Source organism: Salmo salar, chromosome ssa28 (assembly GCF_905237065.1).
Source record: "Salmo salar chromosome ssa28, Ssal_v3.1, whole genome shotgun sequence".
Classification (NCBI taxonomy): domain Eukaryota; kingdom Metazoa; phylum Chordata; class Actinopteri; order Salmoniformes; family Salmonidae; genus Salmo; species Salmo salar.
In genome coordinates this window covers 18,027,238-18,099,326 of record NC_059469.1, presented here as the reverse complement: position 1 = coordinate 18,099,326, position 72,089 = coordinate 18,027,238, and the positions used below count along the sequence as shown (strand labels likewise).

The following is a 72,089-nucleotide window of genomic DNA, read 5'->3' as shown; positions in this document are numbered from 1 at the left end:
GGACACCTCCCTCTGCAACTGGATCCTAGACTTCATGACGGGCCACCCCCAGGTGGTAAAGGTAGGCAACAACACGTCTACCACGCTGATCCTCAACACTGGGGCCTCTCAGGGGTGCGTGCTTAGTTCCCTCCAGTACTCCCTTTTCACCCACGACTATGTGGCCAAACACGATTCCAACACCATCATTAAGTTTGCTGATGACACAACAGTGGTAGGCCTGATTACCGACAACAATGAGACAGCCTATAGGGAGGAGGTCGGAGACCTGACACTGTGGGGCCAGGCCAACAACCTCTCCACCAATGTCAACAAGACAAAGGAGTTGATCGTGGACTACAGGAAAAGGCGGGCTGAACAGGCTACACCAGTTTCACATGCAGAACATATGTACACCTCAGGCAACAGAGGAGAGGTTACACAGTAGACCCAAATCAAGGAGCCTAATATGACAAGAAACTGAACTGCTTACATCTGTCATCCAATCACAGTGGAAGTAAAAACATTTGTTTGTAACCCAAACGGTTCGGATGATGCAAACAGAAGTTGGCACATCGACGGTACCGGCTTCAGATTAGTCCCTTAGGGCAAAACGGAGACAACCATCGTGTTCGTGATAGTCTCATCTTTCCATAAGGTGGTCATATTAGTTTGTATGCCAAACAATGCAGACACGGCTAGAGACGTTTTCACGAGAAGACCGATTTTCAGTATGTCTCATGGTCTGACAAACACTGCTGTAGCTCGGCTCCCTTCCACCGCAGATGCGGAGGGCAGTCATAAGCAGAGATATCTCTAGCTTAAACTGATGGATTTTGATGGTGATTTTTTGTATTATGTTACTTAGATTGACGCACCGGTGCAACAATAAACTCTTAAGAGGTTTGCACAGGTGACGTTCAAATGAGTCATAACAGATCCAGGAAACCATATTCATTTCCTTTCACTATTCTAGTCTCTCATTATTCATAGGTAGAAGTTTGATGTGGCAAGGAGGTGACTTTCATTTCACTAGAACAGAAACAGAATCTTAGACACGGGACATATAAAGACCTGTGTTCTAGGAAGCCATCACATTAAGATTATTCCCTACTCTGGTTATTAAAAGGCTCTGAACTTGTCAATCAAGTCAAGCACAAGCAGTCAAAAATGTATGCTAATTATAGTCCAGACGAAGTAGTTAAATGTAGGATGATGGCCAGGATGACGAACTCTAACGATTCAGGATTGGAACGAGGATATGGAAACGACTACCAGATCACAACGCGTACATACTTCCAACAGCCAGATTCCTATACTCGCTCAGTGAGCACAGAGAGAACCCCAAATGTGAGAAACAGGTGAGTCCACAAGGACAATTATTGGGTTGTCATTCTGTTGTTGACCAAGATTATACTTTTGAATGTATAACTGAAGGAGAATACTGATCTAACTTTTATAATCTTACTAAAAAAAGACTAAAACATAATTCTATTATCATACTCCAACAGGAAGTGGAATGGGGGTTCCAAGACGTTCCAGAAAAGACCTTATTCTCGTAAGACAACATTTAAAATCTATTACCAAATCATTGAGAAAACTTTTGCACAAACGCCATGTACACTATTTATTTGTTTTGTAAAGGATGCAACAGCAAATCCATTAAAGGACATACATTCTAAAACATTTATCTGAAAACCGACCATAATATTGATTATGCAGTGCCTTCAGAAAGTGTTCACACCCATTGACTTTTTCCAACTTTTGTTGTGTTACAGCCTGGATTTAAAATTGATTAAATTCAGATTTCTTTGTCACTGGCCTACAAACAATACCCCATAATGTCAAATTGGTAGTATGTTTTTAGAAAATGTTACAAATTAATTAAAAATGAAAAGCTGAAATGTCTTGAGTCAAAAGGTATTGTAAAAACTATTGGTCGCTAAATCCGGAGAAATGACGGACCATGTAAAAATCTGACTAAAAGGACCACGTAAAAACGGTTGGCTGGTGGTATGCTCTCACCAGTCTGAGTGGTCGGCTGTGAATGCCCTCACCCGCTATATACTTATAACTGATTGGTTCTGATTGGTTCAGTCCTCTATAGTGCTGTCCGGTTAGAAGATGATGTTGAGGCCCATCACTATACTCTTGATAGTCACTACCACACACACACACACACACACACACACACACACACACGTTTCCATTTGAAGATGTTTATAGGATTTTGGTCATCCGAATGACTTGGAATCTTATTGTTGTGGTTCTATAAAACAAAGATATGCATACATGTAAACAGTATTAGTTAAAGGTTATGACTATGCAATTTACATATCTGTACATGAATAAATGGCAAATGGCATTACACTTGTCTATAAAGGGCTATAAACACAGCATCACTATAAACATCAATTTAAACATTCACCTCTTGGAGAGAGAAACAAATTACTTGGATTGACAAAGGGTCAAGATTTATGACACCCTCTCTCTCCAGCCTTGTGTGAGATGTTATCAGATCTGCCCTGGCGCAACAGGGTCATAAATTACTCTGCGCATGAGCAAGCTCCAAGAACTGTCTGGGATGACTCTAGAAGCTCACCCATGGCAGCACGATAAAACACCTTAATAAAGGCCACTATGGAAAACGCTGTGGAAGTGTGTGGATGCAGAAGACAATGTTCACCAATACAACAATTAAACCACTTCTGCAAAAGTATTGCAACCAATGCAATAACACTTATTTACATTTACATTTAAGTCATTTAGCAGACGCTCTTATCCAGAGCGACTTACAAATTGGTGCATTCACCTTATGATATCCAGTGGAACAACCACTTTACAATAGTGCATCTAAATCTTTTAAGGGGGGGGGGTTAGAAGGATTACTTTATCCTATCCCAGGTATTCTGTACTTATGGCAGTACAGAATTACATACAGTTGAAGTCGGAAGTTTACATACACCTTAGCCAAATACATTTAAACTCAGTTTTTCACAATTCCTGACATTTAATCCTAGTTATAATTCCTTGTCTTAGGTCAGTTAGGATCACCACTTTATTTTAAGAATGTGAAATGTCAGAATAATAGTAGAGAGAATTATTTATTTCAGCTTTTATTTCTTTCATCACATTCCCAGTGGGTCAGAAGTTTACATACACTCAATTAATATTTGGTAGCATTGCCTTTAATTTGTTTAACTTGGGTCAAACGTTTCAGGTAGCCTTCCACAAGCTTCCCACAATAAGTTGGGGGAATTTTGGCCCATTCCTCCTGACAGAGATGGTGTAACTGAGTCAGGTTTGTAGGCCTCCTTGCTCGCACACGCTTTTTCAGATCTGCCCACACATTTTCTATAGGATTGAGGTCAGGGCTTTGTGATGGCCACTCCAATACCTTGACTTTGTTGTCCTTAAGCCATTTTGCCATAACTTTGGAAGTATGCTTGGGGTCATTGTCCATTTGGAAGACCCATTTGCGAGCAAGCTTTAATTCCCTGACTGATGTCTTGAGATGTTGCTTCAATATATCCACATAATGTTCCTCCCTCATGATGGCATCTATTTTGTGAAGTGCACCAGTCCCTCCTGCAGCAAAGCACCCCTACACATGATGCTGCCACCCCCATGCTTCACGGTTGGGATGGTGTTCTTCAGCTTGCAAGCCTCCCCCTTTTCCCGCCAAACATAACAATGGTCATTATGGCCAAACAGTACTATTTTTGTTTCATCAGACCAGAGGACATTTCTCCAAAAAATACGATTTTTGTCCCCATGTGCAGTTGCAAACCATAGTCTGGCTTTTTTATGGCAGTTTTGGGCATTGGCTTCTTCCTTGCTGAGCGGCCTTTCAGGTTATGACAATATAGGACTCACTTTACTGTGGATATAGATACTTCTGTACCCGTTTCCTCCAGCATCTTCACAAGGTCCTTTGCTGTTCTTCTGGGATTGATTTGCACTTTTCGCACCAAAGTACGTTCATCTCTAGGAGACAGAACGCGTCTCCTTCCTGAGCGGTATGACGGCTGCGTGGTCCCATGGTGTTTATACTTGCATACTATTGTTTGTACAGATGAACGTGGTACCTTCAGGCATTTGGAAATTGCTCCCAAAGATGAACCAGACTTGTGGACCTCTACAATTATAATTTTTTCTGAGATCTTGGCTGATTTATTTTGATTTTCCCATGATGTCAAGCAAGGAGGCACTGTGTTTGAAGGTAGGCCTTGAAATACATCCACAGGTAGACCTCCAATTGACTCAAATGATGTCAAGTAGCCTATCTGAAGCTTCTAAAGCCATGACATAATTTTCAGCAATGTTCCAAGCTGTTTAAAGGCACAGTCAACTTCGTGTATGTAAACTTCTGACCCACTGGAATTATGTGGATATAGTGAATTATAAGTGAAATAATCTATGGAGTGGTTTAAAAACAAGATTTAATTTGTGGAGTGGTTTAAAAACAAGATTTAATGACTCCAACTTAAGTGTATGTAAACTTCTGACTTCAACTGTATGATAAGCAATACGCGAAGCAGCAATACAGTAGAACATATGGCTGAAACTTATCAAAGTAACATGAAGTAATTAGTGGTAATTATCTATTATTACACAGCATGTGCGTCTTCTCCCTTTGGACGACGATGACACTCCGACCTGAGTGGACAGGCGGTGTCCAGATGTGCATTACCAAGCACTCTGATTGGTTGGGAATGGCAGGGCTATGATGGGTGATTGATAACTTAAGTAGGCTGAGCAGCCAAACTAACGGGACTGAAGGGAAACTTAAGGGACTGTGAGGGGAAGTTGGATAGAGAGGAGAGGTGAGGACGGCCTTTTTTACAGGCATTCAAGCCTAAATCAGTTCAGGAGTAAAGATTTGTTTAACAAGTCACATAATAAGTTACATGGACCCACTCTGTGTGCATAACCTCTCCAGGGTAGGTGGGATGCTGGCCAACATCCGGTGAAATTGCAGAGCACGAAATTCAAAAATACTAAATTCAAATATTTAACATTCTTGAAAATATATGTTATACATCAAAATAAAGCTTAACTTCTTGTTAATCCAGCCGCCGTGTCAGATTTCAAAAAGGCTTTATGGCGAACCATGTGATTATCTGAGGACAGCGCCCCACATACAAACACATGAAAATCATATTTCAACCAGGCAGGTGCGCCACAAAAGTCAGAAATAGCGATATAATAACCAACCAACCAACCAACCAACCAACCAACCAACCAACCAACCAACCAACCAACCAACCAACCAACCAACCAACCAACCAACCAACCAACCAACCAACCAACCAACCAACCAACCAACCAACCAACCAACCAACCAACCAACCAACCAACCAACCAACCAACCAACCAACCAACCAACTGTGGCTCAGTTGGTAGAGCATGGTGTTTGCAATGCTAGCATGGTGTGTGCAATGCCCGGGTTGTGGGTTTGATTCCCACGGGGGGCCAGTAGAAGGAAAAAAAATGCATGAAATGAAATGGTATGAAATGTATGCATTCACCACTGTAAGCCGCTCTGGATAAGAGCGTCTGCTAATTGACAAAAATGTAAGATCTTCTTTTGGCACTCCAAAATGTCCCAGAAACATCACAAATGGTCCTTTTCTTCAATAATGTCCTTCTTTATGTCCCAAAAATGAAAGAAATACACCGGTTTCAACTCGCCCAACATGCCTATAAAGTAGCTAGTAAGTTAGCTGTAAACTTGGTCCAAACATTTCAAACAACGTTCCTAATTCAACCTCAGGTACCCTAAAACGTAAATAAATCGATAAAATTTAAGACGGAATAAACAGTTTCTAATATCGGATAAAAACGTGAAGCGCATTCCAGTTCACTCGCACCAAAACAGTAGAGTCCATCTGGAGTGACACTTACAATGAATAGCACTACTTCTTAATTTCTCAAAAGAAAAACATTGAACAATTTCTAAAGAAGCCATAGGAACTGCAACCAGGTTCCTAATAAAAAGGGAGTCCCATAGAAATTCTTTGGAAAATCCTATGACCTCAATTGTTTTCTTCCCCTGGATGGTTTGTCCTTGGGGTTTCGCCTGCCAACTCAGGTCTGTTATACTCACAGACATTATTTTAACAGTTTTAGAAACTTTAGAGTGTTTTCTATCCAAATCTACCAATTATATGCATATCCTAGCTTCTGGGCCTGAGGGACAGGCAGTTTACTTTGGGCACGCTTTTCATCCAGATGTCAAAATACTGCCCCCTACCCCAAAGAGGATAATAGTGTTTAACATGATTTTTGAATGATTACTTCATCTCTGCACATACAGATAATTGTAAGGTCCCTCAGTCGAGCATTATAGATTCAACCACAAAGACCAAGAAGGCCACCTATTGGTAGATGGGTAAAAATAAAATAACTGAATATCCCTTTGAGCATGGTGAAGTTATTAATTACACTTTGGATGGTGCATCAATACATCCAGTCACTATAAAGATATCCTTCCTAACTCAGTTGCCGGAGAGGAAGGAAACCGCTCAGGGATTTCACCATGCATTACAGAGTTTAAAAGCTATGATCGGAGAAAACTGAGGATTGATCAACAACATTGTAGTTACCCCACAATACTAACCTAATTGACAGACTGAAAAGAAGGAAGGCTGTACAGAATAAAAAATATTCCAAAACATGCATCCTGTTTGCAACAAGGCACTAAAGTAATATGGGAAAAAATGTGGCAAAGCAATTTATTTTATTTTATTAGGATCTCTACTTGTAGAGCTTGCTGTACCTGTTGAACCGATTGTCTTGCTGTATAAATTGTAGTATAATCTGCAAATATAGTAGCTTGAGTTCCAGATAAGGCATAAATAAAGTCGTTGGTATAAATTAAGGAAAGAAGTGGCCCAAGGCAGCTGCCCTGCGGTGTTCCACTGTTTAAAGCATGAGGGGAAGAAAATGACCCTTTTATATAGGTGGACTGTTTCCTGTCCGTTAGATATGACTGTACCCATTCAATGCTGCCTCCTTAAACCCATAATGCAATAATTTTGTCAAAATTATTTCAATGTTCCACTAAATCAAATGCTGCACTGGAATACAAAAAATTGTACACCCACACACCTGCCATTATCCATAGCATTGAGCCACTGGTCAGTCATGTCAACCAATGCAGTGGAATGGTTTTTGCGAGAAGCATGCTGATTGGCTGCGATCAGATTGTTCTTTTCCATATACTCCCATATTTGTCTACTCACAATACCCTCCAATGTCTTACTGAGTGAAGGGAGTAGATTGATTGGTCGACTATTAGCAGGTGTAATGGGTTCTTTGCTGTCTTTGGGATTGGACACAGTTTAGCATGCTTCCATACATTTGGAAATTTCCCCTTTTCCAGTGACCAATTAAATATGTATTTCAGTCGAGCTGCAATCTGGGGAGCAGCATAGCGAAGTAAAAAATTGTCCATAAGATCATAACCTTTTGGGTTTTTTGCTCATAATATGATCATCAATCCATTGGACAATAGCTTGTTTGTAAGAATGGGCGTTTACATTATCTCTCAGTAAATTAGTTTTCTTTGTAAACAAAATCTGCAAAATGATTGGCCATATCAGCTGGTTTTGTTATTGTTCTCCTGTCAACCTCCACACTAGATGGGCATGATAGATACATTACCAATCAAAAGTTTGGACACACCTACTAATTTTTTATGTTTACTATTTTCTACATTGTAGACCGATAAAGTGTTAAACAAACCTAAATATATTTTAGATTTGTGATTATTAAAAATATCCACCCTTTATCTTGATGATGTAGTCTATTTCAGAAGAAAAGAATAGCATACTCTGAGTTGTCCTTATGTTAGGTCCTGATGTGGCTATGGCAAATGGTTGTGGGCTACACTAGTACATTTAGCAGACAAGATTTGCTTATAATTTTGTGGTATTATTTTATATTATTTTACAGTATGAAGAATACAATTGAACAAAGCTGAATAAAATATCAATATTTTCTCCAAACAATTTGAGGGAGAGTGCACATGCGGCTATTCTGTGTTGAGTGGTTAACAAAGTAATAGGTACTCCTATATGCTTAATTTAGAGTTATTCATGTAACTTTAGTTGTTCTACAAACGCTGGGCTATATGTTTAGATTTTTAATACATTGTAAGGATGCATGATGAGGCATGAGCTCTGCTTTGTTTTTTTTGCGCAGGCTGTACACACTCCAATAGTGTCTCGTTCACAATTTCAAACCACAGCTCTTGGCATTACTCAATCATTTAGTTCTATTTGAATTATTATGATCCTTCCAATTTATATTAATATCACCCAAAATGAATACATCTGTTACTATCTGTGGCCTGGTCAAACCTAGTGCAAAGGTCACTCATCCTACCAATATGTGTGCCTGGTGAGGCAGATGTCCTTGAGTCCACAATACCTCTACTTGAAATACATTAAGATCATCCCTCCTCTTAAAGGGTATATGATTCTGAATGTACAATGCTACACCACCACCATTCCTATTCATTTACATTACATTTACATTTACATTTCTATTCCTATCCCTTCTAGGTAGACTATATCCATGAATGTTAATTTGCCCATCATTAACAGATGTGTTTCGGTTAAAGCTAAAATGTGAAGATTATTTATGTTGACTAAGTTAAAAATCTCATGTATTTTGTTAGGAAGGCTACATACATTAAAACCTCTTGAAGCGCTCGTCCCGCATGCGGGATCAACATCCAGCAAAAAATCATATCGCCATATTCATAACCGAACCATAGCAAAATGTAATATTTTTGTTTTCTCAAATATAGGACTATTTTATATCGTTTAATAGATACACCTCTCCTGAATCGAACCACGTTGTCCGATTTCAAAAAGGCTTTACAGCAAAAGCAAAACATTAGATTATGTTAGAGGAGTATATCGTCAAAGTAGCCACATCGCCATTTTCCAACGAACCACATGCATCACAAATAACCAAAAAACAGCTAAATGCAGCACTAACCTTTGACAATCTTCATCAGATGACACTCCTAGGACATCATGTTACACAATACATGCATTCTTTTGTTCGATAAAGTTCATATTTATATATAAAAACAGCATTTTACATCGGCGCGTGACGTTGAGAAAATATTTTCCCTCAAATGCATCCGTTGATCAGCGCCACAATTTACCTAAATTACTAATCGAAAACATTTTTAAAATGTAATATTGTCATTCAAAGAATTATAGATTAACATCTCGTGAAAGCACCCGCATTGCCAGATTTAAAAATAACTTTACTGGGAAATCACACTTTGCAATAAAAGGGTATAATATACTCAGAAAAATAGGCTAGCGATACAGGTCAGCGCCATCTTGGAACAATCGAATATCAAATCTACTCTTGTATACTATTGTAAATATTCCCTTACCTTTGATTATCTTCATCAGAAGGCACTTCCAGGAATCCCAGGTCCACAACAAATGTAGTTTTGTTCGAAAAAGTTTATAATTTATGTCCCAATAGCTTCTTCTTGTTAGCGCGTTCCGAAGGCTACTCAAAATGTACCGTAGTGCGCGGGAAATATATATTTAAGTTCGTTCAAACATGTCAAACATTGTATAACATAAATCTTTAGGGCCTTTTTCGACCAGAGCTTCAATAATATTCAAGGGGGACGATTGCATTGTCTTTCTAAACGTTTCGAAAGGGGAGGGTAGCCAGGGGCGCCCGCATCATAATGGTAATGGCCCTCCCCCTATGACCAAGTTCCACAGCCTCTCATTCGGTCAGTTTGTACCGTAGAAGACTCAAACCACTTTGTAAAGACTGGGGACATCTAGTGGAAGCCATAGGAAGTGCTCAATGAATCCTAACTCACGGTGTGTTTTATAGGCAAAGTGCTGAAGTTGAGTGCACAAATCAGATTTACACCTCCTGTTAGGATCTGTCTCGGGGTTTTGACTGCCATATGAGTTCTGTTTTACTCACAGACACCATTCAAACAGTTTTAGAAACTTTAGGGTGTTTTCTATCCACATCTACTAATTATATGCATATCCTAGCTTCTGAGTTTGAGTAGGAGGCCGTTTAAAATGGGCACGTATTTTTTTTTTAAATCGCTGTAGCACCCCCTATCCTTGGCGTGCGTCAAGAGGTTTTAACCTGAGCTATATGCAGCCCTTTCCTTGTCCCGTGAAGATCAATAGAGCATGTATTCATTATAGTTGAAGCTGTCATGATGCATTACAACACACAAACTCAGATTTGAACATTGCATTAAAATTGCCAAGGATTTACTCTAGAGTCCTGATACAGTTGCCCGTTGATGTAAAGTTTATCCATCACCAAGGAGACTCATTGGTTCAGGCAACACTTTGGCGGGAATTCTAGACTGGCACATAATGCATTGATGTCCTCTCGTAGTATATCCAAGATATTATTATTATTATTTAATTTTTTTGTACTTATTAGGGATCCCCATTAGCTGCTGCTCTTCCTGGGATCCAAACATATTAAAGCATTTACATTAAATATAAAACAAAATATAAAACAGTACATAACATTATTACACCACTACATATCTAAACTCAGCAAAAAAATAAATGTCCCTATTTCAGGACCCTGTCTTTGAAACATAATTCGTAAAAATCCAAATAACTTCACAGATCTTCAATGTAAAGGGTTTAAACACTGTTTCCCATGCTTGTTCAATGAACAATAAACAATTAATGAACATGCACCTGTGGAACGGTCGTTAAGACACTAACAGCTTATAGACGGTAGGCAATTAAGGTCACAGTTATGAAAACCTAGGACACTAAAGAGGCCTTTCTACTGACTCTGAAAAACACCAAAAGAAACATTTACATTTACATTTACGTCATTTAGCATGGGCTCTTATTCAGAGCGACTTACAAATTGGTGCATTCACCTTATGATATCCATGCCCAGGGTCCCTGCTCATCTGCGTGAACGTGCCTTCGGCATGCTGCAAGGAGACATGAGGACTGCAGATGTGGCCAGAGCAATAAATTGCAATGTCCGTACTGTGAGACGCCTAAAACAGCGCTACAGGGAGACGGAACGGACAGCTGATCGTTCTCGCAGTGGCAGACCACGTGTAACAACACCTGCACAGGATCGGTACATACAAACATCACACCTGTGGGACAGGTACAGGATGGCAACAACAACTACCCGAGTTACACCAGGAACGCATAATCCCTCCATCAGTGCTCAGACTGTCCGCAATAGGCTGAGAGAGGCTGGACTGAGGGCTTGTAGGCCTGTTGTAAGGCAGGTCCTCACCAGACATCACAGGCAACAACATCGCCTATGGGCACAAAACCACCGTGACTGGACCAGTTAGGACAGACAAAAAGTGCTCTTCACTGACGAGTCACGGTTTTGTCTCACCAGGGGTGATGATCGGATTCTCGTTTATCGTCGAAGGAATGAGCGTTACACCGAAGCCTGTACTCTGGAGCGGGATCGATTTGGAGGTGGAGGGTCCGTCATCGTCTGGGGCGGTGTGTCACAGCATCATCGGACTGAGCTTGTTGTCATTGCAGGCAATCTCAATGCTGTGCGTTACAGAGAAGACATTCTCCTTCCTCATGTGGTACCCTTCCTGCAGGCTCATCCTGACATGACCCTCCAGAATGACAATGCCACCAGCCATACTGCTCGTGCTGTGTGTGATTTCCTGCAAGACAGGAATGTCAGTGTTCTGCCATGGCCAGCGAAAAGCCCGGATCTTAATCCCATTGAGCACATCTGGGACCTGTTGGATCGAAGGGTGAGGGCTAGGGCCATTCCCCCCAGAAATGTCCGGGAACTTGCAGGTGCCTTGGTGGAAGAGTGGGGTTACATCTCACAGCAAGAACTGGCAAATCTGGTGCAGTCCATGAGGAGGAGATGCAATGCAGTAATTAATGCAGCTGGTGGCCACACCAGATACTGACTGTTACTTTTGATTTTGACACCCCCCCCCCCCCTTTGTTCAGGGACACATTATTCAATTTCTGTTAGTCACGTCTGTGGAACTTGTTCAGTTTATGTCTCAGTTGTTAAATCTTGTTATGTTCACACAAATATTTACGCATGTTAAGTTTGCTGAAAATAAACGCAGTTGACAGTGAGAGGACGTTTCTTTTTTTTTTGCTGAGTTTACAATACAAAATGTTCAATATCACCATACAACAATATCACAATGTATGTGTATGCATATGCATTCATTTTATCATAAATTTCTCTCAGCCAATCATCAGTCGTTTGTGTAAGTGCTCTGCTTCTTGATTGTCCTTCCCTATAACCATGCTAAAAGTCTGTTGTCAATTTGTTTACTGTGAAATAGCATTGTATCTGGTCAAACCAGATCCAGCAGGTTTGCAAGCAGAGTAAAACAAAATTAACAAAACTGATGTATCTTTCAGGACCTATTCAGGCCGTCGGTAGATACACCCAATACAAAAATTAAATTAAATGATTGTGTACTCACTCCTGCCTGCTATATTGAACTATTTGCCAAAATCAATTAACCGATTCTCAGAAGACATTCGCTCTGCTAATCGTCAGCAGGAGGAGAACAATTAACTTTTTGTCCTGAATACAAAGTATTTTGTTTGGGACAAATGCAATACAACACATTACTGAGTACCAATCCTCATATTTTCAAGCATAGCGGTGGCTACATCATGTTATGGGTATGCTTGTGATCGTTAAGGACTGGTGAGTTTTTCAGGATAAAAAAAGAAACGTAATAGAGCTAAGCACAGGCAAAATCCTATTGGAAAACCTGGTTCAGTCTGCTTTCCACAAGACACTGCGAGATGAATTCACCTTTCAGCAAGACAATAACCTAACATGCAAGGCCAAATATACACGAGTTCCTTACCAAGAAGACAGCAAATGTTCCTGAAGGGCCGAGTAACAGTTTTGACTGAATTTTGTTTCAGAATCTATGGCAAGACCTGAAAATGGGCTTCCTGAGCGGCGCAGTGGTCTAAGGCACTGCATCGCAGTGTTGCATCATCACTACAGCCTGGGGTTTGATGCCAGGCTGTGTCATTACTATCTGTGACTGGGAGTCCCATAAGCGGCACACAATTGGCCCAACGTCTTCTGGGTTAGGGGAGGGTTTGACCAGGAGGGGGCTTTACTTGGCTCATCGCACTCTAGCAACTCCTTGTGGCAGGCCGGGTGCCTGCAGGCTGACTTTGGTCAAGTTGAACGTTGTTTCCTACAACACATTGGTGCAGCTGGTTTCTGAGTTAAGAGAGCGGGTGTTAAGAAGCGTGGTTTGGCGGCTCATGTTTCGGAGGACGCATGACTCAACCTTTGCCTCTCCCGAGCCTGTTGGGGAGTTGCTGCGATGAGACAAGATCGTAATCACGAAATTGGGGGTAAAAATTACAACAACAAAAAAAGACCTGAAAAAGGTTGTCTAGCAATGATCAACCAATTTGACAGAGCTTGAAGAATTTTGCAAAGAATAATGGGGAAATGTTGCACAATCCAGGTGTGGAAAGCTCTTACAGACTTACCCAGAAAGATTCACAGATACAATCGCTGCCAAAGGTGATTCTACTATGTATTGACTCAAGAGGTTGAATATTTATCTAATCAAGATATGTTAGTGTTTACTTTTTCATGATTTATTTGACAAATGTTAGACTTTTTCTTCCACCTTGACATTCAAGTTTTTTTTTATTTAACCTTGATTTAACTAGGCAAGTCAGTTAAGAACAAATTCTTAATTACAAAGACAACCTAGGAACAGTGGGTTAACTGCCTTGTTCAGGGGCAGAACAAGATTTTTACATTGTCAGCTCAGGGATTCAATCTAGCAACCTTTCGATTACTGGCCCAATGCTCTAACCACTAAGGTACCTGCCGCCCCAGGTAGCTTAGAATATTTTAAGCTTAAATCTTATAATTTATTTTCATTTTTTTATAATTAAATCCATTTCAATCCCACTTTGTAAGATCAAGGGGTGTAAATACTTTCTGAAGGCAATGTATTTGAAGAACTGCATCATAAGCAGTTTTGATATTGTAAAGTGTACCTAAAAATGCAGGAAGTAATGGTACTAGAGTGGGGTTGGGAATTATGCTAACCTGAGATTTTAATGTACCTGAAAAACACCTTTAATGCAGGGAGGAATGGTTCCAGGAGGGCTTCATTAGAATACACCATACAAAGGGGAAAAGAAAGGAATACATCTGCTCTGTATGACACAAGTTGCAGAACTACACAAGGTGAGACAGTAAAGATTTGTCGCACAATATACAGTACCAGTCAAAAGTTTTGGACACACCTACTCATTCAAGGGTTTTTCAATTTTTTTATATTTTCTACATTGTAGAATAATAGTGAAGACATCAAAACTATGAAATAACACATATGGAATCATGTAGTAACCAAAAAAGTGTTAAACAAATCAAAATTGATTTTATATTTGAGATTCTTCAAAGTAGCAACCCTTTGCCTTGATGACAGCTTTGCACACTCTTGGCATTCTCTCAACCAGCTTCATGAGTTAGTCACCTGGAATGCATTTCAATTAACAGTTGTGCCGTGCTAAAAGTTAATTTGTGGAATTACTTTCCTTCTTAATGCGTTTGAGCCAATCAATTGTGTTGGGACAAGGAAGGGGTGGTATACAGACAATAGCCCTATTTGGAAAAAGACCAAGTCCATATTATGGCAAGAACAGCTCAAGTAAGCAAAGAGAAACCACAGTCCATCATTATTTTAAGACATGAAGGTAAGTCAATGCAGAAAATCTCAAGAACTTCAAGTGCAGTCGCTAAAACGATCAAGCGCTATGATGAAACTGGCTCTCATGAGGACCACCACAGGAAAGGAAGACCCAGAGTTACCTCTGCTGCAGAAGATAAGTTCATTAGAGTTAACTGCACCTCAGATTGCAGCCCAAATAAATGTTTCATCTCAACATCAACTGTTCAGAGGAGACTGCGTGAATCAGGCCTTCATGGTCGAATTGCTGCAAAGAAACCACCACTAAAGGACGCCAATAAGAAGAAGAGACTTGCTTGTACCAAGAAACACATGCAATGGAAATTAGGCCGATGGAATTCTGTCGTTTGGTCTGATGAGTCCAAATTTGAGATTTTTGGTTCCAACCGCCGTGTCTTTGTGAGATGCAGAGTAGGTGGATGGATGATCTCCGCATGTGTGGTTCCCACAGTGAAGCATGGAGGAGGAGGTGTGATGGTGTGGGGATGCTTTGCTGGTGATACTGTCAAGGATGTATTTAGAATTCAAGACACACTTAACCAGCATGGCTACCACAGCATTTTGCAGCGATACGCCATCCCATCTGATACGCCATCCCACTATCATTTCTTTTTCAACACGACAATGACCTCCAGGCTGTGTAAGGGCTATTTGACCAAGAAGGAGCGTGATGGAGTGCTGCATCAGATGACCTGGCCTTTACAATCACCCGACCTCAACCCAATTGAGATGGTTTGGGATGAGTTGGACCATAGAGGAAAGGAAAAGCATCCAACAAGTGCTCAGCATATGTGGGAACTCCTTCAAGACTGTTGGGAAAGCATTCCAGGTGAAGCTGGTTGAGAGAATGCCAAGAGTGCAAAGCTGTCATCAAGGCAAAGGGTGGCTACTTTGAAGAATCTCAAATATAAAATATATTTTGATTTGTTTAACACTTTTTTGGTTGCTACATGATTCCATATGTGTTATTTCATAGTTTTGATGTCTTAACTATTATTTTCAACGTAGAAAATAGGAAGAAAAAAAAAACCTTGAATGAGTAGATGGGTCCAAACTTTTGACTGGTACTGTATTTTGTTAAACATTTTATAATGTAGCTTCCACAATATCATACAAAATAATTATATTCATTTGACATAGGTGACACTTCACCAGCACACAAAATCCCAAGCTGTTTGGTAAAGATGATTGTGAATGACCTACAACCATTGTCCATTGTTGAAGACAAAGGTATCTGCGCTGTTATGAGGGCCATTGAGCCCACACTGAAAATTTCACGACTGACATCCAAAGACCTACGCTTACAACTTCTTCAAATGTATAAAGAGACTAAAGAGATGGTGAAAAAAGAATTGGCTTCATCAGATGACATTTCGTTGACATCAGAATTGTGGGTTTCAAGAGCTGAAGTATCTTTTGTGACGGTGACCTGTCACTATCTAGGCAAAGACTGGCATCTGAAGTCCCATGTGTTGGAAACAGCCAATTTACCTGATGAACATACGCCAAAAAACATAGTGGACCAGTTGCTGAAGACAGCAAAAGCATGGGGCATTAAAGACAAAATCCATACCGTTGTCATGGAAGGAGGAACAACCATGAAGGACGAAGTCTCAAAAGCTGGATGGACACACATCTCTTGTCTTGCTTATACTTTGGACTTGGCGTTCAAAGACATCCTAGAAAAATATCCTGGACTTAAAACTCTGCTGAAAAAGTCCCAGAATGTTGTGAGGTTCTTTCACTGTGACATCAAAGCAGAACAAAAACTCAAGGAGTATCAACTGAAGCTAAATTTGCCTGAAAGTGGACTGATCCAGTCTGTTGGTAACGGTTGGCTCTCTTCACTCAGTATGCTGGAGCGATTTGTAGAACAGCACCAGGCCATTACAGCTGTGCTCCTTCAGAGGCTTGAGTACAACCTATGGCTTGCAGATGAAGACATAAAGACAATCAACGATGTCATAGCCGCACTTCAGCCTTTCAAAAAGGCAACAAGAGAAATGTCAAGAGCGGGATATGAATCCATATCATGTATCATTCCACTTGTGACCAGATGTCAGAGAGACATCGAAAAGTTGGCACGAAACGGTAACGAGGTAGCATTCGGTCTGGCCAAAATATGTGAATGGCATTTTTGCAATGTCAAGTTCAACCGCTGGCTTACAGTTAGCACAGTCCTGGACCCAAGATTCAAGAAGCTCCTACTCTCTGATGATAACAATGTCCAGTTATCCAGAGGACAAATCCTCAAAGCAATGGATGACATCAGCACAAGTGTAGTGTCTGCTCCAGTTGGTTCTGGCAAACAATCACACTTTGATTGTGACTTTATGAGGTATGTCAAAGAGAGACCCATCACAATGTTTCAGAGCCCCCTGAAATGGTGGAGGGTCAACAAAGACTTAGTGGATCTAAGAAGGATTGCATGTAAATACCTTGGCATTGTTTGCACAGCAATACCACTGGAGAGAGTTTTCGCCAAAGAAGAGAGCGATGTCTTCTGTAACAGGCGAAGCTGCTTAGAGACGGAAAATGTCAATATGGTACTATTTCTAAACAGCAACTGCTCTACAACAATGTAGCAACCCACTGGGCTAAAAAACGAGTTGAATCAACGTTGTCTCCATGTCATTTCAACCCAAAAAATCAATGTGATGACGTTGAATCAAAGTGGAAAACTGATTGGATTTGCAAAAAGTAATCGACGTGACATTTTATATTTTTTTCACCCAATTTTTAACCTTAATCCAATGACATGGTGAATGTGTTTGTTGATTTCACGTTGAATTCACTTTAGTTGACAACTCAACCGAATGTAAATCAAAACAAGACCTTGAATTGACGTCTGTGCCCAGTTGGAACACACCAATGACAAAAGTACTCTTTCAATTATAAAGCAACCTGAGATTATATATATATAAAATACTGTACAAATATGTGATGATCATGTGTTTATATAAACTACAAAGTAAACATAACTGTCAATTACCTAACACTTATTTTTTTTAAACATTACAACATAAACATTAGAACCTGATCAACCTTTAATGGAGAGAAAAAAACAATAACACTGAAAACACAGATTACGATTGCCACCTGGTGGAAAAGATAATTTTTTTGAGTGCAACAGGCAAGATACATTATCTTTCAGTATGATACTGGATGAGAACAAAATGATACACAAAATAACTTCACCAGATTTTTGGGGGGGATAAGATGACAGTCACAAGAGGTAGTTTAACGCAGCTCTTTTCAGTTTTACCTTGAGCTTCCTGCATTGAAAATCTGATTGTTACCTTTGGGTTGAGTAAATCTTGACTCAAAATAATTATGTCATATAATCATATTATGTAGTCATATTGTTTGTACCAAGAATAAATATGAAGTGATGTTTGTTTACATTTAACAAATATACTGTCTGCTAAGCTATATGAAAACGTGTACATTTTTACATTTTCATCAATAAATGTACATGTTACATTTATCTCAATGCATTCCTCTGTCTTTATTCCAGTATAGGACAGTTGAAAGGACTGTTTTAACTTATTTAACTAAATGCCAACTATAGGCTGAATATCCACAATATGCAAGTCTTGTCAACCAGTAGAAGAAATACATTTTGCACAGGACAAGAATCAAGACCAACACATATCTAATGGTGTCTAGATGAGCAAGTCTTACCTTGTAGCAGGTTACCATAGGGAGTCTGAGTTGTGGTGGCTGAAGTAGGTTGGGCTAGAGTGGTGTTGCCTGGAGTAGGTTTCATGCTGGTGTCTAATCTGATGGTTGATGTTCTCTATGCTTTTGAGGGAAGTAAAGACAAACATCATAAAGAAATAGAGTTTGATAGATTTGTGTATAGATAGATAGTAATTTGTTACATCTACTACAGTAAGCTAGTGTATGTTAGGCTTGACCTCAGTGGCACCAACCTTTGAGTGATCAGTGTTGTAGATCCTGGGTATCATCTGCCATTTTGGGCTGAAGATTGAAAAAAGAAAAACAGAGCAATCAAACAAGTAAGTAAACAGGAATAAAATCAATTTGGGGTTTTTAGGTTCTAAATAAACGGACGACTAGGAAAAGCTCAAACTAAGTTTATTCACCCACTGAGTCAAACAGCTGCAAAGACAAAGACATGTTTCCACAAATACATATATTTATACCCTCTACTGAGCAGAGTCAAATCCTTGCACATCTAGACAGCCAATACATCTCTGTTGCTAGGCAGGAACTTAAGTGATGTGTGTAATAAACTGTTCCTTCTCCCATCATGTGACCTGACCTCACCTCAGCCCACATTCCTCACTAATCCACAGCTATCCACCATTATCAGTGACCGCAGCCATGTAATTGCCTTTTCCCTTACTTAGTAACTTTCCAGGCCCATGGCTCTTATCCAACCTCCATTGACCCCACCATATACATTCCTCATACATATAACCATTAGCTTCTAGTATAGCAAGTATTTCAAATTATAGCCCAACAGGGTCTTAAAGTTGACTAGTTAAAAATGCACATCATCTCATGAGAAGAAGGGGCATCTTACTGACAAACTGCAGTCTGCTCCATATGGATAGAAGCCAATCAGGTGCCTGGGACACATCATCAACCCAGGGATATGGGGACGTCTGCACTTAGGGCCTATATGGAGCATGACATCTCAGAGGAAGCATTTCACAAAACTAAAGCCATTGGACATGTACAGTAACTCTGTGCCAGCATCTACTTCACTACTGTGTTATGAAGAACAATTCAATGTTTCCCTTGTACACCCATCCTGTTCAACTTTAGTCCAGTCCCACTGAAAACTACATCCCCCAGCAGGCAAAGTGATGCTTCCATTCTCACCACGGATGCAAAATCCCCTGTTGTAGAATGGGCAGACTTGAAGTCTTCTGGGGGGTGATCCAATGAACAGGGTACTCCAGGGGGTACTCCCAGTCATTGTAGTCCACTGATTGATTGGACAAAGACAAAAAAGATTACTACTTTCACTAGTCAACGTCCATACTCTAATTGCCCCACACTGTAATGGAAAACTATAATTTATATTGGTAATTTGGGGTATTATCAACAGAAAAATACGGTCAAATATTTTACTGCAGCAACTGTAAATTATGGTGCATTGAGGTAAAATATTGTGGGCGGGGAAAGAATTTCTGTATTTGAAATGGTATTGTAACTCCATCCCACAGAATACAGCACCTTACTGTATTTGTGGAGCGACAAAAACCTTGTGTCCACTAGTGGATGCATGGTATTGTGGTTCTGGCTTATTAACATATTTTGAGGCATGCTTTGTAAGTGGCTACATTTCTTGCACCCTTTACTGAGAGTGCTGTACCAATTTAACTGATATGTGGTAGTAGCGTACCATCAATTTAAAATGTATAGGGGACAGATTGGAGTAGCAGCAACTATTAAACCTTCATGGTTGAGCATTTTGCCATGTCCTATTGGTCTGTTTTACCTTGTAGTTGCTGCCAGTTTGGTAGCCTTTGTTAAGGCCTTAAACGCAACTGATGTAAAACACAAAATATTAATTGATATGCCGCAATGTGTAAACACACGTGTAAACACATTACCTAGCAGCCAACCTAAAAGCACCAATCCCTTGTAATTACAGTAAAATACTGTGAAATACAAACCCCATCTCCCCTCAATTAATTTCATTCATCTATTCATTCAATGCAAATACAGTACAATACAGTTCATTTTACAGTATTGTATTATGTCATTACACAGTTACTTGCTTTGAGACTGTATTAGGATTACAGTAGCTGTACTGCAATATCAAATACAGTAACTTACTTGCCAATGAGCTACCTGTAAATTACTGACAATTTCAGGGCAACCCCTTTACAGTGTATGATTCTATTCAATGTGACCACTATCACGCCTCATAGTTATACCATACCGTGATATCTCATTCCAAAGGGGGGTAGAAACCTAGTGGAAAAAGGATCATAGTTGCACTTGTTGGACAACCTTGAATCTCTCATGTGCCCATGGAGGAACCTGCATGTGTTGCCATTCCTGCACAGTCTGCGTATCTAGAACCTGCACACAGGGTTGGGTAGGTTACTTTCTAAATGTAATCCGTTACAGTTACAAGTTACCTGTCCAAAATTGTAATCAGTAATGTAACTTTTGGATTACCCAAACTCAGTAACGGAATCTGATTACATTCCGTTACTTTTAGATGACTTCCCCCTTAAAAGGCATTAGAAGAAGACAAAAAAATGTATGTTACCAATTGAAAGACATTTGCAGGATAAATCAATGTTAAAGTTTACATAGCTGGCCATATATGGATGCTAAAAAGTAGTTTATTGGTTGGTTATGCAGGCTTCTTCTTACCCATCACTTTCTACTACATATAATAATACAATTAAATTTTACATTTACATTAAAAACCAAAGTCTATCAGAATTCCAGTCATTCCAATAAATGTTATACCCCTTGATCTTCAAGAATAGGACTTGGAAATATGGAAGTATAGATTAGCCAAATTGTTTTACCTGAGCATGACCCCAAAACTAAGGATTTATTAGCCAGCCCTACTCCGTTGTTTATGATTTTGTTGTCATAGAGGACTGATTGGGCTCATTGATTTGAGTTGAAAAATAAATGCTGCGCTCATGGAATGCTTTGCCAAGAGTGTGCAAAGCTTTCATTAAGGCATTAAGGTGGTTACTTTGAAGAAAAGAAAATATAACATATATTTTGATTTGTTTAACACTTTTTGGTTTTTACATGATCCTATATGTGTATTTTCAGGGTTTGTGTGTTTTCAATTATTTTACAAAAAAGAAAAAAAAAAAAAAAAAAAAAAAAACCTCTATGAGTGGGGGGGTGGATCATTTTTCTGTTTGTAAAATGAACATAACAAGATTCAACAACTGAGACAGAAACTGAACAAGTTCCACAGACATGTGACTAAAAGAAATTGAATAATGTGTCCTTGAACAAGGGGGGGGGGGGTCAAAATCAAAAGTAACAGTCAGTATCTGGTGTGGCCACCAGCTGCATTAAGTACTGCATTGCATCTCCTCCTCATGGACTGCACCAGATTTGCCAGTTCTTGCTGTGAGATGTTACCCCACTCTTCTACCAAGGCACCTGCAAGTTCCCGGACATTTCTGGGGGGAATGGCCCTAGTCCTCACCCTCCGATCCAACAGGTCCCAGATGTGCTCAATGGGATTGAGATCCAGGCTCGTCGCTGGCTATGGCAGAACACTGACATTCCTGTCTTGCAGGAAATCACGCACAGAACGAGCAGTGTGGCTGGTGGCATTGTCATGCTGGAGGGTCATGTCAGGATGAGCCTGCAGGAAGGGTACCACATGAGGGAGGAGGATGGCTTCCCTGTAACGCACAGCGTTGAGATTGCCTGCAATGACAACAACAACAAGCTAAGTCCGATGATGCTGTGACACACCGCCCCAGACCACCTCCACCTCCAAATCGATCCTGCTCCAGAGTACAGGCCTCAGTGTAACGCTCATTCCTTCGTCGATAAACACGAATCCGACCATCACTCGTGGTGAGACAAAACCGCAACTCGTCAGTGAAGAGCACTTTTTGCCAGTTCTGTCTGGTCCAGCGACGGTGGATTTGTGCCCATAGGCGACGCTGTTGCCGGTGATGCCTGGTGAGGACCTGCCTTACAACAGGCCTACAAGCCCTCAGTCCAGCCTCTCTCAGCCTATTGCGGACAGTCTGAGCACTGACGGGGGGATTGTGCGTTCCTGATGTAACTCGGGCAGTTGTTGTTGCCATCCTGTACCTGTCCCACAGGTGTGATGTTTGGATGTACCGATCCTGTGCAGCTGTTGTTACACGTGGTCTGCCACTGCGAGGACGATCAACTGTCCGTCCTGTCTCCCTGTAACGCTGTCTTAGGCGTCTCACAGTACGGACATTGCAATTTATTGCCCTGGCCACATCTGCAGTCCTCATGTCTCCTTGCAGCATGCCTAAGGCACGTTCACGCAGATGAGCAGGGACCCTGGGCATCTTTCTTTTGGTGTTTTTCAGAGTCAGTAGAAAGGCCTCTTTGGTGTCCTACGTTTTCATAACTGTGACCTTAATTGCCTACTGTCTGTAAGATGTTAGTGTCTCAATGACCATTCCACAGGTGCATGTTCATTAATTGTTTGCGGTTCATTGAACAAGCATGGGAAACAGTGTTAAAACCCTTTACAATGAAGACCTGTGAAGTTATTTGGATTTTTACGAATTAAAAAGACAGGATCCTGAAAAAGGGAAGTTTCTTTTTTTGCTGAGTTTATCATTAATAAGTCAAAAAATAGATGAAGCAACTACAGATTGCCCCATTAAGTCTATCAAAAGTGTACAAGTTTCTGGATGTGTCCATTAGGCCTATGGATTTATTTATTTTTTTCATCAGCATGAATTAGATTGAGCAAATAAACAACACTTTTATTCCATTGCTTGGATCCTCACTATGCAGCTGTTGCAAGAGCGCATTTTTCACTGGCTGTCCTGTCCACTGGTTTCAAAAACAATGATTGATAGGCAGTTTAAACTTCTTGAATTACACCATGATTGGGTTCAAATACACATTTAGATTTGTGAACAGCCATCCACAACAACCACAATGGCGAAATTAGCTAAATGGGAGAGCAGCAGTGTGATTCACATCAATTTGCTAACATTATGTAGATTAGAGGTCGACCGATTATGATTTTTCAACACCGATACCGATTATTGGAGGACCCCAAAAGCCGATACCGATTAATCGGCCAATTTTTTTTGGGGGGGTATTTATTTGTAATAATGACAATTACAACAATACTGAATGAACACTTATTTTAACTTAATATAATACATCAATAAAATCAATTTAGCCTCAAATAAATAATGAAACATGTTCAATTTGGTTTAAATAATGCAAAACAAATTGTTGGAGAAGAAAGTAAAAGTGCAATATGTGCCATGTAAAAAAGCTAAGGTTTAAGTTCCTTGCTCAGAACAAGGGAACATATGAAAGCTGTTGGTTCCTTTTAACATAAGTCTTCAATATTCCCAGGTAAGTTTTGGGTTGTAGTTATTATAGGAATTATAGGACTATTTCTCTCTATACGATTTGTATTTCATATACCTTTGACTATTGGATGTTCTTATAGGCACTTTAGTATTGCCAGTGTAACAGTATAGCTTCCGTCCCTCTCCTCGCTCCTACCTGGGCTCGAACCAGGAACACATCGACAACAGCCACCCTCGAAGCAGCGTTACCCATGTAGAGCAAGGGGAACAACCACTCCAAGTCTCAGAGCGAGTGATGTTTGAAACGCTATTAGCGCGCACCCCGCTAACTAGCTAGCCATTTCACATCGGTTACACCAGCCTCATCTTGGGAGTTGATAGGCTTGAAGGGGTGGGTATAATTTGTGGAACGTTCCAACTGGAATCTGTTCCAAAAAAAGTAAAGTAAAAGGTTGCCAACCAACAACGCATACAAAGTAGCAACGCATGCAAACCTAGCTAACTAGCTGCCAAATAGGCATCAACTCACCACAGTAGCTTATTCTTAATGTTTGTCCATAGGCAACCAGAGTGAGGACAGACATTTTTCGGAATAAACGTGATGAGTGAAAAACGCAATGAAATAGACCACTCACTACCCAGTATCTTATTCTGCCGCTATACAACTTTGTATGCGTTGTTTTTTGGCAACCTTTTTACTTCCAAAGTTTTTGGAATAGATTCCTGTTGGAACGTTCCACAAACTATACCCACCCGGCTTGAAGTCATAAACAGCTTGAAACACAGCGAAGAGCTGCTGGCAAAACGCACGAAAGTGCTGTCTGAATGAATGCTTACGAGCCTGCTGGTGCCTACCACCGCTCAGTCAGACTGCTCTATCAAATCATAGACTTAATTATAATATAATAAACACACAGAAATACGAGCCTTAGGTCATTAATATGGTCGAATCCGGAAACTATCATCTCGAAAAACAAAAGTTTTTTTTCTTTCAGTGAAATACAGAACCGTTCCGTATTTTATCTATCGGGTGGCATCCCTAAGTCTAAATATTTCTGTTACATTGCACAACCTTCAATGTTATGTCATAATTACGTAAAATTCTGGCAAATTACTTCGCAACGAGCCAGGCGGCCCAAACTGTTGCATATACCCTGACTCTGCGTGCAATGAACGCTAGAGATGTGACACAATTTCATGTTAGCAGGCAATATTAACTAAATATGCAGGTTTAAAAATATATACTTGTTTATTGATTTTAAAGAAAGGCATTGATGTTTATGGTTAGGTACATTGGTGCAACGACAGTGCTTCTTTCGCAAATGCGCTTGTTAAATCAACACCCGTTTGGCGAAGTAGGCTATGATTCAATGATAAATTAACAGGCACCGCATCGATTATATGCAACGCAGGACACGTTAGATAAACTAGTAATGTCATCAACCATGTGTAGTTTACTAGTGATTATGTTAAGATTGATAGTTTTGTATAAGATAAGTTTAATGCTAGCTAGCAACTTACCTTGGCTTCTTGCTGCCCTCGCGTAACAGGTAGTCAGCCTGCCATAAAGGCTCCTCGTGGAGTGCAATGTAAGGCAGGTGGTTAGTGCGTTGGACTAGTAACCAGAAGGTTGCAAAAACGAATCCCCGAATCTCCCCTGAACAAGGCAGTTAACCCCCGTTCCTAGGCCGTCATTGAAAATAAGAATGTGTTCTTAATCTGACTTGCCTAGTCAAAAAAAGGTGTAAACAAAAAAATTATATATATATATAATATATATATATATATAATATTTTAATATAAAAAACTTGAAATTGGCCCTAATTAATCGGCCATTCCGATTAATCGGTCGACCTCTAATGTAGATATCAATAATAAGTGACATCCATATCGCCGTAGACTAACGTTACAACACTACTGTCATCCTTACCTCCAAGCGTTTATTTAAATTGGATAATCTTTGGATGCCGACAGCAGTCGCACCATTGGAAGACATAGCTTGGACTGTAGCCTACAAAAGCCTATTCCTGCTCTTTTCCCACGATCCATCAAACACATTTGCTGTGCCATCATAGTGGTCTCTAATTTGTGGTCAGACTCGCTCAGGTGGAACAAATTTTAATTTGCGCATTTTTTCAATGCTGATTTGAATGTCATTGAGAAAACAGAGAAGTCGTAAAGATTTTTTTCCTCAAACATCCTTTCTGAATTTCAAAGTAACCCTCGAAGAAATCATCTTGTCTTTAAAAAGTATCGGTAATCTGATTACAGTATTTTTGCTGGTAATGTAACGGATTACAGTTACCGTTTTTTTTGTAATCCTTTATATTTTACTCCCCGACCCTGCCTGTCCCTCCTATCTCTGTCACTGTGGCAGCTTGGAGAAAGGGGATCTGAAATAAGGGAAATTAGGCATTTTACTAAATCAATTAATAGTCATCATTTATATATGACTTAATAGGCTACCTTAACGGTTTTAGGCTTCAAGTGGTTCATCATTCGAGTATTTCAAGTGTAGCTTTTTTCGATATCAGTTACGTAACGTTTGCCTAGGCTAGCCTAGTCAACAAGCAGCCATCACAAAGTGAGCCAGTTGAAACAATTGAACTCTTCATTGTCTTTCAAGTAGTGTAGCCTGAGCCTATGTTTCATTTCAATAACATAAGTTATGGCGTTCTTACTTATCATTTCGAAGATTCAACACAACGAACAGTTTTAGCTTCTTCGTTCGAATACAACCTAGTGAAAGGTACATAGAATCGATGCACCGACTGACTGTCCGACTGCCGTGAGTGTTGTATCAGTGTACTCAATGTCAAACACGCTACTTGTCGCTAGGGAGCAGTAGTTACTAATACCAGTTAGCGCTGACTCAGAGACTCATGCACGGATAACAGGGTCGGCGTCAGAACAAATCAGTTGGACGGGGGCACGTTTTTTTCACGGGACCTCCTATGTGTGCACGCGCTTGGGTGTTAGGGTAAAGACCATAGGCAGCTTTTGAGTTTCAAGTTTGGGGAAGTTTACAATTTATCCTACCATCTGCGTGAAAGTTATGATTGTTGTTATAAGTGCATTTTCGTGGAACAGTTTCATTTCAATAATAAGATTTTCATATCTCAAAATCACTGTCACGTGGTTAATCATACAAATCTGAAGTAAAATGTGAAAAAAATCAGCTATGGCTAGAACACCAGCCTCTGTCATATGGACACATTGATACACTGTGGTCCATTTAAGTGATAATGCCCGAGAAGCTGGTGTTTAGAGGATATTTTGGCACGGTGTTGTTAGGCCCGAGACCGGCTTCCAGGGCATTATCACTTTTAGACAACGGGTTACCAACATATTCATATAATGATTGACATATTTTCATTAAAAACGTTATTTGGATTAATTTATTCATACCATTTTCTCCTTCCACAATATATAGTCCCGACACACATCTAGGGTTGCTAGAGACGCGACCCAGTCGTTCAGTCTTTTTGTTCTGTATCTATGGACGCGACCCAGTCGTTCGTTCCAAATGTTCTATTACCATACTGGAAACGTTCTTATCCCTTGCTTGCTAGCTAGCCAACTACGGCTAACTTACAGTCATGTTAAAAAGTGCAGCCAGAATAACAGCAAAGTAGCTGCATTTGCATTTGTTTAAGTTGTATTCTAGTGACATTTATTTGGATACATCCATAACAATTAGCTAAATACATTTTGATTGATTGATTGATTGATTAATTGAGTGAGTGATAGAACTCAGAGATAGCCTATAGGCCAATGCAGCAGTAGGCCTATAACTTCCATCTTCAGCTAAGTAAAATACATAAGCCTAAAGCCGACAACAACAAAAAACGTCTAAAATATCCTGATCAAAATTCTGGTTCTTTCAAACACATTCAACTCTCGACTCCGCCTGTCTGCCTCCCTTTCTATCTGTCTTAACTTGAGCTATTGCAAGCGAACTTGCAACATTGTATCAACTAGACTATTCCGGGCCCTCGGCGATCTCTGGACAGACAGATGTTTTTTTATGACGGCTCCACTGGATATATGGGCTCATCATCTTTCACACGGAGGATTGGTGATTATCGAGGCCGGGAGTGTTGGAAAGATTTTTCAAATACTGAGGGACTATCATTTGCAATGGATGTTTAAAAAACAGACTTCATTTACAACGTGTGAGGTAAAGAAAAAAATACAGATTAATGGTGGACGTGGTGAGTTAAAACAATAAGAAATCAGGCATGGCCAAATGGGCACTTTCCTACGTTTGCATGCAGCAGGCCAGGTAGGGCTACTTCTACGTGTGCTTAGGCACGCACGCTCCCTCGACGATATCAGGTCAGAGAACCCAGACACATGATCATTGCTCACAGAGGACTCCAAACAAAAGACAATGAAAGATTGACAAAGCTCTTAATGGTTGTGAACTCTGCAAACAACGTTTCCACTCCGAGAATGAGAACAGTAAATGACTGTAGCCTAATTAATATATGCATTAACAGAAATATATGTAACCAAATGAAAAGTGATTAACGGTACATCTACTAGGCCTACTGGTGACACATGCAATGGGGAACTGATATTTTTTTTTAAATGCCATCAAAGGGCAAACAATTCACATAATGAATGGGAAATAATTGGCGGGAGACAGCTGAGCGCATTCTGGAGAGCAGAGTGCATGCATTCTAGAGAAGACGCCCAGTGGTGAGCCTCATTCAGGGTAGGTGGGACTCTGCCTGTTTTGAATGTTATTTTAGCATTAATACGTGTCACATATCAGTTTGCAAACAATGTTAAAAAAATCATTGAGATAATAAAGCCGCATACAAACATGGTCTCTTTTTTGCTTTCTTTACTAAGGCAGCTCCAAAATGCAGGAGTTTCAGCCTAGCTCAGTGCTTTCTGTGGTGGTGGGGCAGCCAGTATGCAATACCCTTGTTTGAACCAGGTATTGAGTTTATTTGTTAGAATTAATTGGTATTATATTTAAAAGATGATTGAATTGCTCCTAAACTAATGTTGTTAATGCATTATGCTTTTTGAAGAAATATTTATTTAAGTATAAGTGAATCGTTTGTTTTACTTTGAAGTTTAAGTTTTGACCAATAAGGTCGCTTGTTAAGTTGTGGCCAATGGGAGTTGAAAAAAGGATGGATGTTTTACCTTAGGACGGTTGGTAAAGAAAAATTATAAAAGAAGACGACAGAACTTGAACAAAACCCATACCTACTAAGACATGAAGGGAAATACATATTTTATTTTATAAGAGTTATAATTTTGTTAAAACTTAGTAAAGACTGAAGCTATCGTCTCGTTGTGGAGGTATTTGCCAGCCTTGAGGTTAGCCTAGCATCGTGTGACACCGGGAGATAATTGCTTGGGAAGCTTAACGAGTTCATGTACACATGGGAATATCGGTTATGTCTAAGGAGTACTGTCTGCATGGGTAGCTGTGCTTGCCTTGGACTTTGTGAGGAAACCTGCATGGAACTGCCATACTTCGCTGAGGGAATATCTACCAAGCAGTGAGTAATCACAACGTGAGGTGCTTCAGGATATTTTTGGGTGTCATAATTTTTTTTGCGCTCCAACGCGCGCCAACGGTTTATTTAAGCAAACTTGAAATAATTTGGACTCATTGGGGTTTATTATTTTATATTTATTTTGATGTGTCTGAAAATGTATTTGTGTTTGAAAATGTTTTAATACACATATGGAACGTTATGTATATTGCCTTGGTGGAGTCATTGATTGTTTCAATTTCATTTAATGCATGGGATGGTTTATCCTGATTCAATAGCAGAAACCTATAATAATTTCATCTGAAGTTAATACCCTATTGTCATAACCCTAGATAGTTTACAATAGGAATTCTTATTGGAGATGTCCTTCTCACCTAACATCCCATGCTGCTGAGATACTCTGCATAAGTTAATATTGTGAGAGTCATATTCGAGCCTGGTGAGAGGGTTACAAGTAGAATATACGGAGCGTAGAGGTTGGTAATGTTCTCTAGTTGCGCCGTGATTGCCTCAGTGTTTTGTCACTCATGGGGACACTACATCACTGCGAAATCTACGGGGAGAGCTCGGAAATTCAAGCCCCTTGGGTGCTGCAATAAAGTTACATTAGAAGTGCCCATGCAAGAAGGCTCAAGGTCATTGCCCACAGATAAAATGACGTCAAATCACGTTATATCGACAGTAGCTTTGATTGGACTGATCATGTCAACATCATACTTTCAAAATCTTAGCTAGCAAGCTAGCAGTTATCATCATGAATCAAGTCGACAATCTACTGGCAAATCCTTTTCAATCCTTGTCATATGAAGAACAATTATGAAGAGAAATTATAGATAAAAGGTATTGGTGCTCATCGGCCATTGGACATAAACATTACACAACATGTTAGAAATTGCAATTTTAACAATTAATGGTTTGGAAGGAATCAGTGGCTAACTGCAAGCATTGCAAAGCAATCACTAGCCTCCTATTCAGTGGAGTGGATATGTGGTCCAAGTCTGGGTTTAAGGGTCTCTTTTCCTAGCTTAAAAGGATAAACATTCAACATTGGCCAAGCATGACTTCTCCTGCTTACAAAACAACTGGAAACTCGGAACTGGGAAATCTCAGACTTCAGTGAGTTAAGGATTGCCTCTTATCCGCTCGTCGTCCCCTTATGCCATAGTTTGTACATTTCAATTGTCAGTACAAACCACATTTGTTTAAGCAAGTCAGCCATATCAGCTATGTTTTTTTTAAAGGCAGTAAATGATGCTGATTGAACTGTTTCACTGCCAGACAAGGCTCTGCTGATAGCCCGGTGTAACAGTGGTAATGTGTTGGAACTGCTGTTGGGACTCTGCTGTTGGGACAGCTTTATGTAGGCCCTAACAGTTTGTGGGCACTATTTGTCACTAGGCCCTAACAGTTTGTGGGCACCATTAGATTGTTTTGTGTTGTGCAGTGTCTTTGCTGGCATCTAAAACATTATTTTTGAGTTTGCCCCACCAATATTTACATGCTAAAATCACAACTGGACGCACCCCTCCCCTTCTTGTTGCGCTGTGGGATTCCCAAATAGGCATAGGCCTAAGGCACCTATGATTTGTAGCAATCCACAGCTATCTTTTAAAAAGAAAATAAGCTAATGATCCTCTGTGGCTAAGTCATGCTCTCTGGTGAAGTATTGTGAATGTTTTTATTTAGACAGGAGTAATTATATAATTTTGACAAAACATAATTTTATTTTAGGGGAAGCCAGCATCCTAACAGTGCACTGTGCACCCACCAACATTCCAATTCGCAAGAGGCTGAAACCAGAGATCTGTATATAATGACGAGATGGTTATGTCTCCGCCCTAACAATGGAAGTCGTCCCAAAGGTGGGAAGGCAGGCAACAAGCTTAGGTCTGCATATTATGCCCATAGAAACGCGTTGGGCTTATTCTGGACAGGTTTTGGCAAAAGTGAGCCTTCTTGCGTCACCTCTTTCTCTCTGCTGAAACTCATTTCAATGTCAATTTAAGGGCTTTATTGGCATGGGAAACATATGTTTACATTGCCAAAGCAAGTGAAATAGATAAACAAAAGTGAAATAAAAAATAACAAATTAAGAGCTGTCATGGCTGTCTGAAGAATCGGACCAAAGCGCAGCGTGTGTATCGTTCCACATTTTATTTTCACTGTGAAACTATGCAAGATATACAAATAAACGAAAGAACAAAAACAAACCGTGACGAAGAGGTGCAACATACACTAACTCAAAAACAATCTCCCACAAAACCAGTTGGGAAAAACAACTACTTAAGTATGATCTCCAATTAGAGACAACGATGACCAGCTGCCTCTAATTGGAGATCTCCCCCCCCCAAAAAAAGAAATACAAAAACTAGAACATAACATAGAAAATCGAAACTAGAAAACACCCCTGTCACGCCCTGACCTACTCTACCATAGAAAACAGCTTTCTATGGTCAGGACGTGACAGTAAAAGGGTTAGGGTGGGTGACTAATGTCGGTGGCGGCTCTGGACTGCGGGCCGTCTCAGAAGGTTCCGGACTGCAGGCCGTCTCAGAAGGTTCCGGACTGTGAATGCGCACTGGAGGCCTGATGCGTGGGGCTGGCACAGGTGGCGCCGGACTGGTAACACGCACCTCAGGGCGGGGAGCAGGAACAGGACACCCCGAACTGGGCAGGCGCACTGGAGGCCTGATGCATGGGGCTGGCACAGGTGGCGCCGGACTGGTAACACACACCTCAGGGCGAGTGAAGGAACAGGACACCCCGGACTGGGCAGGCACACTGGAGGCCTGATGCGTGGGGCCGGCACAGGTGGCGCCAGACTGGAAACACGCACCTCAGGGCGAGTGCGAGGAGCAGTAACAGGTCGTACTGGGCTGTGGAGGCGCACTAGAGGTCTGGAGCGTAGGGCTGGCACAATCCGTGCTGGCTGGATGCTCACTTTAGCCCAGCAAGTGCGGGGCACTGGCACAGGACGCACTGGGCTGTGAATGCGCACTGGAGACACCATGCGTATCACCGCAAAACCTGGTGCCTGACAGGTGTCGTGTCTTTGGGCTACCATTAAACTGAAGACATGTTTATCAATTAACTCCCTGTAATTATTATCACGCGATCAAACTGATTAATCGTTTAATTGTAATTAACTAGGAGATCGGGGCACCAAGGAAAATATTCAGATTACAAAGTTATAATTTTCCTAATATAACTTTCCTATATTATAACATTATATATTATATTCTATTATAGTATAGGCCGATTATCTTCTGGTTTAAATGGTGTATTTTACCTCGCGTCCAGTCTCATTCCAAACGTCGTAAATTGTTGTATCTGCACGAACCCAGCCTTTACTAAGAGTCATCCATACATCAATTGTCTTAAAATCATTTATTTACTAAACTAAGTAATTCACAGAAAGTATACAAACAGTAATTATCGTCACAAAGAATTGGTAGAGTAACGTGCCCTAGTGGCTAACAGGCATGGCTGGTGTCTTGTTCAACAATGGGTCATAAAAGTTCAGCTGAGGAGGCATACAGAGTTCATTAGTATTAACAATTGACATGCTAAATCTTTTGCACATGAACGCTCACTCATTTGGGAACAATTGCAATCAATATATATTTACGCTCAGTGTGTCGTCGGGATCCTTGTTGGAGCGTCGTTCTGTTGGAGAGTTTTGTCCGTGTTCTCTCTCTCTCTCTCTCTCTCTCTCTCTCTCTCTCTCTCTCTCTCTCTCTCTCTCTCTCTCTCTCTCTCTCGGTTAGAATGGATCTTTCAAAGCGACATTCATTAATGTCGTCATAGAATGGATGTTTCGTTGGTCTTCACGTTCAATGATATAATTTCTAGCTGCAGACTATTAATTAATATCAAAGACTTGTTCTTATTCTGTCGATATCAATAGTCTAAAAGTTAACCACGTGGTATAGTTCACTTTCAGTAGAGTACTTGGATGGTCAAACCTATTGGCCAACTCGCAATGGAGTGGAGGCCTGGTCTGTTAGAAAGTAAATCAGGGTATAGTTTTATAGTGAACATAGAACAGGCTTGTCACATGACGCCTGGTCCTGTCTGTGTCCCTGGGGGCATGCCGATGACTGAGTTAAGCTTGGTACAGAAATACAATTCTATCACATTAACATCAGTACATAGCATCTCAATGTATTACAAATAGCTTTATCCTTATTAATACATTTTATACAACCATGTGGATGCAAGTCTCATCGCTGAGGCTATTATATAAACAGTTTTATGGTAATATGGCTATATTGTCTCTTCTGAGTAACACAAAATTGTACCAAGCGGATCAGTTCGTAGCTGGATTCTTCACCAATCTTCCATACCTTCTCCAGAACACAAATGTCGCTTGGCTCCCCAATTCTGTGAGTTGGAAGAATTTCCTGTGTCTCTCTATGGGCCATGTGGCAAGAGATTCTCCTCTTAGAGTTTTACAACCCTTTCACACAGGGCCTGGGTGGGGGGAGGTAGGTTGGGGGATGGTGCAAGGGGGGAGGGGGTCAACTGTCCACCCTGTACTCAAAGAGGCCAACGTCATGACACAGGTCACACGCTCCCCACGGTGAGTACGGAGAGTTGGCACAGGACGTACTGGGCTGTGAATGCACACTGGAGACATGGTGCATATAGCCGGTCTCATTTGTATCGGAACTTTAACACACTTCTTGGGATGAGTACGGGGAGCTGACTCAGGTGGCATCTGACGGCTAACATGCTCCTCAGGGAAAATGTCATACATACTACGCCAAACCAACAGCTCTCGCTCATCACCCCCCTCCACTATCTCACAGTACTCCTCGCTCAGTCACTCCCAATATTCCTCTTCGCTCTCAGGCTCACCCCTCGGCTTCACCGACCAACCCGTGTGCACCCCCCCCAAAACATTTCTTGGGGCTGCCTCTCGTGCTTCCGTTGTTGCCGTGCTAGTTCCTCGTATCGTCGCCGCTCTGCTCTCGCTGCTTTAATCTCCTCCTTCGGACGGCGATACTCCCCGGCCTGCCTCCAGGGTCCGTTCCCATCCAGGATTTCCTCCCATGTCCATTTGTCCTGACCACGCTGCTTGGTCCTTTGGTGGTGGGAGATTCTGTCACTGCTGTCTGAAGAATGGGACCAAAGCGCAGCGTGTGTATCGTTCCACATTTTATTTTCACTGTGAAACTATGCAAGATATACAAATAAACGAAAGAACAAAAACAAACCGTGACGAAGAGGTGCAACATACACTAACTCAAAAACAATCTCCCACAAAACCAGTTGGGAAAAACAACTACTTAAGTATGATCTCCAATTAGAGACAGCTACCTCTAATTGGAGATCATCCCAAAAAAACAACATAGAAATACAAAAACTAGAACATAACAACAGAAAATCTAAACTAGAAAAACCTCCTGTCACGCCCTGACCTACTCTACCATAGAAAATAACATTTATTAACACAATCATGTTGTCATTGTCACCAAGACCCATGCAGCTTCAGTCTTGAACTCCATTGTAATTATGCCATACTCTCTCTCTATAAACTCATGCTTCCTCCTCTTCCTAATAAGTACACTCATATTATGCCATACTCTCTCAGCAGAATAGTTCTGGACTGGGCACTCCACTGCCACAAAGCAGCAATTGTGTGACTGGGGCTGGGCTGATTGGCATTGCCACACTTGAACAACTCATGGGTTCAATCACGCCATGGGATCACACAGGGAATGAGATCACTTCTTAATAAACGTTCAGTAATTTCAATAGCAGCAGACTGCATCCAAATCTAACAGTAGCCTATGCACTTGAATTCAGCAGTAGTCTTCTAGTTAATACTTACTTACATTATAAATGAATGTTATATAATCCAGTCCATTGCTATGATCCAAAAGCAGAAATGTGTGATTTATGCAACAGGCTTCATGTAGGCCTTTTGTCGCAATTATTCTGTGCCCTTCATTCAGCCTAATGGATGACATGTAGACCTAAATCAGAGTTGCTAAATATAGAAAGTACAATGCTTATGAACCCAATCCCATTCTGACTGTGTAGGTGCCTCATATTTTTCCTTGTCAGCAAGGAAAAGTAAGCTTGATAATTCTCTGGAATGAATGATCTGTACCCTACTGTATCTGTCTGACAAAGCCAACACAATACATTACTTATTCTTTAAATTAACAACTATACAGATCATTAATAATGACATCCTGTAAGCATAGACAAGCTAGAATAGCTGTATTGGTATGGAGTGCATTGTACAGTATGAGGTTGATTTGGTAAGAAAACAGAGCCATCTAACGAGCCAAAGAACAATATAGGATTAAGGTGGAATCATATTACGCAGGCTCCGACGCCCGCCGCATGCAGCAGTGGCTGCAGTCTATTATGGATTGCAAACGAATACCCAGTCGTGATCTTCTCAACGATATCTCTCTACCAGACGAACTTAATGCATTTTATGCACGCTCTGACAATATCAACATCATACCGGGTGTGAGGGCCGTCACCGACCCAGAGGACTGGATGATCTCGCTCTCCGAGGCCAACACGATTAAGGTCTTTAATCAGGTCATCACCCGCAGGGCCTGACGGTATTCCAGGGGGCATTCTCAGAGCATGTGCAAAACATCTAGCAGGCATATTCACGGTCATTTTCAACATCTTCTTGTCCCAGTCTGTAATCCCCACGTTTTAAAATGACCATCATCATTCCTTTACTCAAGAACTCTAAGGCGTCATGCCACAATGACTACTGCCCTGTAGCACTCACATCTGTAATCATGAAGTGCTTTGAGAGGCTGGTTATGGCACATATCAACTCCATCATCCCAGACCCACTCCAATTTGCACACAGATCCATTGCCAATGCAATCTCAACTGTGCTCCGCACTGCCCTCACCCACCTAGTCAAGAGGAATATCTATGTGAGAATGCATTTCATTGACTACAGCTACAGTTCAACACCATTGTATTCTCCAAACTCGCCACTAAGCTTAGGACCCTGGGACTGAACACCTCCCTCTGCAACTGGATCCTTGACTTCCCGACGGGCTGACCCCAGGTGGTGAGGGTAGGCTATAGAGGGTGGTGTTGACAACCCAGTACGTCATGTATGCATGTCAATCTCTCCTGGCTCAAAGTAGAGGAGAGATTGACTTCATCACTACAGTACTTGTACTTGTGAGAGGCATTGATATGTTGAATGAACCGATCTGTCTGTTTTAACTACTGGCACACAGCCAAAACACCCATACATACCCCACAAGACGTCACTTCACAGTCTCCAAGTCCAGAACAGACTATGGGAAGCGCACAGTACTACATAGAGCCATGACTAGATGGAAATCTATTCCACATCAAGTAACTCATGGAAGCAGTAAAATTTGATTTAAATAATTGATAAAAATACACCTTATGTTACAGCGGGGACTGTGAAGCAACACAAGCACAGGAACAGACACATGCATACACACACGATAACTATGCACTATACACACACGTACACATGGATTTTGTGTTGTAGATTTGTGGTAGTGGAGTAGGGGCCAGAGGGCACACACTTGTGGGTTGTGAAATCTGTTTTGAATGTGTATATATGCCTTAATTTTGCTGGACCCCAGGAAGAGTACCGTAATTTCCGGACTATTAAGTGCACTTGAATATAAGCCGCACCCACTGAATACATTTTTTATTTATTTTGAACATAAATAAGCCGCACATGTCTATAAGCCGCAGGTGCCTACCGGTACATTGAAACAAATCAACTTTACACAGGCTTTAACGAAACACGGCTTGTAACAAAAATAAATAGGCTTTAACGAAACACGGCTTGTAACAAAAAATAAAAAATTAGCAGTAAGCTTTAGTTGTCTTTTTGCACTGAGTCAATTCCTCACGCTGCTGTTTCCAACGTCTTATCGACTCATTAAGACCAAGCTCCCGTGCAGCAGCTCTATTTCCTTTTCCAACAGCCAGATCAATTGCCTTCAACTTGAAAGCTGCATCATATGCATTTCTCCGTGTCTTTGCCATGATGAGGGTGACAAAATGACTACCGTAATCAGAATGATGGGAAGTTTGAGAGCACTCGATTTAATCTAAACAGTAAACAAAAAAGTTGTTTGACCTTAACCCGTTCGGCAATTTCATTGGTCTAATGAAAGCTTCATGCCGCCAAAAAACTGAGCACGTCACAGAATGTGTTTTTTTGGAAGAAAAAAAATTGAAAGCGGGAAAAATCCATATATTAGCCGCGTCATTGTTTAAGCCGCGAGGTTCAAAGCCTGGGAAAAAAGTTGCGGCTTATAGTCCGGAATTTACGGTAGCTGCTACAAATACACAAACACTCACTTCATAATTTGCTCAAACACACATAATATGCATAAACAGTTGAAGTCGGAAGTTTACATACTCTGAGGTTGGCGTCATTAAAACTGGTTTTTCAACCACTCCACAAATTTCTTGTTAACAAACAGTAGTTTTGGCAAGTCGGTTAGGGCATGTACTTTGTGCATGACACAAGTAATTTTTCCAACAATTGTTTACAGACAGATTATTTCACTTATAATTCACTGTATCACAATTCCAGTAGGTCAGAAGTTTAAATACTCTAAGTTGACTGTGCCTTTAAACAGCTTGGAAAATTACAGAAAATGATGTCATGGCTTTAGAGGCTTCTGATAGGCTAATTGACATCATTTGAGTCAATTGGAGGTGTACCTGTGGATGTATTTCAAGGCCTATCTTCAAACTCAGTGCCTCTTTGCTTGACATCATGGGAAAATCAAAAGAAATCAGCCAAGATCTCAGAAAATAAATTGTAGACCTCCACAAGTCTGGTTCATCCTTGGGAGCAATTTCCAAACGCCTGAAGGTACCACGTTCATCTGTACAAACAATAGTACGCAGGTATAAATACCATGGGACCACGCAGCCGTCATACCACTCAGGAAGGAGACGCGTTCTGTCTCCTAGAGATGAACGTACTTTGGTGCGAAAAGTGCAAATCAATCCCAGAACAACAGCAAAGGACCTTGTGAAGATGCTGGAGGAAACAGGTACAAAAGTATCTATATCCACAGTAAAATGAGTCCTATATTGACATAACCTGAAAGGTCGCTCAGCAAGGAAGAAGCCACTGCTCCAAAACCGGCATAAAAAAGCCCGACTACGGTTTGCAACTGCACTTGGGGACAAAGATCGTACTTTTTGGAGAAATGTCCTCTGGTCTGATGAAACAAAAATCGAACTGTTTGGCCATAATGACCCTCATTATGTTTTAGGAAAAAGGGGGATGCTTGCAAGCCGAAGAACACCATCCCAACCGTGAAGCACGGGGGTGGCAGTGTCATGTTGTGGGGGTGCTTTGCTGCAGGAGGGACTGGTGCACTTAACAAAATAGATGGCATCATGAGGGAGGAAAATTATGTGGATATATTGAAGCAACATCTCAAGACATCAGTCAGGGAAGTTAAAGCTTGATCGCAAATGGGTCTTCCAAATGGACAATGACCCCAAGCATACTTACAAAGTTGTGGCAAAATGGCTTAAGGACAACAAAGTCAAGGTATTGGAGTGGCCATCACAAAGGCCTGACCTCAATCCTATAGAACATTTGTGGGCAGAACTGAAAAAGCGTGTGCGAGCAAGGAGGCCTACAAACCTGACTCAGTTACACCAGCTCTGTCAGGAGGAATGGGCAAAAATTCACCCAACTTATTGTGGGAAGCTTGTGGAAGGCTACCCGAAATGTTTGACCCAAGTTAAACAATTTAAAGGCAATGCTACCAAATACTAATTGAGTGTATGTAAACTTCTGACCCACTGGGAATGTGATGAAAGAAATAAAAGCTGAAATAAATAATTCGCTCTACTATTATTCTGACATTTCACATTCTTAAAATAAATTGGTGATCCTAACTGACCTAAGACAGGGAATTTTTACTCTGATTAAATGTCAGGAATTGTGAAAAACTGAGTTTAAATGTATTTGACTAAGGTGTATGTAAATTTCCGACTTCAACTGCACAATTATACAGACTCTACACAAACGCACTCGCATACACGCCGCTGCTACTCTATTTATCATATATTCCGATGCTTAGTCACCTTACACCTATACATACTGTATCTATCTCTATCACTCCAGTATCCCTGCACATTGTAAATATGGTACTGGAACTGACTGACCCTGTATATAGTATGCTTACTTTCTCGTGTTTTCTTTTCTTATGTTCTTTTTCTACCTTACAGTGCATTTGGAAAGTATTCAGGCCCCTTCTCTTTTTCCACATTGTTACGTTACAGCCTTATTTTGAAAGGATTTTAAAAAATCTAAGCAATCTACACACAATACCCCATGACAAAGTAAAAACAGGTTTTGAGAAAGACCCTTTACAATGAGACTTGAAATTGAGCTCAGGTGCATCCTGTTTCTATTGAAACAGGATGTTTCTACAACTTGATTGGAGTCCACCTGTGGTAAATGCAATTGATTGAACATGATTTTGAAAGGCACACACCTGTCTGTCTATATAAGGTCCCACAGTTGACAGTGAATGTCAGAACAAAAACCAAGCCATAAAGTCGAAGGAATTGTCCATAGAGCTCCGAGACAGAATTGTGTCGAGGCACAGATTTGGAGAATAGTACCAAAACATTTCTGCAGCATTGAAGGTCCCCAAGAACACACTGGCCTCCATCATTCTTAAACGTTAACAAGTTTTGAACCACTAAGACTTTCCTAGAGCTGGCCGCCCGGACAAACTGAGCAATCGGGGGAGAAGGGCCTGGGTCAGGGAGGTGACCAAGAAGCCAATCGTCACTCTGACAGAGCTCCAGAGTTCCTCTGTGGAGATGAGAACCTTCCAGAAGGACAACCATCACTGCAGCACTCTACCAATCAGGCCTTTATGGTAGAGTGGTCAGATGGAAGCCACTCTTCAGGAAAAGGCATGACAGCCCGCTTGGAGTTTGCCAAAAATAATCTAAAGGACTCTGACCATGGGAAACCAAGATTGAACTCTTTGGTCTGAATGCCAAGCGTCACATCTGGAGGAAACCTAGCACCATCCCTACGGTGAAGCATGGTGGTGGAAGCATCATGCTCTGGGGATGTTTTTGAGAGGCAGGGACTGGGAGACTAGTCAGGGTTGAGGGAAAAATGAACGGAGCAAAGTACAGAGAGATCCTTGAAGAAAACCTGCTCCAGAGCACTCAGGGCCTCAGAATGGGGTGAAGGTTCACCTTCCAACAGGACAACAACCCTCAGTACACAGCCAAGACAGTGGTGGAGTAGTTTTGTGACAAGTCTCAATGTCCTTGAGTGACCCAGCAAGAGCCTGGACTTGAACGCGATCGAAAATCTTTGGAGAGATTTGAAAATAGATGTGCAGCGACGCTCCCCATCCAACCTGAGAGCTTGAGAGGATCTTCAGAGAAGAATGGGAGAAACTCCCCAAATACAGGTGTGCCAAGTTTGTAGCTGGCAAAATTTAAAAAAAAAAACAGTTTTTGCTTTGTCATTATGGTGTATTGTTTGTAGATTGATAGGGAAAATAAGCTATTTAATCCATTTTAAAATAAGGCTGTAACATAACAAAATGTGGGAAAAGTCAAGGATACTGAATACTTCCCAAATGCACTGTTATTTTTAGTATTACGTTGATTACTGCATTGTGTTTAGAGCTTGCAAGAAAGGTATTTCATTGTACATGTGCACATGACATTAACTTGGGGAAAAAAACTGATCGGCTGTCTTTTTATGCTTAACTGTGTGGAATTTTTAGAGAGGAGCATCTCTAACACTGCTTTGTGTGAATACCAGTGTCTAACAAGTCGCCTCAGGCTCCTTATGCGTGGAAATCTTCTTAAATTGGGTAAATAAAACGTGAACTGACTCATAAGTATTTTCCCACTGAAAAAGCTCCTATAGTGACAGACAACATAGAATGTGAAATAAGCCACAACACTGCTCCTGGTAAAGATTACCAGCTTTCTCTTTTTATTGAAAAATATAGCTGTTATTTCAGAAGAGGAAGAGTGAGGGAGGTAAATATATATTAATATACAGTAGAACGAGAGAAAGTAGAAGAAAAACATAGCACATACTTGGCATAAAAACTATAGCCACAGAAGGAAAACAAAATGTAACATTCTACAGCTGAGACTGTGAAAAAGAACAATCCTTTCCCCTTTTTACCACAGGCATCAGGCCAGGGCACTGAAATCCGCTTGCAGTTGAAAGCCACTTTACCTTCTGATGGCTCTTACATTAGCGTCACTATGCCATAATGCCTATAACAAAACATAGCAATAGTCACCATTTTTCATAGATTATACAATTAGTATTTATCTACTTCTCTTCAGCAGCAAATAAAATGGTGGTGAATAGGAAGGAGTGTTTTGATATATGGGGATATTTTCATCTTGGGTAAGAACAGGTAAGGGATAACAGCAGCTCAACCCACTTTCCATGGACAAATTCTACAACAAATGGAACAAGCAACGGAGTTTAAAATAACAAAACAATCCCAAATTTGACCCATTTACAACTGAACAGTGCGAGAGGCCTGAGACTTATTGTAAGTAGCCTATACTGCTGTAGCCTGTAAATGTGTCATTCAAAAATCAAGAAACAATATCAATGTCAAAGGGATGTCTATTACATACTTGGCACATTTACACCTGGTCATTTTAATCAATGAACTGTACTGATCTCTTTAATACATACATGGACACATGGAACACTGACATACATAGCATGAATGCATGGCTAAGTGATGTCACATCCTGGAATTGTCCCTCACTTAACACCATAGGATAATGTGCCCCCCCCCTCGCCCAACCAACGCCATAACAGGAAACAAAAACAGTGCTCCCCCAGTGTCACAAATATAATTTACTTTCACAGGCATAAAGGCAATAGATTACTCAGGGATCCAGGAAGGATTGAGCAGGTACTTCCTGCTTTACCATAGCAGATGAGATCATAATCTGACCAAACTTATGAATGTGAGTGAGGGGGGAACCTAGTCACACTGCATGCATCTCAAAAGGCACCCTATTTGCTATATGGATCTTGGTCAAAAGTAGTGCTCTATATAGAGAATAGGGTGCCATTTGGGACGCACGTACTGTAGAAGAAACTAAACAGGTCACCTGTCCTTTCCCAGACATGTGACTCATGAATGGATGAGTCGTTGGGTCGGTTACCGACCAATCAGCCAAATATGTTTCTGAATGAGAGGATGGAGGGAAGCCAGATGGTGTTGATTCAATCTTCTCCTATGTTAGCCCAGGCCTGCGTGGCGCAATGGAGAGAGGTGGGTAACAGTCACTTGTGTTCTCTCATTACTTATATCCTCCTCCCTTCAGACGTCTCTCCTCTTGCTCCTAACCTGCTGATCCTACAAGCCTGTGGTGTGTGTGGGGCAAGAGATGACCACATACAGATATAGTATCTTAATTAGATCACCCTGTTGCAGAACTTTCCTGTAATGCAGGAAATGTAAAACTTGTAGTGTATTTAAGGTTAAAAAGTTTAATTTCCACTTTGAAATGCCAGACTTGATTTTCCCTTATGAAAAATGTATCAACCCCTACAAAACTGTAGATTCATTATAATCCACATTGCCTGTTGCTGCAGGATTATTTGTAGCAAACTGACTCAAATTAAGATCCTACATCTGTAGACATGACAGTCTACTACCGTACGGTCACCACTCTTGTTTACAACCACTTTCTCTGCTCCTGTAAGTTATGTCTTTTAAAATAGGTTCCTAAAACATATGTACAATAAAAGTGCTACTGGACACGAAAGCGGCAACAAAAAAGGCAAATTTTCTTAGCAAAATGTACATTTGTCCTTAATAATAAGTAAAGCAAAATAAAAAGAGAAATGTACATTAAAACAAAAGTGATTCTTTATGCACAATGGTGTTTTAGGGAGTGAGACATCTTGCTATACCTTGGCGGTGCTAGCAGGGGAGATATGACTGAGATCAGTGTTGTTGTGTGTGTTTCTACTGAGTCCATTGATCTGAGCTAACAAAGTCATGGACTCATGGCCAAACAAGCAACTCCAAAGCTAAGGCCTAAATTGGCTCACTGGGTTGGATAGTACCTTAGGGTGGATTTTAGAGCTCTTTAGTTCATCGAAGCCTAACTTTAACAATGCTCCCTATAATCAAAATGATGTTGACTTAAAACAGGGCACATCCAATAAGGACAGATCATACTAAATTGTAAGTAGTTACTAACAAATGAAACTGTTGGCTCATTTCTGACTTCAGAGTGTGTTGGATGTATAGAGCATGTTCAGAAAACTGGTCCATTTTAAGTGAACAGTTGACACTAAAGCTGACTAATGGTTGGAATAATGAACAACCAAGTTGTGACATTGATTTAGAACCTGCTAGAAGACCAACTTATCAATTATGTATGTGCATACAATATATAAACGTAGGGGGGAAAAAAAAAAAATTCTGAACATTAACAAACCAATATTTTAACTGCATCTCACGATTCTCACTTCAGTCAACAATTAACTCAAGGCCCCAAGGCTATGCTAGCTAAACCATGGGATACTTTTCTCTTCTTTTTTCCCCCCCTCTTCCTTCCTCCAAAGCTGTGTGAGAAACATACCGTTCAGGCCATGACATCATATGACCCGGCCTCCGCCTAACGCATCACACCTCCCTCGAGGAGGACTGCCGTTTGATCAAAAGTGACCTCGGTCAACCTCCATACTTCTGCTTTTAAAGAATGTGACAATCAGTGTGAAGACCGCTGGTTGGTTGGCTTTCCCTTCCTTGTTAATGCGCTTTAAGGAATGCAAGGGAAGGGAAATCCTCTGGATGAAAAGACAATGGGGGCGTGGGTGGGATATGTTCATGTTGGATATAAGTGGATATGATGGTTGATCGTTGAGATGTGCCCCCTTAAAGCATAAACACACTGATGACATATTGGAACTGTGGGATTAGATCATCATAATGGCAGATCGTATTTCTACAAAAGGAAACCCTCAAACCAATAACTGGTGTGTGTGTGTGTGTGTGTGTGTGTGTGTGTGTGTGTGTGTGTGTGTGTGTGTGTGTGTGTGTGTGTGTGTGTGTGTGGAATTCTGTAATGGCTAGAGTAAAAGGACTCATAGGACAGGCATTTTGTTTCCATGAACTGTGGAACACACACATTCACTGGAGTGAATAAGGCTCAGTAAAAGATGGTGAGTGATTGTATCCTAATACAGGAAGTATAGCAGAATAAGGTGTGCACATAGAGATTCTCTGGATAGATCCATATGTAAAAATGTAGGTGCACCAACCCTTTCCTCCCAGGCTTGTACTAACTTCAAAACTCATGAAGAATACTCGTCTCCATCCATGTCCTCGCAAACCATGTTCTGGTATCCTTATAAATCACGTTATGTGTTGGTGGTGTTACAGCCCTGTTCTGTTTCACACCCTGATTTCATCTTCGTCCTCGTCCATGAAGGAGAAGTCTTTGTCATCCTCCCCCCCACCCCCCGGAGAGCTGTACTTGGCGCTGTCCGTGTCCCCCTCCTGCAGGTGGTGGAGTGGTTTCTCCTCAAGAGCGGCGGAGCCGGAGGAGGAAAAAGAGCAGCTGTCCAGGTGGCTGTGGTAGTTCCTGGGAGGGGTGTAGGTGGGGTCTGCCATGATTTTCTGTTGGGGATAGGTGCTGCGTGGGGGCCTGACTGGCGGCTGTAGATCCACCTGGTCGTCAACATTGTCCTCCGTGGTGGGAGGACTGAGGGGGGGAGACCCACGGCCCTCGCTGCCCTTCCCCTCCTCGTATCCCAGGTCGTCCTCCTCCCAGCCCTTCTTCTCCATGACGCTGAGGATGTCCCCTAGCATAGAGGGACCCAGGTCAATGTGGAACGACATGATGGACTCCGCATGCTTCATCCCACCACCTCGAAGATGGGACGGTGGCAGGTCAGTCAGTTCGCCGAAGTTCCGCTCATCGAACTCCAGGTCCATGGCCGCGGCACCGTTGACCGGTTTTCTGATTCCTTCAACCTCGGGCAGCTTCTTCAGAGGGCTGGAGGAGACGCTCTTGGGCATCGGGGGACCACCGCCCATCCTGTCCTCGTCGTTGAGGTAGGGCAGGGAGATGGCATTTTTCACAAAGTTTGGCGAGCCACCAGGGGGTGCCAACGCATTCTCGCCGCGGTTCACCGACTGGGAGCGCTTGCTGCTCCTGAAGGTTCGGGACAGCAGGCCTGGTTTAGGGACAGGTCCAGGGGAGCTCTGCTGCACCTCTGGAGCTGGTTCTTTAGGGGGCTCCCCAGACCGGGTACTGAGGAACGAGGTGTCCCCAAAGGCATCTCCGCCACGACCCACATGCATGGTGTGTCTGAAGTCCCCGAGAGGGGCGCTGATCATCTCTGCAGTCAGGTCGGCTCGGGAGCGACGCTTGGACTGGTTCGAGGTTAGCTGCTTGAGGATAGGCATGGTGATGTCTGATGAAGTCGCTCAGTGATATAACACTCAACAGGAACAGAAACAGTTCAACAAAGAAACTCCTGGTTGGTGCTAAGTATTATGAGATGTTTGGGTCTTTCTCACGTTTAATTGTAAACTGTATTGTCAAGGCAAGGAGAGATCCAGGTGTCTGGAGTACACAGCCATTATGGTCCGTCAAACAGCTATGTTGAGGTCTGGTGCAGATAATACACAAATCAACCTAAGGGAAAAACAGAAGAGAGGACACATTAAAACCACATTGCAAGACCTATGTAAACCAACTCAGATCCTCAAAGTTGGCAGGGAACATGGAAACTAACTACAACTTAACACAGAGTGGCTATGTCATTTTATTCCTTTGGACTGGAAGCAAACAACTGGAAATGACAGAAAACAGCAACTATTTCCAATAGCTGCTGATTGCATCTGAGGCACAGAATCAAGACAACTTTCTTAATCTAAGCCGCTGTCTCTCACATGTGGAAACTTTTGTTGCCAGGCTGGGGCTTTGAAATAAAACCTCCAGTTGAGTGGTTCATTTCTTTCTCACTTAACTGAAAGTCGTTAACCTGCCAAGTTTTAAAAAAGGGGAAACACACAAGTCATTGATTGTAATACATTGGTATTCATGCCAATACTTTATTTCTTAAAATGGCCCTTCATACGCCCATAAATGTTGAAATATTGTTTAAAAGCGGCAGCCGGAATATTAATCAGTTTGGCTTTTCAATTTTTAGGAGTCTGTCGTCTGAAGTCCGCGCTGCCAATACAGTACTCTGCTCCACTGCTGCAGTTCCCATTTGTGCCCCTGCATGCCTCCCTTTCTGTTACATAACCCTACGGTCACAGGATACTGAGAGCCCAGTGGCCCCAGCTGCCAGGGATAAAGACAGGATGGAAAAAGGAATGGAGAGGAACATCATTTCTTCAGCAGCTTGGATTAATTTAGAGCAACAGATCAGACTGTCATTGACTGACTGACTATTGTTCTGCTCGCACCCTTCTGTCACTGGCAGATCAACTCAGTCTTGGCTTTTTCTCTCCCTCTGTGTGTGGCTCTCTCAGTTCAGACACCTTTAGGAGGTTGTTAAAAGCTTACTCCCACCGCCACATCGTCCATATGGTCACCAGTGACTTGCATTACTGAAAGCATGGTGTGACTGATCACTGTGTTCAGAACTTTAATCACAATTTGAGTCAGGGACCCTGATAAGCCTACAGCACTGCCATTGGGAGATGATGTACTGCTTAAGTGCTCTGGATTTCACAGCAGATACTTTGATCTGCAACCTGGCAGCACTATGATCTATTACTCAATAAGCCAGACAATATGGGCCGTTTCAGAAGCTGGTGAGGAGTATCCGCTTACCGAGGCCAATCTGTCTTAGTGTTTCATTGCAGGGTCAATGGTGACACGATCTCAAAACATAATGGTGTGAGTGGACAGATCAGCAAAGTTGGTGGCTTTTCGTATTTTCCCTCAAGTAGGGCAGCAGCCTGCAATAGGGCCTAGTAGGCAAATGAGTAGGCCTAGGTGACATCAACGGTTTCAATTGTGGCTGCTAGGCGCCATCCAATCATTCTCGTGTTTTCAAACCAGAGCGCATGCATGCACACACAGACACACACTTCACAGGCCTACCCTCTGGTCTCGTGTGTTCATACCTCTGGATGAATGGGGCCTCTGGCAACAATATTCCAAAACAATGTCTCCGTCAAAATTTTACATCCAAGACAACAAGGGCCGATTCAACTGAAAAGGCAACTGTAGCAGCAGAGAGAACAGACAGGTTTTTGATAGCTGTGTTAACCCAGTTCTTCACCTTTCAAAAGGACAGAACATCCCTAAGGACAATTCAATGATCTTCTTGTCTGCCTACCGTGGATTAACCTTTTTATTCAATAATCATTCCTCAGTCATTGGGACTCAGTGTGTAGAGGTTTCTCCCCCTCAAGAAAGAATTCCCATTTAGACAAACACAATGAAAACTATATGAGCAAGGAGACACAAACTGAGCATGAATGACTGCACAAGAGGTTTGCAAAAGTAGAAACTTTTTACAAACTATTAAGTCTTCACCTTTTGACCAACAACTGAAAAACTTTAGCCATTATGAAAGCACAAACTGTTTGAAAACAACCAAACGAATTAGCTTGGTCATCACAGCTTTCAAGGGACACAATTGTGAAACCTCACATTGTGCTATTGTGGCTAAGAGTCTCTTAAGTAGGCCTAGCTTACATTACTGCAGGGTGATCCATCATTACCTATTATTATTAGCCGGACACATTATTACACAACTCACTATGCATGAGAACGCAATCCTCACCGGTCTGCTTCTCCTCTACATGCCAGCCTGTCAGCGTCTCGGTCTCTTCATGTGCAGGCCTATGACCTTGGCTGTGTAGTGTACCACTGCAGGCAAAGGCCAACGCACTTATATAATCATAACACTTTAATACAACAACACGTTGCTTGCCAATGGTAGTGTAAGATTTAATAGGTTGACATTTTCAGTAAGGCTGAAAAAGCAAAAGCAAGAAATTACTCCCAATGGATAATATGTCACTGTCAACAACAGCAGTTAAGTTTACTACCTGGTAATAGCCTACACTGAGAGTGCCCATGCCCATGTTTGCCAGGCCAGGAAGACGCAGCCAACTAGGGAGACTTGGCAACATGGATTAACAACAGAGAGTGTCCTGTCCTGGACTTCAGTCAAGACTCCTCATGTGTCCCTCCCTGCCAACTTAACTAGTTCTCTGCCCATGTCTCCATGGCGACCTTAGGCCATGTACTGCTTGGCTGCCCAGCTAGCTAACTTCCTGCCCGTAAGCCTCAGATAGTGGCCCTTATCCCCTCCAGGGTGACATCACCTTTTACTCATGGCTGCCTGCCATAGAACCATCTTAAGTCACAAATGGAATCCTATCCCTTATGGGTTCTGGTCAAAAGCAGAGTACTATAAAGGGAATAGGGTGTCATATGGGATACATCCCATGCCTCAGTCCCTACCTGTTGGGCTCAGAGTGGAATAAGAGGTAGAAAACAATGACCACAATAGGACTGCTAAACTAGAGGCAATGGAATGCGTTTGATGTGATTCATCATTAGAAGATATCCATACTCTGGATAAAAGATCAGTCGGTTCTCCTCAAATATCAAAAGTGCCAAACCTCACACCTTGGGTCCTTATAAGAAACGGCCCATAAGGGCCCCTGTGTGTGTTCAGGAGCAGTGTCTTATCGCAACAGTATTACCACTTGGTCCCATTATCACATGCATGACAAAAGTAGAGAAGACTCCAGGCAGCACTGTCATCTTCAATTACATCCTTTCAATATGAGTTTACATAAATCATGCAAGCTATACGAAGCCAGACATTCCACGTCAAGCTCAAAACATTCCAAACTGATTGCCTATTTGTAGCTCCTTCGTTGCAGGCCAGGGGCGACAAAGCTGGGCAGTTAAATTTGAGCACCATTTCACCTCAGTGAAAAGTCTAGACAACTATAAAAATACTACTAAAAACAAAAGCCAGGCCATTTGATTCTTTGCCTATTACGTCATGCATGGATGGGTAAGAGTAGTCACTTCGACAACCGAGCTGTATGTCCCAAAATATACTGCTCCCCACACGTTCTAAAAACACAGCCGGGGTCTGGATTCCATCTCAGTAATCTTTCAAATGCTGCTCAGAGCTGGACTAGATGAGCAGGCCGTGCTAGCTACACTCCAGACTTATAGAAACACATATGACATCACAAATCTTTGTTTCAACTTCAAATATGGTGTCCAGACTCATTTCAGTAACTAGTTAAAATGGGTGGAGACGAGAATGAGTAGAACGTGTGCTCTATTGTGCTCTTTTTCAATCTGTGTTTTGAATCTGAGCGTCATGCCAAAGCATTAGCCAGCGATAGTGACTTTACATATTTCAACTTTAAAGTGTGTTACATAACTTTTGGAGCCACCTGACCAAATTCACATAGAAATGTGAGTTAAAGATCGATCATTCTACATGAAAGCAAGTCTAAAAAGCAGAACATCTGTTCTGTGTATGCCATTTCTATGCTTCCTGTTCTTAAGTTTAAATTTTTTTCGTCTTTTAGTTTCGGTTTTGTATACCAGCTTCAAACAGCTGAAACAACATTTTTGGCTATGGAAAATATTTCACTGCGGTTTAGATGGTACAATGATTCTCTACACTATGCTATCTGATTTTGTCACAAACTGAAATTATGCGAACTATTCGAGTTTTAGCAACCAGGATATGGCAGAGTGATTTCTGCATAGTACAACTTTAAGCACTCAAAGCATCACATGATAGCAGATCCAACTGGCAGAAAGGTCTATGAATGATTAACAGATTCTTATGGTCGCCCTCAGCGCCAGGGCACCAACATAGAGGATGACATCATAAAATGCCCGATTCATACTATAAGGCTAACCCGACCCATACTGTGCTAACTTGGATATTTTTCTCTCCACATTTTCCTTTCTAGCATGGTTCCTAGAACTATGGTGGATGCGTAAAGCGGCCAGCCCAGTACAGCTTAGCTTGTACTGTTAATCAGGAACGTCCCCATTAACTTTTATATCACACACAATCAACCTCTTACTCTGATAATCCTCCTGGTTTACCAGCTAGGCCACAATCCTACAACCATGTTCCAATCATGTTCCGCACCGATTACTATCCCTCTTTGGAAATGTCATCCTTGTTGTCAAGTCAATCTTCCGTCTCTCCTTTCACAGCTGGACCACCTTGGAGAGAAACAAGCACATGTCGCAGTCCACAACTATGCTAGTTGTATTTTTGGGCCCTTTACATTTTTCAAAGGAAAGAGCGAGAGAGTGAGAGAGAACATGACTAGGCGGAAGGGAAGGTGCTGGTGGTGTATTGTGAACAGTTAGTGGATCTTACTTTATGCCCTGTTAGATATTGAATTCTGACTGGGCATAGTCACATTTTAGTTTACATTAACAATGTTATAGGCTGTTAACTGTTAATAAGAAACAAATAAAAAGTTGACATTCTTCCTCCATAAGTAGCTCAATCAACAACAAAAAAATTTAGTTTCCTTTCAGGATTCCACAACCATTGCTCATTCTACATGCTCCCAACATGTGTCAGCCATGTTTGGGTAAACTATTTCATGGCCTAACATGGTAATTATGTTAGACATGGTATATTACATTACCCATGTTTAGTTAATATCACATCTGGACGATGCCTTGTACATGCAAGCCCATGAGATCATTACTGTCGATTTGGCAAAACATTTAAGGCTACCTACTTAAAATTGTATTTTGGAATATTGAGGCCACATTCTTACTACTAGGGTGTAGTGAAAAGCTATAACTAGCCTAATCCATTTAACCAATGAGAGTATTCCTGTTTTGTTTACCTTAAACTGGTAAATCCCTCATCTCCCCTACCCCCATCCCTCCCCATCACTCACCCACCTTGAGAAACAACCCATATTGAGGTGCTAATGTCATTAGCAAGCTGTTACAGCCCATCAATAAAATTACAAATTAATTAAACAATGGCAACAAGTTCACAACTTAGTGTCAAAGAACTCCGGTGCCATCAGGGACCTTAATGGGCCCTGCAGGTCCAAACATATCACAACATACTGCTCTGTACACCCTTATGTTAAACTAAGGAAATTGTGTTTCTATAGCTAGGGCTGACAGTGTGAGGACTTGTGAAGGGCAGAATCAACAACCTCTGCATAATTGGGTTAAATGCGGAAAACACTCTTCAGTTGAATACATTCAGTTGGACAACTGACTAGGTACCCCCCTTTCCCCTTAAAATCGGTCCCGATTGGCAGTTGGTAGAGCATGGGGCTTGCGGGTTGTGGGTTCGATTCCTACGGGGGTCCAGTACTGGAAAAGGAAAAAAAAAGAGGGTATCCATTCGCTACTGTAAGTTGCTCTGGATAAGAGTGTCTGCTAAATGACTAAAATGTAAATAATCAAAACAGTTGCTTTGTGAGAAGGTGTTAAAGTTCAGTTGTTAAGCCACTGTCAAGTAAATGAAAGCTGAAAAGTACCCGCGGCCTGGCTTTGGCCCAAGTGAGAGCAGTTCCGCCATGGCCCAGTGAGACACTGGGTGTCGGCCCGCTTAGATGGAAACAAAAAAGTCTGGGCCTTTTGGATAAAACACTGGCGTAACTCCTATATGGAACTGCATCATTAAGGACATTACTGTAGGTCAGTGGTGAAACAGACATGTAACCCAACCTATATGGGTAATAATAGGTAGACCTGACTAGCACATTGCTTGTTTTTCATGTTTTGATGGATAGACCTATACCTTCCTGTAACTTAAATACAAACCATTGAATCTAAGCCAAACAATTATTGACCAATATTGCGACCTGGATATGTTTCCAGGAAATACCTAACAGTATTCTTACATGGTGAATTCAGGGCTATGTACGTAGGCAGCGTTGTAGAATGATGTCAATATCATATCAAGTATAATCTGATACTGGCCATGTAAACAATAGTTATTCTGAGCACAGTGTCACATGTACACAAAGTATTTTGTCTACGTAATGTCCCATTGTTCTCAGAGTTGTTACTTGCCATTGTCACCATAACCTGTTCTAGTTTATCTTCACAACCAAATGGGTTGGTATGTTATCTGAGGCTAGCCTTCATATGACTAATGAGAGAAAGAACTATGGAAATAAAGAGCGAGAGAAATACCCCTCCCTATATGGCGAAATGGTGTTGTCAGCTCCTGGTCCGTACTGACTCAGGCATCACTAACTATCAGCAAACAGAATGTGTAAATAATTACTTTACATAACACGGAGGTCAAGGGTCAATCCCTGTAGGGGTTGTCCACAGCTAAGCCACAGCTAAGCTTGTTTACAACAACGCTCACTGAATGCGTTTAAAGTCGAAGTGAGCGAGAAAAATCTTTCAACTAGAGAAATGTTTACGCAATTTTATTATTATAATTTTTTTTTTAATCAGCATTGACAACTTTAACGGACATGGCTATCCTGACCCTAATGACCTGTAGAATAAAACACACTCGAAAAGGTCAATAGCCTGTGGCAAATACTCAACAACTTTAGCCTATAGCATGGGGGTCAGGCTGAGGGCAAGAGAGCGGTATAGTAACATTATCCCTGTCTGTGTGGGCGGCCTGATTAATACAGGAGGTTGGGGGACAGCATGGTGAAGTGATGTAGAGAGTTCTGCAAGACAAGCCTGGACAGCTGACTGGGTAAATAGACCCACCTCAGCAGGAACACTACAGGAAGTGTGTGTCTAAACCCACCTAACGGGACTCATGCCGCAGACACACAGAAACAACCCACAGGAGCATTAAGTGGAGCATGTTCAACAAGGGAACATAACGTCAGCGTGCCTCAACCAGCAGTGTGTTACTCTACTCTGTGTGGCCCCCTCTCCAGCACACACACCCTACCCTCCACACACGCCCCCACTATCCATTTCCCCCAGTGTCATGGTTCAAATCCATCTCATGTAACTTGCGGTTAGCTTATTGTTGTTCATCCTTTGTTATATCCTCACCACTGCACTGCTAGCTAACCGTTAACTGTTGATCTCATGTAACACATTTCAGCCACGTGGTCCCGTGGCGAACTGCAGGAGAGAGGTGTTTTTAATCTTTCCATGTCCTGCCATCAGTCAGCAGCTAGGGGCTTCCAAAAAACAAAAACAGACTCACTAGTACAGTCTGCCTGCCTCCCCACGCTGCGCTAGTTCACTGCTTTTAGAAACCTGCTACTCTTGCATGGTTGGACAAACAGTGTGTGTAGTTCAAACCTGGGTGGGCAGTGTGTGAAGTGATCTCAGCCATAACCAGCAATCAAAGGGATGATGAACATGATGTTTCAGTCTTGTCAAAATCTCCCTCTGTACAAGATGATCCCCTGAGGCGTTCCCTCTGGAGTCCCCGCCGTTGTACCTCTATGAATAATATCCTGTGTGAGAAACGCCGCCACCGCTCATTCCCTCCTAAAGGAGTCGCATGCGTCCCATCCAGAACATATATTATGACGACATTTTTGTCTCGGACAACGTTTTTTTTGGGCTGTTCGTGCACAAATTATTTCTCAAGGCAAGTCGAAGACTTCGGAGCCGAAGTCTACGCACCGTTCATCGGTCAACTTCATTCTTCAATGAAGTGTTTGTCATTCAACACTTTTTCCAAGTGAAGGTATTTTAAGGGAGTATGCGAGCACACTCGTTCGCGGCTAGGCGCTAGCCGAAACATAGCATGCGGAAGCCTTAAGGGCCAAGCCAACAGAGGGTCGGAGGCCAGCCAAGGATAGGAGGCGTACCACCCTGCCCTCCGCTTGTGGAGTATCAGGGACTTTCTAAAGGAAAGACGGACAGGGGCACCAAGGAGAAACACCCCTTCATAATAGGGTAGGGGTGGAGATTGAGGGACAGTGGCATGTTACCACTTTACCCTCCCTCACTCCCTTTCCAGGAGGAATGCATGCCAACAGTTAATGAACACATGCTTTTACACTGTCCTCCAAGTCTTGCATGCAGCGCTTGCTGTCATTATCCCCATAGAGAGGCACAGAAGGGGATTGTGTGTGCGAGAGAGATGAATAAGTGTATCTATTAGTACGTGTTTTACTTTTCTATTATTTCTCTATTTTCTTTCTCTCTGCATTGTTGGGAAGGGCCCGTAAGCATTTCACTGTTAGTCCACACCTGTTGTTTACGAAGCATGTGACGTATAAAATGTAGATTTGATCTGAACCCCTCCGTCAGAGAGGCCTAAGCAGCAGCTAAGAGGATACAGACCAGGGGGGGTGGACTCACTCAACAGGCTAACTCAACAGGTAACTGAGCTGCTTCATTATGGACGGACATTGACCTCTGTCACGTCCTGACCAGTAAAGGGGTTATTTGTTCTTATAGTTTGGTCAGGACGTGGCAGGGGGTATTTGTTTTATGTGGTTCAGGGTGTGTTTGTGTATGTGTTCATGTAGAGGGGGTATTTGGTTTATATGGTTCGGGGTGGTTGTATATGTAGAGGGGTATTTGATTTATGTATTCCAGGGTTTTGGGGTTATCGTTCTATGTTAGTTTATTTCTATGTTCTGTCTAGGCGTTTGTATTTCTATGTTTTGGTAATGGGGAATGGGGCCTTCAATTGGAGGCAGCTGTCTATCGTTGCCTCTGATTGAAGGTCCTATATTTAGGAGTGTGTTTGTTTTGGGAATTGTGGGAGATTGTTTCTTGTTTTGCTGTGTGCCTGACGAGACTGTCTAGTTTGTTTGTTTTTTGTATACGTTGTTTGTGTTTTACCTTCTTCACTAATAAAAAGATGAGTATACATTTTCCCGCTGCGTTTTGGTCTACACCCTACGACACTCGTGACATCCTCAATATAACCTTTTTGCATAAAAGGAGAGGCTGGAACTCAAATTTATTAGATTGGGAAAGATACCCATACTACTGACAGAATTAGGCTACCGTTTCCCTTGTAGTAGGAAAAAGACCATCATGACAATGTGCCATTTCATCAAAACTCAGGTGAAGTTATTACTACGATGTTACTGGACAATGGAACATTGCTTGGCTCTCCCTCCCAAATGGGAGAGCCATGCACAGAGTGCTCACCCATGACCGCTCGATAGCTCTGCCTATGCCCCAGAATGAGCGGAGCAGCAGCTGATTTTTCTGGTTGCCAAATCACCAGAAAGATAAGCAGATACCAGCGTTGTACAGTGCATAATCCATTCAGCCAACGCAGCAGCTACTGCTGATTAACACAGTTACAGTGAAACTCATGGAGTTCTAACTGAGCAGCTCGCTCTCTCACTGACAAGAATGAGATAATAAAAACAGCAAGGTGCGCTCTTTCAAAACACCAGCGGATGTGAACAAAACCCGGCCCCAAAGACAACAGACAGCCTCACAAACATCTCTTTACTACAGTCATAATACAGATTCACAGCAGTTTGACAAGCTGAAAATCTGGAAATAGGCTGGTCTGAGTGAGAGGCTGCCACAAACACTAAAAAGCACCATAAAACACATCGTTGGGTTGATTTAATTGAACCTGACTAAATTGACTAGTATACTGTGCACACACACACACACACACACACACACACACGTTTTATTCCATGCAACTTTGCAGGAATGCCCAGTTCAGGCCCAGCAGATGGGGATGGGTTACAGACCTCAGCTCACCCACACTCACAAATACACACACACACACACGCCAGACGACCTTCTCCCCGGGAAAGAGACAGCTGGATGATAGGGATGTGACATTTGCCAGGGGAGGACTGGGTAATAGGACACATTTGCCAGGGGAGGACTGGGTTTTAGGACACATTTGCCAGGGGAGGACTGGGTATTAGGACACAGGGAGGATGGAGGAATATGATCAATGTGATGCAAACCAGTGGCATTGGTCCAGCCAGGTCCTGCTGAACAGATACTCAGACAGATGGTATTTTCCATTAAGACTTACCCCCACAATAGTGGGTCGCCAGTGTTTTACGTTAATGTACGCTCTAGTGTTATTGTGTTTCCATCAGGAGTACGACACTAAAAACTTGTGGCGTCCGTTTGTTCTGACCTCTGCCGCTAAAAAAAAATACATTAAAACTTAAATAATATTTCAGTGTGTGAGCGTTTTCCCTTTAAGTTGACAGTTAATTACTTAACAATGGCCGAGTGCTGAAAAGTACCAGTGGCCTTGCTTCCGCCCCAAGTTAGAGCAGGTCCACCAGAGCCATGGCCCAGTGAGACATGGATAAAACACTGGGGTAAATCCTCATTGGAAATGCACCAAGAGTGTCACCTCTAATGGATAGAGACAAATACTTTGAGACACTGTGGCACTTAATCACAAAATCAGTGGGCAGCACATGATCAGCCAGACGAGTCCCTCTTCTACCCACATACCACTCTTATCATCCAGTCTCCTTGTACTGTAACTATCCTCACCATCTTTCTCTGTGTGGATTTGGCATTCAACTAACAAGCAGGTCTGATTTCCTGAAAACAACGAACGGTTGATGTTTGACGACAGTGAGACGACAGTGAGTAGAGCCCTGGGAGAATGTCATCGTGTATGTTTACTAGTACACAGGCTATAAGAGAGTGTGTGTGGGCGCAATAAACTCAGTCCATCAACAGCTCCTTACTCACACAGCCCCATATGGAAGTCAAGGGTCATAAAGGCTTTGCACAGTGCATGCGCATACACACACACACAGCACTGAGTGTTAGTGTGATTGAGCAAAGCGGGAGCTAGAATCGCTAATCTTGATCACATAATGAGTTGCGAGTTGAGCCTCCCGAGTGGTGCAGTAGTCTAATGCAGTGCTTGAGGCGTCACTACAGACCGGGGCGGGTGTTAAGGAGTGCGGTTTGGCGGGTCATGTTTCGGAGGTGGTATGACTCGACCGTCGCCTCTCCCGAGCCCGTTGGGGAGTTGCAGCGATGAGACAAGATCGGAACTGGATCTCACGAAATTGGGGATACATTTGTTTTTAAATAATAATAAGTAGTTGTTTGGGGTGCATTGCAAGGTGATCTTTGAAGTGATTCTTCACAGTCAGACTAAGATGTAAACACACGTTCTCTCACGGCTAACAAGCACACGCAAACACTCCCCCAGTCTGTCCCTATAGGCTACCACAAAGCCAGTGGAACTGAAGAACCGACAGTCGCTGAGATCACAATGGACCCAGATCAAAAAGAAACAAAGAAGTGCTTCCAGTGTAAAGGGAGACGGGAGCCAAACCTTAACGGGGTTCCACATACAGGACACACACACGGCCATCTCCTGAGAACCAACCCAGTGGACATATCCAGCCAGTCCAGCCCAGAACACCCTCTATTCATATTCACCCAGAGTAAAAGGAAATGCATGACAAGGATACTGCTGACAGACAAAGGACTATTAGAGATATTAATCCATCAGGGTAGTGTTACTTCTGCCTATATAGACAGGCCTAGGGGCACAGTGGTCTAGGAGTCACGGGATGGATAAGCCCTCTAATGGAGTGTCCAAGGCTAGCACAGAGGAGACCACTGGGGAGAGATGACGGCATTCCTTTGTCTTTTCAGCAGCTGAAGCCTACGCTTGAGAGATACCACCGGTTTCTAAGCCCATACGGAGGGACAGAACGATGAGAGGGAACAATGGAGAACCACTGAACTGTGAACAGACCATAGCATTTCACTCTGATGGACAGACCAGATGCACACTACTCAGCACAATGTGTGTTTTGAATACATAGGACTCCTCTAGTGTCTAGCCTACACATATTGCTCAACTGCCCGACTACTAGGCCAGTCAAAGCAGTAGCGGTGTGTCAGAGTTGAAGGGAGTTTAACCCTGACCGGGTTAATGGTTAACCTTATCTCCATAGAGACCTTTTATCAAATCAGGACACAGACAACCGAGTCCCACCATAAGGAGGGACAATTCAACTTGGATTCTACAAAAGTGTAAACACTGCTGCATCAATTACATATTGTAATGACCGTGAGAACAAACACTCCCCTAAAACACTGTTCAATTTGGTTGAAGAGACACTGATGTCCCGCCACCAAAGTCAGCCATTTTTGGACTATAGGGACAATTTATGGAGACAAAAATGAGATCATTTAAAGACTCAGGGTTCTCTTTCTCAAGAGAGTGTTGGTGAGGTTGGGTTTCATGACTCCAGCTGTAGGTATGCATCTCCTTTCAGGTGGAGTCCTCACTGGAATGCTCAAATCACTGGGTGGCTGTGACAAATGTTTCAAAACATGTTGGGAGGTTCAGGTGTTCGGTGACAGATTCCAGTGAATGGGTAGGGTAGAGTGGGACAGGTGTGTCGAGTTGTGTCATTTCATGTTGAAGCAAGGAATGTATTGTACTGTGACAAGTGACAGTCCCACAAACTACTGATGATTCCTCAGAACGTGACTCACCCTGAGAAAATTACATGATTTTTTGTCTTTTCTTTTGAGCTCAGGACATGCTAATAAAGGTAGTATTATCTGAAATTTCACAGCTTCTCCACGTCCATTCTCTAAACACTTGTCATAATAATGAGTCATTCAAACCTAGACTTCAGGCTGTAATGTAGAAGCTGTGTGTAAAATAGCTGATGGTTAAGTGTTACAGTATAACCAGTAGTCCTACAACCATTATATCACAATCAATCTTGTCAAGCAGAAACGGAATACAACAGCCCGGAGTAGTGTTGAACCATAGATACATTTCCAGCCAAACCGGCTATGTATGAATCTAAATACTTGTCAAATTACATTGACCGTAACCAACGCAGGTAGGTTTTTGGAATGCACCGTACAGAATCAGGTGCATCTCAACACAGCGCTAAGAGCCAGCTAGCTTCTGAGTATCATCCTACCTATCCCTGGCTAAACTCTGTCCTTTACGGCATGGCCCAAGGCATTTGATGGGGTTGTAACCAGTGTTAATTTTGTTTAGTCATAGTAGGGCTGTGGCAGCCATGAAAATTGTCAGTCGGTGATTGTCAAGCAAATAACTGCTGGTCTCACGGTAATTGACCGTTAATTAATAAATACATTTTGCATCTCCTGGCTTCCACACATAGCCTACAAGCCACTGATGCAGACCTTTGGAACATCTAAAATAATCTAAATCAATCCATTTAATATAGCCTACACCATTACAATAAATGGATTATTTGTTTAAGGACAGGTCTATAGAAGCATGATATGAAGATTTTTTTTATTTCAGAATAACAGAATGCCATACGGCTGTGGGCTATACTAGTTTATTTAGCAGACAAGATTTGCTTAGAATTATGTGCCATTATTTTATAGTATGAAGAACACAACAGAACATAGCTGAATAAAATAGAAAGGATATTTTCTCCAGTCGATTTGAAGGAGTGTGTCAAGCGGTTAACATTTGCTTCATTTAGAGTTATTTATGACACTTTAGTTCTGATTTTTAATACATTCTAAGGCTGCATAATATGATTAATGATTTGAAAAAAGTCACATGAAAGACATAAGCTCTGCTTTGGTTTTTGCGCAGGCTGCACACACTTCATCAGTCTCATTTACATTTTGACAAGTACTTGACAATGCCTCAAATTTCCCGGTGGCATCCCCTTTGTGTGGCCTTAATGCCCCCTAAAAAAAATGTCCATGCCTTTTGCAGCCAGTGGCCATTGTGCCCTTGGACTGAATATAAGAATTATAATTTCCATCTTCTGGCTGCGTGCTCCAAAGTACCTCTCCCTCACATGGCTCTCTTAGATAGCACAATTCTTATTAGGTAATGCCCATCATGTGATCGGGTCGTTCTCACAGGCTACAAGTGTAGACAGACACGTCGGGGACGCACCTGAATATTGAAGATGTTGGGGGGAAAATTTAAAAATAAAAATAAACTGTCCACATTTACTTTGTCAGACAAGATGAATAGGCCTAACAAACCTATGTCAATCTACTATCCCCCATAGTACAAAAGTTGAACTATTCTATGCGAGAAATAAATATTCCAAGCATAGTCTGGGACAGTTGTGGGATGCGATAGATCCCAAATTAATACAACCACAAGCGTCAACATTTTTTTGGAAAAGCAATGAGGCTGATGCAACAGAGCAGAATGTTTAGCTTAAAATATTGATAAACTATTAGGCAATTTCTTCACATTATAAGCATAGCAATGTGCGCACGGCAGTAGACTATAAGCTTGAATGTTCCAAAATGCAATCAATTAGCAGGAAAACATCATTCTCAAAAGTGACCGCAAATGCAATTATGCATGTAATGCTTTATTATAAAGGTGCATTTTTATGATGAAAATTATATTCCCCAAACTTGAAACGCACACATTGCGTATGTATGCCAGTTAAGCTCTACACCCCTTGTAAAGCAGATTGTGCTTACTTTTAAAATAAGTTATTTGGCCACTTTAGTTGTGATACAAACCTTAATAAAACATATAGGCCTATGGGGTAGGTTACATGAGGTGTGCAACTATGATTACAAAAAGTCACACAAAAAAAGGCATGCGCTGTTTCTTGCCTTACTACACAAGCTGGGAATCATTCACAAGTGATAGGCTAATATTGTCACCCATCCGACTATTCTTGATTTAATCTTGTCTTTACATATACACATACGTGTGAAATTTGTTTTGATTCAGAATGGACCACATCATGCACCGGTCTCAAGAAAGGAGCCGGGGGGAAAAAAAATCCATGTCATCTATGCATTTAAATAGCGAATGGAGGACGCTTTTCCCATGGTTCATTTTAATGGCAGCCAGGTAGGCTACACTCCTGTTGTAAATATAAGAAATGTGCTTAATATTAAGAAAGTTGAGAAATAATTATAGTAGGCCTAGCCTTTAGAAAGCAGATGGGGATCCTCCTCTTTCGAATAGATTCCATCTCAACTTCACGCAATTTCATAGTCTACAGAAATGTGGCACAACATGACCTCATGGGCTTCCATGAAGTGTTTGATTCGATTTTTGAATAGATTTGCATTGATGTCAGAGTGATTAGTGACAATAGGGTGGAGTACCAGGCAGTTAGCAAGTTTGGTAGGCTAGTAATGACCATCAGCAGCATCAGAGCTTGAAGGAGCCCAATTACAGTGACTAAAACGGTCACGTGGAATTTGACTGCCGCCATGATTCGTGGCGGTGATACGGTCACCGTAACAGCCCTAAGTCAACGTCATTTTGACTAAAATATAATTAAATCACATTTGAATAATGATTTAGTGTAGTTGTCAAAATGACAAAAACAGTGGGCCATTTTAGTCATCACATTTGTATTGCCTCATGAACCTATAGCAAACATAAAATCACTGACTTCCATTCATAGCCTTGTTTTACCAACATATTTTTCTGCATAACATCCTATTCTCTTCCCAAACGCAGAAATATGACAAACATAAGAATTATCTTGCCATGTAAATTCAGCCTACATAGACATTGTACATTAAATACTGAACAAACAGACAAGTATTGGCAAAGAAGTATGGTTTGCACTTCAGTCACGCGGTCGCACAATTGTTAACAATGTTGACAGACGCCTCAGCCACATTGCTGTCCAAAAGTAGAACGGGAGCTAATGACTGTTTCGCCCAGTGATGTAGTCGAGTCACTAAACCTAGAGTCCGAATCGAGTGCCAAGTCCCCTGTGCGCGAGTCCACGTCCGAGTCACGAGTCCATGGCTGAAGTCCGAGTCCTCTAATTCTGGTCCAAGTGTTCAAGTCTGAGTCACTGGGTCCCCATGAACTAAAAATAAATGTATTTACCCAGTCAGATAATGTATATTGTAGTGGCAAGAGAAATTTTTCCATAAATTATTTGCTATCCCTTTTCCTTTCTGTGCCACCAAATGTTTGCATATAAGCTACTGATAATGTTACCAGGGCCACATTCAGTTGCAAAACGTTCTCAAAACGTTCTCAAAGAAATCCATAAATATAGCCAACATCATTCCTTAACATATTTTGTTCTACATGAACGTTTCAAAAATGGTTGCGTCCTGCTGACCTTGCCCTAGGTTGTTAGCCATAGCTAGCTAATGAGGTAAGATGACTGAACAAGGTGTAGCCTAAACAAATAGTTTACGGTCTGGTCCGCAAGTAGCCTTAAAATGGCCCATGATATGCGTTATCAATGTCAAATCCAGCCAACCAATGCTCAATAGAAAGAACAAAAATGTTGAACGGTAAGGGCTAGAATCAAGCTGTTTCTCTGAGGAAAGGAGAGACTTGGCTACATTGGTTGCAGAACCTGGCTATGCAATGCAGTGGAGAAAGTGGGAGAGTTGAGCAAGACTACAAATTCAAAGACAGCCTACTTTTCTATACTGACGGGAAAGAAAAAAAAAACATAGCTAAACTGTGGTTTTACCTTTAAACTCAATGCTGCTATTGTATTTATTTTGTAAAGCAGCTTGTGTTTCTTAACCAAGTTAACTAGAGAACGTTTTGCAACTAAACGTGGCCCCTTAACTAGAAGGCTGGCGACTGGTTAGCTACGGGAAAGCAAGAGTTGCCTGCGTGATGTGCCTCATCACTTGCTCCCCCACAGCTCACCAGCTGATGTAGGCTGTACAGGTTCAGCGCATCCTTCCCACTGCTGTACAGAACTGCACTTCGCATCTGTACTGCTAATATTAAAATTGTGCTGATCACTGAAAAGCTCAATCTTTCAACAACAACAAAAAAAAGAAAAAATGTCCAGTCCACTTTGAAGTCAGATCTTAGACAATTTAGTCTCATCTTATGTTAGTCGCATGGTATTACACTTTCCTTTTTCGCATAATCAAATGGCCTATTTAGGATGAAAGAATGGGTATTCAGACATGGCCATTATCACTTGTTGTAACCCACTGTACTAGAGTTAGAGAGCCACAGCAGAACCCTGTAGGTAGCTCAGAGGGTCATAGGGTGACAACAGCTGGAATGTGGTCGCCTTTTTCCAAGGGTTAGCTAGCTAACTACAAACTCAGCTGACAGCGTCCATAACAGTTGCGTAAATACATTTATAAAAGATTCACGCCATAAATACGCATGTTTCCCGTTAAACATCAGACCTGTCGTAAAACTGCATGAGTGAACGAGCATTAAACTCTGCCTGGAAAACTGAGGCACCTTATGGTGACAATAATGCCCTTTATTTGCTGTATAATTTGGAACTATTAGCATTAGGCTACAGCATGCAAAAGAAGGATTGTTCTTCAATATTTAGTTTATCAATAGATTGTGTTCTGCTTTTGTTCTGCTATTGTTTAGGCTCTAAGATTAAATAGGCAACGATGTCGCTCTCCTATCTCACAGAAATACTGTGACCTACCCATACTGTTAAATATTTGACATAAGCTATTGGTCTATTTAGTGTATTGGCAGAATGTTTTAATCTTTAGCAGTCATTTATGCTGTATCTGGAAAAGGATTGTCAGTTTCTGAAAGTGAAAACGATGGCAAATTGTTGTGGATTTGTCAGCTAAACGTTTGAATTCAACAATGTTTGGCATGGAGTTTTCCCCCCCCAACCGAAATATGATGGACTGAATGCGAATTCTGAAACATTGTAGAGCAGGCAAATTTAAAAAATGCAATTAGACTGGAAAAATATTTGTATGTCGAATTATAAGATTCCTATGTGTAATTGTTTGTTCTCTTCTCAGTAAACAGCAAATTGGTGCATTCTTGTTAATACCTTTCCCTGTTCATTTTTATGGATGCTTTTCATCATTTCTCCCATTTGCACAAGATACTTATTTGCCAACTTGCAATACAATATTGCAACGACTCGCAGATGTGCGTACGCATGGTCTAAAGTTTGCAGGGAGGTGAGCACATTCTCAAGTCGAGTTACATTTTTATAAATGCCAACTTGTGTTAAAACTGGCGCAAGGTTTATAAATTAGGCACCTTGCAATTTCAGAAACATTTCACACTCATTCAAGTTCCAGCAGGTGAAGATAGCTAAGGCCCATAAAAATAAAGTTCAACACTTAAGTTCAAACAGGTCAAGTTCAAACACCCAAAAAGTACGAAGACGTCCATTTTCAAGTTAAACTGTTTCTTACTTCAATGTTGAAAAGGGTTCAAAGGTTATATGCCCTCGACAAGACGTCTCAAAGTTCAAAGTCATCTGCTTCCCTTTCAGGAGAAAGGTAGTTCCTGTAATTGTGCAAGGCACAATATCCCTTGTCTGGGACTCCAGTACTGTCCAAGATCAACAGGAGGGAATATAACCAAGACGAGTAACTTGTTATCAACCACAATAACTTGTGCACACACTAGCAAGGCCTATAGCAGGGGTATTCTCATCTTACCCTAGGACAGGGATCATCAACTAGATTCAGCCGCGCGCTGGAACATAATTACAAATCATTTGTAGATGACAAATTGACCACAAGAAGCCCAAACAGATATGTTTGACTAACACAGAAATCAATAATACACACATGTAGGCTACACCAACAAGTGCACACAGAAAACCATTACTCAAATTGGTCTTATGGGCCATGAGTATCGGTCTACAGCCCTAAGAATCACTTTGAGGACAATGCAACTTCCACTGAACTCGTTGACTCACGGTCAAATCACCGGGGAATTTGTTTGGCAACTCAAGAAAATGTACACAACTTGACTGTGAAAGACGCCTGAAGTCAGCGGTTTTATGAAAAGCAGCCGTGGTCAATGCGTCTGAATCCTCCCTCCCTCCCTCCTTCTCCAGTGCTGTAGACTGGAGGGAGAGTATGACCTCAGAGAAGTGCAGAGCAGAACTGGGCAGATAGCCAGCTGAGCCCCTTTACTGTGCAGCAGCCAGCAGGAGCCTCAGCCTTCACAACACAGACCAGCAGGCAGCAGGTCCCATGCAGCTATAAAGCAGCTAGACTCCGGGAGAGATGACACACACTAATAGACACACAATAGATTGGGATGGAATGATCACTGGGAGACCCAGAGAGGCTTTTGAGACAGAGTTGAGGAGGGGACTGGAGTGTGCCAACTGTCAACGCAGCACACCAAATTGTACGAGGAGAGCAGGGGAGAAAGAGATCGATAGAAGGTTAGGGTTGGTTAGTAGAGAGTGATATAAAGAGAACGGGGGAGAGAAGTGTGAACATTAATGCAGTATCACTCTCCCTAAAGCTCAGCTAGAAATCCTGCGAGGACAGGACAGGCACACATCTCCTCTAGTTCAGCTTCAGTCTGTCTGTCCATGAGCTAGAACACCCACACTGCACCACTTTCAGATTCCCCATTTTTCCACATCTCCTCTTCAGGTGTCATGGGGTGAGATTGTCTGCTAAATGCCATACACTGACCTTAGAATCCTGTACAGCTGAGTAGAGAGGGGTTACCAAGAGACCCAGACACCATCAATCACACAGCTTCAAATAAAGCAGTGCAACCCAACACCAAACCAAGCTCATTTGTCAACATGTCTCAATACTTCTGTTTAGAATAACAGTTGCTACTAGAAGGGAGGCATATGCATACTTACTAGAGGTCGACCGATTAATCGGAATGCCCGATTAATTAGGTCCGATTTCAAGTTTTCATAACAATCGGTAATCGGTATTTTTGGACACCGATTTGCCGGGTTTTTTTTACACCTTTATTTAACTAGGCAAGTCAGTTAAGAACACATTCTTATTTTCAATGACGGCCTAGGAACGGTGGGTTAACTGCCTTGTTCAGGGGCAGAACGACAGATTTTTACCTTGTCAGCTCGGGGATTCATTTTTGCAACCTTCCGGTTACTAGTCCAACGCTCTAACCACCTGCCTTACATTGCACTCCACGAGGAGCCTGCGTGGCAGGCTGACTACCTGTTACGTGAGGGCAGCAAGAAGCTAAGGTAAGTTGCTAGCTAGCATTAAACTTATCTTATACAAAACTATCAATCTTAACATAATCACTAGTTCACTACACATGGTTGATGATATTACTAGTTTATCTTGCATGTCCTGCGTTGCATATAATCGATGCGGTGCCTGTTAATTTCTCATCGAATCACAGCCTACTTCGACAAACGGGTGATGACAAGCGCATTTGCGAAAAAAGCACTGTCGTTGCACCAATGTACCTAACCATAAACGTCAATGCCTTTCTTTAAAATCAATACACAAGTATATCATTGCGAACTGTGTGAAGTCCATTTATTCCTAACAAAGGCCGTAATTAATTTGCCAGAATTGTACATAATTATGACATAACATTGAAGGTTGTGCAATGTAACAGCAATATTTAGACTTAGGGATGCCACCCGTTAGATAAAATACAGAACGGTTCTGTATTTCACTGAAAGAATAAACTTTTTGTTTTCGAAATGATAGTTTCCGGATTCTACCATATTAATGACCAAAGGCTCGTATTTCTGTGTGTTATTATGTTATAATTAAGTCTATGATTTGATATTTGATAGAGCAGTCTGACTGAGTGATGGTAGGCAGCAGCATGCTCGTAAGCATTCATTCAAACAGCACTTTCCTGCGTTTGCCATCAGCTCTTCGCAACTCTTCAAGCATTGTGCTGTTTATGACTTCAAGCCTATCAACTCCCGAGATTAGGCTGGTGTAACCGATGTGAAATGGCTAGCTAGTTAGCGGGGTGCGCTTTAATAGCGTTTCAAATGTCACTCGCTTTGAGTCTTGGAGTGGTTGTTCCCCTTGCTCTGCATGGATCATGCTGCTTCAAGGGTGGATGTTGTCAATGTGTTCCTGGTTCGAGCCCAGGTAGGAGCGAGGAAAGGGACGGAAGCTATACTGTTACACTGGCAATACTAAAGTGCCTATAAGAACATCCAATAGTCAAAGGTATATGAAATACAAATTGTATAGAGAGAAATAGTCCTATAATTCCTATAATAACTACAACCTAAAACTTCTTACCTGGGAATATTGAAGACTCATTTTAAAAGGAACCACCAGCTTTCATATGTTCTCTAAATGTTAGCTTTTTTACATGGCACATATTGCACTTTTACTTTCTTCTCCAACACTTTGTTTTTGCATTATTTAAATCAAATTGAACATGTTTCATTATTTATTTGAGGCTAAATTGATATTATTGATGTATTATATTAAGTTAAAATAAGTGTTCATTCAGTATTGTTGTAATTGTCATTATTACAAAAAAATGTAAAAAAACAATTTAAAAGTCTGCCGATTAATCGGTATCGGCTTTTTGTGGTCCCCCAGTAATCGGTATCGGAGTTGAAAAATCATAATCGGTCGACCTCTAATACTTACTGAACTTGTATTGAGAAAATACATGGTCAATTGGGGGCTATGTTATGGCTGATACTGTTTTCAGCTGATAATTGCCCTAAATACTTACAGTACATGATGACTCAAATACAACGCAATACCAGTTCCTGTAATTATCCATCAGGGCTAATCGAAATACCTCAGCTGATGTGATACCCATCCACCGAGGAACAAGAGGGGTGCCAAGTTGCCTCAGGGCACATATAATGAACTGGAAAAACATACAATTTGGCTGTGGAAGAGGAGAGAGACACTCAGGGAAAACATTTAATAATAAACAAAAGCATCAACTCAGAACAACTCCAGGCTAGTTTGTACATTTCTAATCATGTTAAAATGGCATGGGATGATGATGCTCATTGTTTCCCCATGTAGAGTAATTGTTATGTAACCGGTCATACTATTGGATCAGAAATGCACTATACCACATCTTCCATTTTCAGATTAAGCCAAGCATATAGCCAAGTCCTACAGGACATTATATCTACAATATTAACAAACTAGTTATTTGGAGCGTTAATGTGTTGTTTTTCTCTCAAAATGAACTACTTCATAATCTCAAATAAACATTTAAGCCTCTTCATATCCTCTTATGCTCAATTAAAGTTCATATAATAAAAGGAGGAATCAAGTACCTCACATTACTTTGATCTTCTCACAGATCTGTCCATCCAAGACTTCAAAACAGCTTGTAAACAACATGCCTGTGTGTGAACGGCCGGGCGCGGGATGGCAGAGTTCGCAACAATAGCTGAGCAATGTTGCACCTGGGCCTACTAGTCACATATTTCCCGCTTCAATGAATGCAGCCAGCACACGCTACTGTACTATAGAAATAACAAAGCTGGGCCTACGCAATACATACATTAATCCCATAGGTCATTGATTTAAAGTGGCAGGCAACAACTTTCTGACAAGCATCTCACCCAAGGCGAGGTTCAATTGTTGTAATGATGGGGGTCTAATCAAAACTAACCGAGATGATAAGATATTTTGAACATACTCTGCGGTGGGTAGAGTTACAGACATTGATAAAGCGAAAAGGGGAATCCTAGCCTGTATGGTTGGTTCATAGTTACCCCACAATGGACTACGCTCTCCCATAAGGATCCAGCCAGTCAAACTGAACAAGCTGCATGGCGCTGGGATTTCCCGCAAACATATTTGACATTCAATTGAAATGTAAAAGGAAAAAGTATAATCTACCAACTTTGTCCTCCGATTCAACAGTAAAGCTATTTGAAAGTAAAATGAAAAATGTTATGATCCTCAATAATAAAATATGAAAACTGTAATAAAGAAACAGAAAAATCAGTCTTCAAGCTGTTCAGCAGTTCAAACCATACAAATAGATCCACAATTATAATGTTACTTTCATTTCCTGACAGGGAGGTTAACAAAATTCCAACTAGATAAGGAGAAAGTTGAATTTCACAATTGAGCTCTGAACATAGCAGGATTACATGTCACGTTAGTAAGAGGACACAACCACTGTTAAAGGACAATGGATCTCATCCTTTGACAGAATCAAATATCGTTAAAACAGTTTTTAAATCTGAGTACTTCACCTCCAAAGTGTTATGAATTTCCCACCAGCCCAGTAATAAGTTATCGGTGCGCTGTCCTCATGTACGTCCGTCTAGTGTGTAGTGCAGTGGCGCACAAAACAGTCCTTCCCACTCCTTTCTCTGAGCACCACCTCTCCCACCCCCTGCCGCGGTTTATTAAAGGGACAGTAACAATTCATAGGCTGAGTCAAAAAGGAATAGCTGTGTACACATTTTGACTAATTACATCTTACTTGATTAATGAAGTTGGCTTCTTTTTCTTTTGTGAATTATCACATTCAGTTTCTACAAGTCATCATCTTCATAATCACCATCATCATCATTATCATCATCACCATCATAATGATCATATGAAAGGTGCAATATGCAGAAATCGATCTGCTATTTCCTGGTTGCAAAAATTCTAAAAGTTCACCCAATTTCAGTTTATGTGACAAAACAAGAAGTCATTGTGTAGAGATTGTACCACCTAAACCACTGTGAAATATATTTTCCATAACTAAAAATATTGTCTTTTCAGCTGTTTGAAGCTGGTGTACAAAATACAAAAATGATACTTAAGTACGGGAAGCATAGAAATAGTGCACATAGAACAGATATACCACTTCTTAGACTTGCTTTCAATAAGAATGACAGATATATAACTCACATTTCTATGTGAATTTGGTTGGTTTACCTAAAAAGGTACATATTGCAGCTTTAACACATGCACAAAATAGTAATTTAGAGAAAGCAGGCAACAACAACAGTTTGTAATTTTTGTAATATTTTTTTTATTTCGGCAATAATGTATTTTTGTCATCATCAGCTTCAGATCAGGTCACCTCAATGTCATACCCAGAGCCAGTAAAGCATGATTTTATTTTTCTCATCATAGTATCATAAAGAATATATTTCATCACACAGAATACATACTCAGTATATTACAATAAATCCTGGTAGATACTATAGGTTTCACATTTGGAATGCACACTGTCATTCTGAAGGTCCCACAGTCAGCTCCACCACTGTGTCTAGTAGCTGGTTGAAATGGCTTTTCCAGGGGCACGGTATGAGATAATGATAACATAAAGATATTCTGAGAGAATATTGATCATCTCTGGAAGGCTTGATATCACCAAAGCTATTTCTGTTGTACTGTTCCATAACCTTCTGTCAAATCAATCAGCATCATTTGTTTAAATCAATCGTACGTGAATGATAAAAAAACAATCAACATTTGGTGGACATAAGAGGAAAACACTAAAGCAAAAACAAAATGTGGCACTGTTGGTTTAATCAATTTTTATATTGAAATAATTACTCTTTCATGTTGGACACAGCAAAACATATATCATCTTAACAAACCACACCCATAGTGATGGAATGTTTTAGCTGTTCTCTATCAATTGTTTTTATAGAAATCGTTCGAGCCCTGGATGCTGATTGGCTGAAAGCTGTGGTATATGAGACAATATAACATGGGCATGATGCAAATCTACTTGTTTACTGTTCTAATTATGTTGGTAACCAGTTTATAATAGCTATAAGGCACCTCGGGGGGTTAATGGTGTATTGCCAATATATCACGGCTATGGGCTGTATCCAGACACTCCGTGTTGCGTTGTGCGCAAGAACAGCCCTTAGCCGTGGTATATTGACCATATACCACACCCCCTCATGCCTTATTGCTTAAATATCCCACTGCTCCGTGATTGGTCCCTCGCCAAGTCGATAACATCATCAGGGGTCATTAGATATCATAATAGGCCAATTAGGGATCCAGGAATTTATGGCCGGCTCTTGAAGTCGGGGTCCGTCAGAACTTCAATGGGACGGTGCCTAAATACAATGCTTTGATAGTGGTACCACTACCCCTCTACCCAGGGGGCCCAGGGATTTATGATTACTTCCTTGTGTGCCCCCTTGTGTGTTATCTAATCAAACATGGACTGTGTGTGTGTGTGCATGCGTAGGGGGTACAGGGACTTTAATGTCCCAGAGGGAGGGGACCTCTAATTTCTTAAGTAGAACACATCTCACCCAGATTGTTCCACATGTGGTAAATTACCCCAAAAAGGGTCCGGAAAAGCAATAACCTGGCTAATTAATTTATAATGGGCAGATTTTGCCAAAAGAGGAAACACTTGTGGACAGCTGTTTCACAGGACACATGCAACTACAGCATGTGGTGAAAAATACATTCAATTCAGAGAAAAGCAGCAAAATAGTAAATATATTTCAATTTGTGTGATTTGTAAAAGCAACTTATTCCCTTTTATGGGGAGTCTCTTAGTTCCCACAGTAGTTCTGCCAGAAGCCACAGCCTACAACCTGGTCCAGGTGTCCCAACTCCCCCAGCCAGGCATTAGGAGAAGGAGAGCCCTATTCAATCATGGAGGATCGCTTTATGAAAAGTCACCAAGCCACAGATGGAAATGAGTGGAGTAGTCCCAAACTGGTTACCCATGATTAAACAGGCCCGGATTTTCATCTTTCAAAGGCCTTTGAACTTTGCTTCTGTCAGTAGCTTTTAATGTCATTTCCAGGCTGTATGTCTGTCTCTGAGGCTCAGAGAGGCTCTGTGAAGCTTTTCAGTACCTCTGAGGAGTCCCCTAACCCCAGTTAATGGGTATAGCCTCCTGCCTCTATCCCCCGTCTCTACCGTCAAGAGATATGTTTTCAACAAAAGGATTAACCAAGGGTGTAGGCCAGCCCATTCCAATCCCTGTACTCTATCTTCTCTATCCTCTGTCCTAACCAATCATATCCCTGGCTTGGACATTTTAGTAGGTTAGTGCTGGATCAGGTTGACTGGGATCACATTAGCTTCAACACCATCTGACACACATCCTCTACAAACAACATTATGGCACAGTCTGAGTCTGCCGGTGTCTACGACTCGGACCAGGGATGGGGTTTGGACAGTCTGCTTAAAATAGTGATAAGCTGATGAATGATTTACTGTCATTGATGTTTTTCATCTCCCTCC

At 41.5% G+C, this 72,089-nt stretch overlaps 2 protein-coding genes across 2 annotated transcripts; one reads left to right on the top strand and one right to left on the bottom strand.

Annotated features, from left to right (window-relative positions):
• Positions 1–1,030: 1,030 nt before the first annotated feature.
• Positions 1,031–18,230, top strand: LOC123731474 (zinc finger BED domain-containing protein 4). The gene is made up of 4 exons (XM_045710429.1): positions 1,031–1,340; positions 1,491–1,537; positions 14,134–14,235; positions 15,878–18,230. Exons 1-4 carry the CDS (start codon positions 1,150–1,152, stop codon positions 17,320–17,322), a joined length of 1,785 nt encoding a protein of 594 aa, XP_045566385.1. The 5' UTR covers positions 1,031–1,149; the 3' UTR covers positions 17,323–18,230.
• A 23,018-nt stretch (positions 18,231–41,248) lies between these two features.
• Positions 41,249–69,247, bottom strand: cdc42ep4b (CDC42 effector protein (Rho GTPase binding) 4b). Its single transcript, XM_014179832.2, has 2 exons — positions 69,119–69,247; positions 41,249–45,983 (listed from the first exon to the last, which is right to left on the bottom strand). Exon 2 carries the CDS (start codon positions 45,749–45,751, stop codon positions 44,735–44,737), a length of 1,017 nt encoding a protein of 338 aa, XP_014035307.2. The 5' UTR covers positions 45,752–45,983; positions 69,119–69,247; the 3' UTR covers positions 41,249–44,734.
• Between the last annotated feature and the right edge of the window lie 2,842 nt (positions 69,248–72,089).

Bases quoted from the DNA above. Each gene is read 5' to 3' on its own strand.
- LOC123731474 (XM_045710429.1), top strand. From the start codon at position 1,150: ATGTATGCTAATTATAGTCCAGACGAAGTAGTTAAATGTAGGATGATG. The intron at 1,341-1,490 runs GTGAGTCCACAA...ATACTCCAACAG, and splicing joins ACCCCAAATGTGAGAAACAG to GAAGTGGAATGGGGGTTCCA. The intron at 14,236-15,877 runs GTGAGACAGTAA...CATTTGACATAG, and splicing joins AAGTTGCAGAACTACACAAG to GTGACACTTCACCAGCACAC.
- cdc42ep4b (XM_014179832.2), bottom strand. From the start codon at position 45,751: ATGCCTATCCTCAAGCAGCTAACCTCGAACCAGTCCAAGCGTCGCTCC.